Below are 71,255 nucleotides of genomic sequence, written 5' to 3' on the forward strand. Positions count from 1 at the left end.
TGGCTAGTTGGTCAAGACATGTATGAGTAGTGCGAGGGTGAATTTTAGATATCGAAATACTTGGACTAGGCGTCGTTGAACCCTTTGCAGGTATAATAGACTAGCAGCTCATCACCGTCCTCACGTCTGACTAGGACAACGCTGATCGCGGTGATTGATACTGCTAGATAGATTTATAGGACTTCCCTAGGGATGGGTTTAGAAAGAGTGGGCACTGATGCCAAGTAGTCTCGGATTCCCTAAAAAGCCTTGTCATGCTCGAGTCCCCAATTAATTTTCTCGGTGTGATGGGTTTTAAGGAGTTTGAAGAAGGGAGTGCATTTTTCCGTCAAGCGCGATATGAACCGAGCAAGAGATATAACCTTCCCTGTAAGGGATTGTACTTCATTCCTTGTTTTTGGCGGTGCCATATAGAGGATGGCCTGAAGTTTCTCAGGATTTGCTTCAATGCCTCTCTCGCTGACTACAAAGCCCAAAATTTTTTGCCCAATACGTCGAACACATACTTGTCGGGGTTGAGTCGCATACCATACTGGAGTAAGATGTCAAAGACGATGCCCAGGTTTTTGATATGGTCCTCGATGGTGACGCTCTTGACAAGCATATCGTCGACATATACTTCCATTATCTTCCCAATATGATATGCGAACATGGCGTTGACTAGTCTCTGGTACATGGCCCTGACGTTCTTCAGGCCAAATGGCATTACCTTGTAACAATATAAGCCCTTGTCAGTGGTGAAAGATGTTTGCTCTTGATCGGAAGGTTCCATGGCAATCTAATTGTAACCTGAGAAGGTGTCCATGAAGCTAAGGAGCTTGTGTCCTGCGGTGGAATGGACTAGCTGATCAATTCTGGGCAAGGGAAAACTGTCCTTTGGGCAAGTCTTGTTTAGTTTGGTGTAATCGACACACATGTGCCATTTGCCGTTGGGTTTCTTTACTATCACAACATTGGATAGCCATGTTGGGTAAGATACTTCCTTGACGAACCCGATGTCTTGGAGTTTCTTGACCTCAGCTTGGATGACTTTGTATTTTTCTTCCGTGAAGACCCTTCTCTTCTGCCTGATTGGGGGGACGTCTAGTGAGATGGTGAGCTTGTGGGTCAACAATTTTAGCGATATCTGTGGCATGTCGGGGTATGACCATGCGAACACTTGCTGTCTAGTCTTGAGGAAGGCGATTAATTCTGCTTGGAAGTGTGGGTCCGTTTGGGAACAGATCTTGACCTTTCTTTCTGGGTGTGTATCGGATATTGAGACCGATATCAAGTCTTCTAAAGCATCTGGTCTCGGGTGCTTGAGTTTGCGCTTATCTTCCTTCTTTTTGTTGCGTGTATCGCAGGTGTTTAGAGTCTCGGGATCTTCCCTTGGATCGTCAGGCTTGTCAGATGGAGAGGATAGGTCCGTGGTTAGGAGTACCTCTTGCCTGTCATGTTCCCTCGCGACAGTCAAGGAGTTGCACTGTCTCGTTAGTTTCTAATCGCCTCAAATGGTGAGGATGCCCCCAGGGGTAGGTATCTTCATTAACATGTGCCTTGCGATGAAGCACTTAAGTCCCCAAATAACGTCTCGCCCTAAGATGATGTTGTAGGAAAAGGGACAGTTACGATGATAAAGTGCGCTGTCATGGTGGCGATGGTGCTGCCTCATCCAAGTGTTATCCATAAGTTGTCGGATCCCAAGTGATTTCCCCAGCAAAGCTAATTAAGGGCTCGTGATCTTGGGTTAGTTTCTTCTTGTCTCGGTTCAAACCTTCGTAACAACTTCCGAACATAACGCTGACTGTCGCGCCGCTATTGACCAGGACCAGTTGGCATCGATAATGGTCAATGATCATAGTGATCAAGAAGGGGTCGTTATGATGTTTCCGTATCGTGTCCTCATCGCGGTTCAAAGTAATCGAGTCTCATTCCACATGTGGGGTGTGGCAGCCATGACTGAGTCCCAACACCTCCTGTCCCCGAAGGCACTGTCACTTTTGAGCGTGAAGAGTCTCGGGTGCTCTTGGGGCGCCTCCATCTATCATTAGAATCGGTTCGTAGACTTCAATGGTGTTGGCTCCCGTTACGGGAGTACGATATTGCGAGAGCTGGCCGCTTTGAATGAGGTGCTCGATAGCATTTTTCAGCGCCCAGCAAATGTTGGTGGGGTGGCCGGCTTCCTCATGGAATGTACAATATTTGCCATTGTCTCGTGGTTTGACTTGACCAGGTTTGCGCCGCGACGGGCGTGGGATGATGTCCTTGTGGTTATTCCACATTTCTTCGTATGAAGCGGTGAGTGCGGTGTAAATCTCGTATTGGGGTGCCTCATATTTCTAGTTTTCCCTGTATCGGGTACCGCCATATGGCGCATTGTGATACCGACTGCCTGATGAGCTGTACTTTGGCTTCTCGGGGCTCTTCGTGTACTGTTTGTCCCTTTTATCATTGTAACCTGGACGCTCTCGTGGGGTTTTGTCATTGTGTTGGACAGGCTTGTCTCTGTTGGTGTCCTTGTTCCTGTTGTCAGTAGTCCCGATAGGGTTGTTAAGTTGAGGTACATTGACTGGGTGTGTATTGGTGTTGGTGTCGCGCCCAAAGGTGTCATACTGGGCCTGCGCGAAAGCAGTGGCGGCGTCGAGTAGATGAGTAGATCATCATATGTTGCAGGAGGGTTGGTGTTGATTTGCAGGAGGAAGTATCCCGGCTGGAGGGCTTGTTTGAATGCTGACATTGCTAGGGCTGGGTCAAGTGAGCGGCACTTTGTAGCTTGCTTTTGCCATTGGTGAACAAAGTCTCGTAATCGCTCATTTGGCCTTTGCTTGAGCCTAAACAGGTCAGGTGTTGTGCGATAGCCACTACCACACAGAATGAACAGGAGGAGGAATTTGTCCCTGAGCTCTTGGAAGCTGTTGATGGAATTAGTGGGAAGGTTGAGGAACCAGCGCAAAGCTTCCTATGTCAGGGTATCCTCAAACGCGTGGCATGCCATCACATCCGTGTATCGGGTTCCATGTAGGAGGGATTGGAAGACTTCCAAGTGGTGGTATGGGTCTCGGGTTCCATCATATTTCTCAATCTTGAAGGGTTTTGCCTCCTGTGGGCGTTTCTCGGCTAGTATCCGAGGAGTGAATGGCCCCATCTTTCCCTAGAAGCCTGCTGTGATCGGCTGTCAACAGGACCTGCTCTTTGCACTATCAATCCATGCCTACAGAGTGGCGATGGTTTCGGTCATTTGGAGTAACAACCAGGTGTTGTCGGTTGGAGGTGTATTGGAGGTTGTAGCAGTGTTTGTGCCTCATTGTTCTCTACTCGCTGCTCGAGTGCCTCTCGGAGGATGCGATTCTGGTTTGTCATGTTCTCAATCTCTCGGCGAGCCGCAGGGGCTGCCGCGCCCTCGGCCTTGGCCTGTGCACATGTCTCCATCAAGTCGCGCATTGCTATCTCGAGTGAGATGGTTGCGTCGGTCGTCATAACTAATCGCGCCCCGGTACTCGAGCTTAGGAATTCAAGCGTGCGCTGGACCTAGCGGGTCGCTGCCTCGTGGGGTGGATTGTCATTGTTGGTATCGGGGGTGCTGGTAGCCATTAGCAGTGTTGTTCTGCCAGCAAGGAGCGAGGGGACTCCTTCTAGTGCTAAATGTTTCAGCTATCTCGGGAAGGGTCTGATCCAGCTAAATCACGGGGTATCTTGGTCTGCTACTATCGCTATCAGTCTCGCTTATCTGTAAAACAAACAAAAGTTAGAGGGAAGACCGGGTGTACCGGCCTTCAACGCTCCGATGCCTAAGTCAGTATCGTTATAAGATAATGATAATGGAAAGCGATAGTAAACAGTTACCTCTTTGGGTTGTTGGAGATGACCTTAATGTAGGAGATTTGCGGGAGCTTGGTTTCATTTCCTTTGGTGTGGGACGTTTGGGGTTCTCGATATCGCCCTAAGGGGTATCGGGACCCTTAGCTAGGAGCTCTTTCTTTACTCTGCACTGGTTAGGCGAGTCTTGTGCTTCCAATAGTTGTGCCTGGGAGGTATATGCATACCAACACTTTGGATTTTTTCGCCACCAACAAGTGGCGCTGTCTGTGAGAACCACTTTTCCCTAAAAAGTGATGGCGGAAGCTTCACCTCAAGAAATCTCATTTCTGTCACTAAGGACTGGGAGTGACGGATTAAAAACCCCCAAGAGTCCTGGTAACGTTGACTAGCGTTCTTTCCTTTAGCAATCATTTTTCTGATTTTCACTTCTTTTTGCATTCAAAATATATTTGTGGCTGGTGTTATCGAAATATATGTGTAAGGTTGGTGGCAAAAGTAAATACTTAAGGCTGGTGGCCAAAAACAATATAACGTTATTTATTAGATTTGAAGGGAAATGATGGCAATTCCATGTTTCATGCTAAAAATGACTCTTCACCTTGAGGAAAGAATCGAGGTGGCAGGGCCCAAAGAAAGATTCAGGGCGGCCAGGGAACCAAGGAGAGAATTAGGGCGGCGAGGGCTCGAGGAAATATTTGAGGCAAGATTCGACGCAGCCAGAGATCTAGAAATTTCCTCTATGACGAGTGTCCAATGAGAAAATTTGGGGGCATTGTGGGAGTGGTCAATTATTTTTGGACCCTTCATTAAGGCAATTAACTTTGTAGTTAGTATGGTGATAAATATCTGTAATACCCCGTACCCCAGAATCTTAATTTATTATTTAGTTACCATTACTAAAGGACGTTTTTAGTTTACTAGTTATGTTTTACAGTTAATGATCAAGGAGTTGACTTTTTCTTTGGTCTGTTAAGTTAGGAAATTTTTCTTGTGAATATCGTTGTACGTACACGAAAAATCGAGTTCGTAGACATGTAGTTTGTTTAAATCAGAGTTATGTCGGGAAGGTTATGATCAAAAATAGAAGTTACTATTGATATTTTAAAAAGGGGTTTCCATTTTGGGAAGAGAGAAAAAAGTGAAAACTGATCCAAAATCGGGAAAACCTGATCCTTTCTTCCTCTTCCTCCCTCCTTTCGCGCACAGTAACTGGAGAAGACAAATCCGGCAAATTCTTCACCGTCAAGCCACCGTAGGTCATCCCATTGGATAGAAAGCTTCCTTTCTTCCTCCTCTTTCACCTCAGGTAAGAATTTCGAGTTGGGTAGCTTTGGTTTGGGAGAATCAAAGAAGAATTCCCAGAAATGGGAAATCAGCGGATTTCTTGGGGGTTTTGCTTGCTAGTGAGGTGCTGAACGTGTTCCTAACCTTGTTGTAGCTTGATTTGGCCGGTGGAGGAAGAATTGAAGGTGATTGTGAACCTGAACAGTAACCGTCGGGTTTCTTGACTTTGGGTTGAATTTCCGACCATTTTTGCTTAGATTTGACTGTTGTTGCAGATACAACTATTGTTGGGCTTGTTGCGGAGATTGTGTTGGTGTAATTTTCTTGGCCGGTTATGGGTGTTGGAGTGGTGGCGCGTGAGGCCACCCGCCGCCACAGGTGGTGGTGCGTGGAGGCTCTGTCAGCCCCTCAAAAATGTGTTATTTTTAGTTTTTGAATTATACCTAGTGTTGGGAGTTCTTGATTATTGTTGTTTTCGTATGAATTAAATGTTGGATGTTGTTTTTAGAATGTTAAGATTATGATTTGGGGTTGAGAACTCGTTGTTATGATTTTAGTGATGAGTTGAAATCGTTGGGAGGGCGGAGAAGTGACAATGGGTTAAAGGAAATTAAGAGAGAATTTGGAAATTTGTAAGGGAATCTATTTTATAATTTGGTGGTTTAATTATGGTTAAGGAATTAGAATTAAATCGGTTGAGTTGTCAAAAGAGTCCTTGTGAAGGTTAAAGATAAATGAAGGGCGTTGACATCGTTAAGAATTCCGAATTCGAGATTTGTAAACCCTAAATTGAAGAGTCGAATTTTTAGAGGAATTGATGAATAACGAGTTATTAAATTTTTCGAGGGAATGAGTTTTTTGATTCTTAATTATTCCCTTATTGCGGTTAATTATATCCTGCCAATTATTACAGGACATACTAAGCTCTCGAGTGAGGAGGACACTGGCAGGCAGCAGAATTAGCGGCGAGGCTCACCTGTGAGTGGACCTTTGTTTTATTTAAATGATGCATGCAGCATGGCATTAACTATTTAAATTTGTGACTTGAAAATATTGTTTGTTTAAATGTGATTTTCGTTGAATGAAAAGAGTTTTAAAAAGAAATGAGTTGATAAGAAGGCTATTATCGGCGCATGCGTACGTTATCTAGTCGGCAGTCCCCTCTAAGTAATAGTCTGGTCGGAAGCCCCCTCCAAACTATATTCTAGGCGGCAGTCCCCTCCGGTGCGTCATCTGGTTGGCAATCCCCTCCAAATGGCATGAGTTAGTTAGTCGGCAGTCCCCTCTAACCACCGCCTCCTAAATTCTGATCGGCAGTCCCCTCTGATGTGTCATCTGGGAGGCAGTCCCCTCCAGATGACATGAGATGACTAGTCAGCAGCCCTCTTTAGTCATCGAACGTTTTTCATGAAAAGGTTGTTTTCAAAGTGAACCAATCTGGGAATGTTTTATAAATCTTGCTGCATGCCGGATTTTAATAACAAGAAAATGGGAAAGCATTCAATTAGTTGTTTTCGGAAGTTACTTTATTTTTTTCCACTCACTCTAACGATTTTTAAATATTTTCCCCTGAGCCCTTCATTTTCAAATGCCCAGATTTCAGATTTGCTGAGGTCGCGTGCAGGAACTCGAGGCATAGGATTCAACGCTTTCGTCTTGATTGTAGGTTATCACTTAACTTACCTTGTATGATATCGGCTTAATTACGTAGTATTGCTCTAATAACCATTTTTATTTGGAGAATGTTAATGCTTGAGAATTTGTTTGCCGTATTGGAGACAAGATGGAATCGTACTTTCGAAATGTAATATATACTTGGAATGTAAATCTTGGAATGTAGCTTCGGTTGTGAGTTTAGTTATGTGCTTGTCTAGGTTTTGTAAATTTTGGGTAATCCATTTTAGGGGAGGTTCTGCCGATTTTTCTGTAGGATTTCACCTAAGGTGGGCCCCATAGGCTCGTACCCGGGTTTCAGGGTGAAACTAGGGTCAGTTTCTATCAATATCAGTCATGAAAGGGATGATTATTGCGGCCTTAACTACGATATTAACTACGTGCAATAAATACGACTATAAATGTGCAACGAATGACCGTCGTAAATGTGTCGCGATTAACCATCGTTAATGCAACAATAATTGTTGTCATAAATGTGTAAGTACGTAAATGCAGCCATAAAAGCGGAAATCATGATGGCTTATCCTCTAAGTAAGTCGTCGCCTATATAAAGGATGCTCGTCGTCCATGTAAACCATCTCATTCCAACACTTTCTACTCCACTCGAATAAGAAACATACTGACTTAAGCATCAGATGGTTTTCTGCAGGTACTCCTCTCCTCTTCAAGCCGATGGTCAAACTTCTGAGTCAACACTCAAAGGAAGATTCTCGATCGTTCCTGGTCAGCTCCCGCTCCAGTCAGCATTCATTGAAGAGTCGAATTCCCCTTTGGAACTTTTCATCGCCAACATGGATATTGATCATTAGGTTGGGTTTGTGAGTGATAGGATTATTCACTATTCCTTCCAGGCATTCTCTTCATTAGCCCACTAATATGTATCACGTTTAGCCCAAGTGTTGGACCCATTTTGTTCTAGATGATTAGCTGTCAACAGTGTTCTGAACATAACATACTTTTGTAATCATATATATGTTATCTCTGGAACTCTGTTCTGGGTATGAAAAAAATGATGTATTTTTAGCTTTTCCTCTCTTTTTCCTTTGCTCTTGGTAAACTGACTCTACCAACTGGTATCAGAGCATGGCTCAGACAGTGTAAGCTTCTGTTCCTTCCCCCACCCCAGTCACCTCCGCCTTTGTTCTACCACCAACCCCTCCACCATTTACCCACCTAGCCTCTTCATCTTATCAGCCCACTGATGACTCAGAACCTTTACAATGAGCAAAATTTCATATTTCCTTAGCTCTTCTTCAAGAGGAATTTCACCAAGCAATAGACGCAGTCAACCATAACCATACATCCTTTCAAAATCACATTACTGCACAACTTGCCGCTTTGCAAAGCACTATGGTGCAAGGTTTTACTATACAACCCCAACCATTTATTCTGCATTTCCCTCCATTCCAGCTTCTACTCTATCTTTTTCCTTACTTCCACCACCTCATACACCGGCCAACATTCTGCCTATAACGTTTGGTTCCATTTCAACACCAACCACTACCTGGCAAGGTTTGAATTCTTCTACTCAATTTCCATCTCTTACCTCTTCGGTATTTGCACTCCTCGAGTCCTCTCCACATACACCTCCCCCATTGCAATCTGCACCCACCACATTACTCTACCATTACATCATTCCCACACCTCACCTTGCCGCCTCACCCAACCATCATCCCATTTTCCACTACCAATAATGTTCCCCGAACCTAAGCTCACCACACATATCACTACGACCCCCAATTCTTCAAACCCCTAAAAATCAACTTACCTCAATTTACGGGTGATGATGCTGTCGGTGGGATCTCCATGGCCAAAAGGTATTTGCAAACCCAGCGAATACCACCATCGGAAAAGGTGGCCATTGCAGCTTCACATTTCAGGCCCGATGCTTGTTTTTGGATGAATTCGTTTAAACAACGAGATCCATTGATTACTTAGGAGCAGTTTGTACCTGCTTTCTTGACCCATTTCGGCGCTGGTGCGAATCATGATTTCAAGATAGCACTCTCACACTTGCAGCAGACTTCCACGGTGGAACTCTTCATCACCGCCTTCACCTAATTGTCCTGCAGAGCCCCGGACTAGAACGATGATTATCTTCTTCCCATGTTTTTGGGCGGCCTGATACCGACACTCTACCATGATGTCATGACCTTGAACCCTCTCACATTAACCAAGGCACAATGGCTAGCAAGGTGCTATGAGGCTAAGTTTTCTGACTATCAATCGACCTCCGAACTTCGTCCCAATCGAGTTTTTCGGCCAAATTAGTGGTCTCAGTCCTCTCGCTACAACAACACCACACCATACTCAACCACTTCCTCAATGCCTTATCGTGCCAACCATACCCTGTCTTCACTTACTACCACCCAAACGTTTACCCTACACCAAACACAACTCAACAAAACCCCACCCCATCGTAGTCACATAATCCTTTCAACCTCGGAACAACCTGAGAGAAGAGCAAAAAGTTTGTGCTTTAATTGTGATGAGCAATACACCCCCACCCACTCATGTATGCAACCACTCCTAGCCATATTGGAAGCACCTACTGTCATAACCACTGAAAAATCCTCTAACACTCTGGATTTTCATGATTGCCCACCCACCATAGATGAAACCAATCCTGAAACAAAGGAAGCATACCCATTTCTAGCCATTACCCATACTGGAATTGGGGAGATGATGCGACTTATCGGGTCAATTGATAATGCCCCCATCAAGGTGTTCATCGATTGTGGCTCGACATGCAACTTACTTAATCCTGCCATCGCTCACCAACTCCAATTACTGGTATTGAGCACAGTGGGGATTCAATTCCACTCGGCCTCCGACGAACCACTCCACCCTGCGGGTATCGTTCACAACGTGAAGGTCTTGAACCAAGATTACTCCTTCACCAGCTCCTTTCTTCTCTTACCCGTGGCAGACTACGATATGGAATTGGGAGCCCAATGGCTCAACGCTTTGAGCTTAATAGCTTGGCACTTTCAAGAAAAAATCATGGGCTTCTTTTTCACAGATGGACACTTTCATGTGCTAAAAGGCCTCACAAACACTCACCAATCAGTCCAAACCCATGAGCTCTCTGCACTCATTTCATCTGCCTAATGGGATCCCATGGCCCAAACACTAACACCAACATGCCTACCCTAATCCGAACCTCACCCACCCCCTATTCAAACCCTACTAAACTCATTCCATGACATTTTCTCACAACCAATGGATTTACCTTTGGTAAGAACCATTGATCATTGCATCAACCTTCTTCTTAACACCAATCCAATCAATGTCTGTCCCTAATTCAAACTAGAATTGGTAAGGTTGCTTACCGCTTGGCACTTCCCCATTCTTGCCGGCTGCATCCAGTTTTTCATGTATCATTTCTCAAGAAGCACGTTGGTGAGGGCATATCGCTTACTACAACACTGTCAGAATTTGAGGACAAAGGTGAATTGCTATGGCAATCGAATCGTGTGCTAGACATGGCAGTTGTGAAGAAAAACAAAAGGAATGTCACCCAATGGCTCGTTTAGTAGCTTGGCCTCCCTCATGCAGATGCCACTTGGGAGGATGCTCACACCATTAAAGCTCGCTTCCCTGCATTTGGTGCCTGAGGTCAGGCTCCTTCTCAAGGGGAGGAGTTGATAGGATAAATCACTATTCCTTCTAGACTTTCTCTTCTTTAGTCGACTAATATGTATAGGGTTTGGCCCAAATGTTGGACCCCCTTTTTTCTAGATGATTAGCTGTCAACAGAACATAACATACTTTTGAAATCATATATATGTTATCTCTGGAACTTTGTTCTAGGTATGAATGAAAATGATGTATTTTTAGCTTTTCCTCCGTTTTTTCTTTGCTCTTGGTAAACTGACTTTACCAGTGAGCGGTGTCGATCATATTTTCTTGATCTGCGGAGTAGATTTGATTTGGTGTCGACCTTATGGTTTATTGATCAATGCTCGACTGTTGAAGGGAGTTGGTACGATTCTGTCATCCAGTGCAATCACCTCTGATTGAGACAGATTCCTTGGTTTTGTTTTGGTAAGGTGGTTTAGTGGTAGTGGAGATGGCTGACTGAGGTGATTGTCCTCCGAACTTGGCGACGGTGATGCGTACACAAGAGGCGACGCAGGTGATGACTTTCAGGGCTATTACGTTTGGGTCTCGATATATGGATTGGGGCCGTGTGGTATGGGTGCATCGTTTGGGCCCATGTGAGTAGGTCTGGTTCTTCTAAGAATTGTGCTAGGTCGGAAGGTGCCTTGCCAACCTCATTTATTACTTAATACAATGGGTTGGCGTGGCCCAAGGGTTTGACCTACTTGGGCGGTTTTTGGGCATTTATAGTATCTAATGGCTAGTCATGATTTGAGATTCCGATAGAGTTGGTAATTATCTTGAGTTTGACTCGTGTTGTTCAAGCGGCTTATATATGGATAAAGAGTTGACACCTATTTGTTTGCCGGGAACCACAATCAAATGTAAGCAATTGGAGGGCTAGTCAATAATTTTTTCCTAAAAGACACAGAATTATTATTTGTTTATAGATTCACTTTTAAAAGCGAGCTCAAATGGATTTGTAATGAGTTTGCAGTGCTTAGATAGAAACTTAGTTGTTATGTCGCTAATTTTTTTTGTCTTTTTAAGTGTTTGTAAATTGTAACCTTTGGGCTGTTGATTTAATAATATCAACTTCTACTTTAAAAAAAAAAAGGACAATACAAGTAACATTTCAGCTTATTTCTAAATATTTCCCAAACTATGTAACATAATTTAATTAAGTGACACTATCTTGTCCACTAATGCACTCATTATCTACCTTGGTGCGCCGACATTCTGATCTCTTGCAGTCTTGCATGCTCATTCTCTAATTACATGGTATTTCTCTGTGCGGTTTGATCTGGTTACAATCTGGCTGCTGCGGTGTGACTCACTGACTCTAACACTCTGATGCAAAATGGGGTAAGCTTATTGAAGAAATTGAGAAGAGAGCGTAACTTACATATGAAATTATGAATTGTGCGAGCTTGACTCTCTAGTTAAGAGCTGAGACGGTAAGCGTAATATGGACATTTTACATTTTTATAAAAATTTTAAGAAAATACCTTTTCAAGTGTTGCTGGGTGCCATGCTTGCAGAGAAGCGTTTGCATTCCCATGTTCTTTGTACCTCGTCAGCCTCTTTCGGCACCATTATAAAATTTATCGAGTCTCCTCTATCTTCCATAAAATAAATTTTGACTCGGATACACTTTCTATAACTCTGTTGAAAAATTGAAAGTAAAGGAAAAAGACAGATGATGCAATAATGAAATACATCTCCGGGTTCGTGCATAAAGTTAAAAAGAAGGGATTAAATTACTGACCTTGTCAACTTGTGACCCAATTTCCGAGTTGAGACTTGGGGCAAAGAAAGAGAGAGATGGAGACTCGGTGAAATGGTCAGATCATATTGAGTGTCGGATCGATCAATGGTAGCCAAGTGAATAGTCCATTCTCTGTATTCTAGCTTGATCAAGAAAGAAAGCACCGGACTCCAATCATGCCATTACCATACTCTCCCTGGGACGTGCCTCTGCTTTCTGATCCCAACAAATATTCCAACTTCCAGTGCTTTCTTCAAGCTGTTACTCCCTCGGTCCCTACTCGACAACTTCCCATGGTATGTAATTCTAACTTTCCCATTATTATTATTAGGTACCTATCTTTATTTTTATCAAAACATCTGCAGTCGTTTGCGTAGATGGTTGTACTTCAATTATACATCTATTTGGGAATTATGAAATGCCTAAAAGCTTTTTTTAAATTTAGTAAAAACATAATTTTTTGGATTAATTTCAGTTTACCCCTTTGAGGTTTTGGGGTGTCATCATTTCACCCCCTGTACTTTCAATTTTGAATTTTTACCCCCTAAACTTTCCAATTTCAATCAGCCGTGTCCAATTTCTACTATTCCGTCCAAATTGGACGTTAAGTTTGACTTTTGAGTGCTAAAATGGTCATTTCAACATAAAAAAATTTAAAAAAAATAAAAAAATTTGTTTTTTTTTCTTTTTTCTGCTTTTTAGTTTTTTTTTTCGGTTTCTTCGCTTTTTTTTTCTTCTGTTTCTTCGTTTTATTTATTTATTTATTATTTATTTTATTTTATTTTGTCTTCAACCTATACACCACAAGTTATAATAGGTTTATGAAAACAAAAAAATATTGTAGGTAGTTGAAAGCCGCTCGCTGGTCTACGATATTTGTGACATATCTCTGATAAAGTGAAGAATTTAGGATATATCCCCAATAAAGTGAAGAAATATCTGTAAAAATAATTTTACACATTAACTGTAAATAAATATCTGTAAAAAATGATTTTACACAGATATTTCTTCACTTTATTGGGGATATACAGATATTTATAGATAAAGTGTAAAATCATTTTTTACAGATATTTCTTCACTTTATTGGGGATATATCATAAAATTCTTCAATTTATTGGAGATATATCACAAATATCGTAGACCAAAAATGATTTTACACAGATATTTCTTTACTTTATTGGGGATATACTGATATTTATTTACAGATAAAGTGTAAAATTATTTTTTACATATATTTCCTCACTTTATTGGGGATATATCCTAAAATTCTTCACTTTATCAGAGATATATCACAAATATCATATACCAGTGAGCGGCTTTCAACCACGTAGAGTATTTTTTTGTTTTTATAAACCTATTATAACTTGTGGTGTATAGGTTGAAGACAAAATAAATAAATAAATTATAAATTTAAAAAAATAAAGAAACATAAAAAAAAACTAAAAAAAAAATTTATTTTTTTAATTTTAATTTTTTTTAAAAAAATTTTTATGTTGAAATGACCATTTTAGCCCTCAAAAGTCAAACTTAACGTCCAATTTGGACGGAATAGTAGAAATTGGACACGGCTGATTGAAATTGGAAAGTTTAGGGGGTAAAAATTCAAAATTGAAAGTACAGGGGGTGAAATGATGACACCCCCAAACCTTAGGGGGGTAAACTGAAATTAATCCTAATTTTTTTTAGAAAATTACATATAAGTGTCATTTTGAGAATTATATTAGTCATAAGGCCACTTAAATTTTATTGTACAAATAAGGCCACCTGCATTCACAAATTATTTCATTCTTGACAATTTTACCCTTCTACGTAATAAACCCAAAGTCCATCAGCCATACATTCTGTGATCGCTCTCTCTCTCTCTCTCTCTCTCTGATCATAGATCATCACGTCTTGGTCTCCGCCTCCGATTCCCGCGACCACCAGCCTCACCGCCGTATCTCAGATCTGACCCAGCCTTCACCGACCCGAACTCTTGGACAACGGCGTTGACGTGATCGGAGAGATCGATTGGGATTTCGTATTCGACGACGCGAATGAGTTAGATTTGTTGTAGGAGATGGAGAACCAGGCCGTAACGGCAGCGACTGGGGCTTCGCCTTCTTCATCGACGGTGGAGGATGCTCCGTGCAACCCGTAGATCGCCACCTTCACTCTCTCGCCGTCTCTTCCTCTCCTCAAGTCTCGCCACCTCTTCGCCTTTACACAACAAAGTCGTCATGGTCTCCGGCTCTTCGACGAGGCCCTCCTCCGCTGCCATCGCTTCTTCCTCCACCTCACCTGCATCAGAACCCTAAACGAGCACTGATTCTTCGGCGACGACAACAAGGCCAGCGGCCTCTTCATCTCCAATCGAAAATCCCCAACCGGAAAGTCTCTCTGGCTCTTCGTCATGGCCTACAAGTTGGACGATATGACTGATGCCGATTGGGAGCTCATAGCTGAGGAGCATGAATGATGTGGTAAACTTCTCTCTTTGGCTTTGGGTTCTGATTTTGCGTTAGTTTTTAGGAATTGTTTAGTGTTTAATTCAATTGTGATTGATGATTGCAAGTTAAGGTTTCGTATAATTGCATTGCAAGTTGATAATCATTGTTTCTGATGTTTAATGTTTCCATTTTGTTATTTTTTCAAACTGAAATTCTAGAAGGGAAATCTCAGGTAGAGATTTGGTAGATGCAGCTGCTTTGCTTGAGCAAGTAAATTGGTCTCTTTCATTTAGGAATAATGCCGCAGAGATTTGGGAATGATGTGTTTGGATGATTGGCATTTTATTTGTTTATTCATTTAGGACTAATTGGAGTTGTGTTTGGCTGAAATGTGTTTTGATGTTGATGTACTTATAATTGCTTTTCCTATGGTCAGAATATATCTCCTGGGATGAAGGTTTGGGGAGTTTTTGCTGAAGTCAATGAAAAGGGCCTTGTAATTAGTCTTCCAGGGGGATTGGGTGGACTAGTTTGAGCTTCTGATGCTTTTGATCTTATTTTGGATGATGAAACTGAGGTGATAATCAACCCATTAGCTTTTGAGATCTTGGCAATTCTTTTTTATTGTCTAAAGCTTCTCTCATTGTTCTTTCTTGCAGTTTTGAGATACTCCAAAGTCTTATATGTGATGCGGGAAGTAAAAGTGAGAAGAAAAGAGCAAATTGAGACAAAAGAAAATGCTAGATAAGGAATGCAGTATGAAGTAGCTTTTAGTGTTTGTGAGAATAGCATTTAATGTTGGTGATAGTAACTTTTACTATTGGTGATTGGTTGAAAATAGTTTTCAATTGTCGGATTTTGTTTATATTTGCAATGCATGGTTTATGTAATTTGAATCCAATTGCTGAACTTTCTGTTAAGAAGGATTACTTTATCAAGTCCTTGTTGTGTTTGGTTGAAATCGGAGTGTTTTGATTGGAGTATTTGATATTGTAAATTTATAGTTGTTTTGATGTTTTGATTGGAGTGTTTGGAGTGTTTTTATCAAGTTCGTTTCATTTTGATAGATTTCACGTTAGTAGCTCTTTATAACTGTTACAGTGGTTTTTCAACAAGGTGATAGTAGTTTTCTATGTCTCTATTAGTATTTTTTCAAGCTGATGTTAGTAGCTTTTGTTATAATGGCTTTTTAGCACATTGACAGTAGCTTTCGACATTTATTGTAATAGATTTTCACAACTATGGTAGTAGATTTTTAAAACTATGGAAGTAGCTTTTATTTTCATAGCTTCGTTAGACTTTGAGAATAGCTTTCTCAGTCTATGAGAGTAGTTTTTTTTCTACTTGGTAGTAGCTTTTGGTTTTTGTGAGTAGGTCTTGGTGTTGGTTAGTGTAGTTTTTTTTTTTGCTTGATAGTAGCTTTTGGTGATGGTGAGAATAGCTTTTGTTATTGGTGTTAGTGAGAGTATCTCGTTGGTGTTGGTGACAATAACTTTTGTTGTTGGTGAAAGTAGCTTTTACTGTTGGTGAGAGTAGTTTTCTGGTGTTGGTGAGAGTAGCATTTGTTGCTGATGAGAGTAGCTTTTGGTATTTGTGTCGGTATCTTTTGTTGGTGGGGATAGTATCTTTTCGTTTTGGGGAGCATAGGTTTTTTTTGGTATAGAGCTTTTGTTGCTAGTGATAGTAGCTTTTGTGACCTTGCTAGAGATTGCCGGGATTCTCGTCATAGTAGTTTTTGGTGTTAGTGACAGTAGCTTTTGTGGTCGCCGGAGTTCGTCGGAAGTTCGCCGGAGTTGACCGGAGACCTCGCCGGAGAGGAGAGAAAGAATGATTGTTGATTTTGTATTCTAGTGGCATTTATGTAAATATGTTGATTTTTAATATCCAAAATATAATACATTTTTTTAATCTAGTGGCCTTATGAGAGAAAAAACTAGTTGGTAGCCTTATGACTAAAAAAAATTCAAATATGCACTTATATGTAATTAACTCAATTTTTTTTGGATTAAATTATGTTTAGTCCCTGTACTATGACCTTTTTTTCGTTTCAGTCCCTGACATTCTCAGTTAATCTGAAAAATCCCTAACGTCAAAATTTTCGTCTGATTGGTCCCTCCCGCGTTAAATTAGGAGTTGGTCTTAGGTAAAATGTCCAATATACCCCTCTGTTATTTCTTTTTCTCATTTTTTTTCTTTTTCCTTTTTAATTTCTTTTTTTCTTTTTAATTTCTTTTTTGCTTTTTCTGGCTTTTTTCTTGTTCCTTTTTAATTTTTTTTCCTTTTTTTTTCCTTTTTAATTTCTTTTTTGCTTTTTCTTCTTTTTTTCTTGTTCCTTTTAAATTTCTTTTTTTCTTTTCGTTTTGCCTACTTTCACCTTCCTCAACCCACCAATCCCATTTCGATCAAACTCCACAACCCACCTGTTTCTCTCTCTAAATTGAAACCAAACCCAGCAAAGACCTAGCTTGGCGGTGTAGAGATTGACATCGAGCAAAAGCAAGAGGCTAGGAGCTGATCGATCACTTCTTCACCTTCTCTGAAGCCATCTCCCTCTGTTGGGATCCGCCCTTGCCTTTATCATCGTCGACGCCATCTCCCAAACACAAGCAGATCCCAATCAGCTTGGAAATTCGCCGCTAAACCACTTCCCTCTTGTTTTCACAGCCTACTTCTCTCTCTCCCACTCAAATCTCACTCTGTCTCTACATCAAGCCTCAATTTGGAAAATTTTCATTGAAAACTATCATTTTTTCAGACCAAAAGGTTTTTGGGTCTTGCTTGAAATGGTGATTTGGATCTTGGGTTTAGTTGAAATGATGGCCAAGTTGACCAAAACCATAAATGAAGAAGAAGAATAGTGATGGAAAAGAAAAATAGCCGCCGGCGTGGACAACAATAATTGGGGTTTACAATGAGTGGAGTTGCTTCGGCGCTGGCGTCCCTATTCTCTTGAACAGCGGCGATAGTGTTTTGCAATACTATTCTCCATCCTTATCAGCTCTCCAAATATATACTAGGAACCCAATGATCAATCCAGGTAATTATTGTTCGTCTCTGTCTCTGTCTCTGGTTAATTGATTATGTACACCGATTTGTTCTGGTTTTCAAGGTTGGGGATCGGCTGCACAGCTAAACCAGAGAGTGACTGTTGGAGTGACGATAGTGACAGCGATAAGAAATCTGTTTCTTTTAGCAATACTATTGCCAGCACATATGCTACTTCAGATGATTCTGTTTCTACCAGTGGCCATGAGATTGAGGCCGATTGCCTTCACCACCTGTATTGCCAGTACAACGAAACATCTAGTCCTCATGATAGAGTTCCTTTGACCCTCAAGGCAAATACCCATCTATTTTAACACAAAACACTTTTTTTGGTTTCAAAATTGTATCACTCTTTTTTTCCTACAACCACATTCAACTTTTTATAATGTTTATTGATCATATATGCAACGAAATGCTTGATCAGATCAATGAATTAGCTCAAATTTATCCTGGTTTGATGGAGTTTCAAAGCTTGGAGCTCTCTCCTTGTAGCTGGATGGCTGTTGCTTGGTATGTACGATTTATTGTTTTTGTTACTTGTCATTTTCAACTGATCATTCCAGAATTAATCAATATAGAGTATATTGCTGTTTTTGTGCACCATTACAATGTTTCTTAATAGCTTCTATTTCCACCTTGCCATTCTTGGTCTCAAACTCAATAAAAAAGAGATTTTCAAGAAGTTGTTCCATAACTATAATCCATGTTGAAATGAATGTAAATCGCCTTTGTAAAGAAAGAAAGAAAGAAAGAAAGAAAAAAGCGGATTAAGTAAAAAGAAATTAATAAAAGATAAAACTGAAATAGATTTTTCCATATACTACAAATACTGTAGTCAACTCGAGTTATTCGTTATCACTGCAGTTCATAAAAAAAAAAGTTCATTCAATTTTTGTGCCTCAAGTTAGTACATTGCAAGTTCAACTTGCTTAGGAGTCGTCTTTAATGTACAACGAATATTCTTAAATGATTTCCCTAATTTGTAACATGAAGTATGTCTCACCATTGTTGATTTCCTTTGACATTTTGTTTAGAGAGACAAATCCAAGAAGTTTTACAACTGGTTCTTCACTGTTTATTAGGTATCCTATCTATCAAATTCCAGTTACAAGGAATGTGAAGGAATTATCTGCATATTTCATCACTTATCACACATTATCATCTTTTCAAGGTATAATGGCTACTATTTCTTAGTCTTCCTTGTTTGGTAGCTATTGATTTTAATTTCTATGAACCTTTGTTTACTTTCCTTATTGTACATTTTTATTTTAACTTTTCGCCTTACAATCTACCATGTTTATGGGGCTATATAATCTTTGGTTCCTTGAAGTTATGAGAGACATCATTCTTCTCCCGTTAATTTAATCAATCAATTTTTAGCATTTCTTCATTTCATGAGTTACACTGCCAATCAAGAGTTGCTCGATGGGGTAGCTAAATTTGAAGTACGGTGCTACAAAACTGCAATATATATGTGTGTGTGTGTGTGTGTTACAAACTCATTTAACCGTCCAAACTCAGTTTCTAAAGTACTATAAATGGACAATATAATGCACAAAGAGATTGTTGGATATCTAAAATGTATTTACAAACAGTATATCAGAATAAAATAAAAACTAGTAATCCAACATTTAGCCTGCAGAACTGAATGTTCAATCCTACATTCATAGAAATTAGCAACCCAATCACTGGTTTCTCCTTTGATGAGAAATCTCGTCCAGAGTGTGTATTTTCTGATTACCACAGACCCATCTTTAATGTCTTTTTACTTGGGAAATCCTCCTTTGACATATATATATATATATATATATATATATATATATATATATATATATGGTAGTGTTCTAGCACATTATGTTGCGCGACAGTAAATGTTACATTACAGATTAAAAGATGAATCCATCTAATCAATGGTACAAATTGACAATTAGGCAACATAGCATGCCAAACTGTTTGGAAGAGACAATTCCGCTACAAGATTTAGTTTCTCATAATGTTTCTTTCACATTAAGGAAATTAACATCCACACAAGAATATGATATGATATGGTTCTACTGAAACTTGTCTGCATTCATGATTGAGAGACTATCCATCAGTATGTAGCTCACAAAAATTATTTAAGATAAAAGGATAACGGCAAACCCAAACTTTGAAAGGAACCCTGTTTGTCTGTTCGATTTACCTATTTCTCAGAGCTCAGATAAAAAGATTTCTTCGTCGCTCCTTCATGTTCTTAGGATCTAATACAGATCTTATCCCTATTTTTATGTGTTGACTTTGCTCTTAAGTGTGTACAACATTCTCTTATATTCTTACAAATTTGTCTCTTATAACTGTTGGTGTTGACGAAGGTTCATGTATTTATAGAATTCAGAAACAAATTCATTTCGTCAAAACCTTCTTAATGCATGTGCTGACAAAGATATTAAATGAAAATTACCTAACATGCAAACCTTACTCCAGAAACTGACCAAGTTAACATAAGAAATGATTTTGAACCAAAATGCAATTCAAGTTGTCTGGTAATATATAGGACACGTTAAAATGGTCTTTAAATTATCTATCAGTTCCAAATTGTGCTATGCTGATTTATAGAGTTATTTACAGTAGACCTTAGGGCCAGATATAAACACTAAATTGTAAATTTATAGAAACACAAGTATTTTCTTACTCATAGTTGATCTTCCCAAACTGTTGGATGGAAATATGTAATGAGTAAATGCTAAGAGCTATCGTTCTCTCAGTAAAGACTAGAGGATAAGTAGATGAATATTAGGCAGAAAATGGCTAGTTAGCCAATTAAGGAAGATGCAAGAATGTAAACATTCTCTCAGTGTTGGTCTAACTGAATCAGTGCAAACTAGTTTCTATGATATATATGTCGTCAACTCATGATCTTATTCAAAAGTTTTAATCTGTTCATCTAATCAACTAGGATAATAAGGCTCGCGTATTACCTACCACTGACAATGGTAACTTCTTATAAGTTGGCGATAAGGATCGAAGGTAATTGGTGTGTATGAAAATCAATGGTGCGAGATGTCCAGTATGAATTGTATGAGCATATTTTCATTTCTAATGAAGCTAGATTAGTTGAGTTTCTTTATTCGGGGTATTGTTTGTACTTGAAAAGGTGGGTTTACGTAGGTAATGGCTCTTGTGACACGCATGCCTGGGGATGGTCATTATGTGTACTTGTTGAGTTATGAATGAAGTGATATGTTCTCTCCAAAAGTGTCCAAACAAAGAAAATGATGTTTGGATTGTATTTATTTTACTCAGTTAAAGGGTTTCTCTAGCACAAGTTCTCTTTTCATCTGATTTGGTTATATGTGATTTTTGTATATAATCTCGATTAGAATGCATGTAATCTTCTCCGTGATTGGATTTTTGTAATTTTGTTTGTAGCATACGATGCAAATTTATTGGCAACAGTTTCAGATGCTCATAACATGGGAGGTTTACCAGGTCTATTGTGTCCTTGTAGGATGCAAGGTGTGCCCTCGAGAGTTTACCAACATAAGATAGCCTGTTAATGTCTACAGTAATTGAAGTATAAAGCATTGATTAAATGATTGTTAGAATTTTAATGAAAAAATTGTTGAATAAGTGATGTATATGTTTTCTGTAATTATCTCTTCCACATTCTATTCCCTTATGGATAGCATTCTCTTTTCTTGATACCGTTTAAAGCTTCAGCAACTGAAAGACCCTTTTTCTTTAACTACAAGATCTGTTGTGATATCTGCACTTGCATACATCCTGTTGTTGTATAATTCTGTGCCTGTTAGGTGTAGGTTTGCTTATGGTTGCGCATTATCTGTGTGTTTTAAGGGGCATCTCTTCTGTTTCCTGAAGTTATCTACTTTCACATAAATTCGTGTTTATTTATTAATCCAGAGGGGGGAAATGGCTTATTAAATCTGTCAATGAGTGTTATTTGCCAGTTCCCTGTCTTTCACATGCGTACTAGAAACATGTTATATGCTAATTTTGTTTAATAATGAGTGTGTTATCATTCAGTTGCTAATTTTTCAACCATTACACTGAAAGTGATAAATAATATACTTGAAAATGATGTGTATATTTGTGAGTTTTCTGATATGATCAACTTTCAGTGTAATGGTTGAAACTAAACCTTCCTTTTCTTTTAATGGTTCTTAGGCCTCCATAGTACCATATCAGAGAATAATGATAAGTTTCAATGCATTGATACATTGGGAAAGGATCATGGAAGCAAGACGCTAGAAAGAGATGAAAGCAAAGGTGAAATGGCTCTTCCTCCTTTTGCAGCGGCCACTTATAAGATGCATGGCGAACTTTGGACAACTCCTGAGACTTCGGATAAGGAAAAGATTGGCTTTTATCTGAACGCTGCAAATTCCTGGTTGAAGCATCGCAAATTCCGGCATCATGACTTTATTTCTTCATATCTCGTAGGTAACTGATTGGGATGTTAAATTCTGGGATAAGATCCGGTAATGTAATTTTCGGAGTACAACAGAAATTTGATTGCTTTTGGGATGCCATGGAAGCCAGGTTCGTAGTAGTAACCGAGTGGTGAGGTGGATTGGTGTTGTGTGTCAAGCCATTATCCGTGTTTGCATATACAAATCCAAAGATGCAGGCCGTCAAACCCTATATTCATCCGACTGCGCGATAGTCTACTACCACGTAATCACGTATGTAGTGGTTACTCAGTTTGTCTCTTTGCTTGCAAAACAATGAGCATTTTGGGTGTAGAACTTTGGCTTCCTTGAATGTGATCGGTGACAAGTCCATGTAATAACTAATAACAAAGCCGCTCCACTAAAAATTTTATTCTAAAAATAACTTCAGAAACAATGTTGTTATTGGTAGTTAATTAAAGTGACGAAACGTGTATCTGTTGTTATTGGTAGTTAATTAAATTGACGACTCGGTATAAATTATCTAACTCGGTCACTAATATCGTTTACGTTAGTGAGTTAATAATACACTTACTAAGTTAATATTCAAATCGAAGTTTAGAGGGTATTTTAATAAAGTTAGACTAATCTCCCGTCATAAACGCACGAACTCGAAGACCTCTTAAACTTGTTGGCCATAAATTGGTGGGAGTTTAGACTTGAAGGCTAGACATGAGAAGAAATGCTAGGTTGCTCAATTAACCTTATCACTATAGGTGATGATTCAATTATAATTTTTAAATCAACAATTTGATGATTCCTATTAAAAAAATAGTTAAAATTTTAATTATCCAACACTTGATTTGAAAATCTTAATCGAGTGCTCAGCTCTCTAGATATTATAGATTATACTAACATTTCTTCACACATGCTTTGCATGTGCAAGTTATTATTATTTTTTTTCTTTAGAAAATAAAAAAGAAAAGAATTAGTCATTACAGAGAAAAGATAATGGGGAGAGAAAAGTGGATTGTAGATATTTTTTTTGTTTATTTTTTAATAAAAAAATATTTTGTAAATGTCTTAATTATCCTTATGATTTAATTAATTCTTAAAATTTATTAGTCTTCTAGGGTCATTTATATCAGAATTTTAGATTTTGGCTAACAAATCATCTTCTCTTAATAATAGTATAGAAGTATAGATAAGTATAAGATAAATACTATCCTTTATTTACCTAAAGAAAAAAGATTAATACTATCCTTTGGACAAGAGGCAAAAAAAAGAAAAAAAAAAAGCAATGGCGGATCCTAGAATATCAGTTCTGAACTTGCAATTCATTTCCCGAGTGAATAATTAAGAAAAAGGAAAAAGAAAGGAAAAACTGATAGGGCCCGACTCCGACGAAAGAAGAAGAAGAAGAAGAAAGAGGGCTCTGATTGATTGAGTTGATTTCTGAAAGATCTCCATCTCCACGGCCGTTGAGTATGAGTTATGACCGGCGGCTCAGCTCAGCTCGTAAGTCCTCACCTTCTTCTTGTTTTCCGGTGTTCGTTTCTCTTTCCTGATTTATCCATTGTCGTTGTTGTATATAATTGTAATAAGACAATAGGATGAGTCGTAGTCCGAGTTGAAGAAATGGCGATTTGTCCTCGATCAGTTCAACCTTTTTTTTTTTTTTTTTTTAAGAAAATTACATGGGGGCATTAAGCCCAAGCTCGATCAGTTCAATTTTGAATGGAGAATTAACATATAATTCGAAACAATAAATATGCAGGCTGGTTGATCTAGTCATTTTTATGCCGCAATTACTGCGTAATATTAGAATTGGAATCGGAACCTCACTCCAAGCTGCTGCTGCTGCTGCTGCTTCTGCTTCTTCTTTTGTATAGTTCGCAATTCATAACAATAACTGAGAGTAAAAGCAAAAGCAAGCAGAAGATAGAAATAATATGCAGAAGAGTGGGAGTGTTTCCAAGAATAGTTTGAGAGTGACGACCCCTCAGCAGTCCCTTAGGCGACTGGGCTTGTGCTCCCAAATAGCTACTGCTACTGGTGGCCAGCACTCCTCCCCAATTGTCTTCCCTGAGAAACAGAAACGACACAAGATCAAGGCTTCTAAGACTCCTACTACTCCTGCCTCTGCTGATGATCCCAATTCTCTCAAGACCTTCGAGCACAGGATTGACATTCCGGCTTCTGCTGCTGGAGATGAAAAGTCTGATTTGTTGGGTTATGCCGTCTTCTCTGGAAAGTTGGTTTTGGACAAGAGTAAAATCACTCTCGTAAACACCACTTCTACTGATCCACAACAACAAACCTCCTCCTCTACCAACCAGGAAGCTGTTGATGCTAAGCTTACAAGCAAGGCCTTAATTTGGGGTTCTCACATGCTGCATCTGGATGATGTTATCTCGGTAAGCACTCCCTCACAAAACATGGACCAGAGTTACATGTTCACGAGTCTCTTTTCTCTACACAGTGAAGTAGGAAACAGTAATCTTCTTCTTTGACTGTTTCTACAGGTTTCATACAATGTTGGGCTCAGACATTTTACCGTGCATTCTTATCCCTTAAAAAAGGGTTCTTTTGGCCTTTCTTGTTTCATGAAACCTCGAAGAAGTCGCAAGGACTTTCGATTCTTGGCTTCTAGCATAGAAGACGCCGTTCAATGGGTTGGTGGGTTTGCTGATCAGCAGTGTTATGTGAATTGCTTGCCTCATCCATTATTATCTTCTAAGAAGCAGGCTTCTTCAGAATTACTTCCCATTGATACTCCTCCTGAATTAATTTTCAAATGTAAGAGCCCACCAAAAATGCTTGTCATATTGAATCCACGATCGGGACGTGGCCGTTCGAGTAAGGTTTTTGACAGCATCGTTGAACCTATATTTAAGGTAAGATGTATTTCTTGTATCCTACTTGCTACCTATTAAGTTTACTGCCTTTCATTATTCACAATCTGGGCATATATGTCTTGCTACATGCCATCTGTTTATAATGATGGATTATGCCTCGTAAACAGAACTCGCTGCATGTCACACATTATTGTCAAAGGCTTATTCATCTCAATTTGTTTGTAATGTTTTAGCTAACAGATCATTTAGGATTGAGATTGCTATTTTCATCTATATATATGTGTGTGTGTGTGGGTGCGCGCGCGCCTGATTGCCCTTCCTTTCAATCGTAGTGTTCTCCTTGTCAACATGGTTTGTTTGCTCATCCTTGCATCTAGTCTAGTGGTGTTTTATGTCAAATGGTAGTTTAAAGTAAAAGGAGTTTATTTACTAAGGAACACTCTTCTTTGCTTCTAATCTAGTGGTGTTTTATGTTAAGATTGTAGTTTAAAATAAAAGGACTTCAGTTTATCTGGTTTCATAGCTTATCTGGTGTGTGTTAGCTTATCTTGTTTGTTCACCACTGGATTAGATCCAAATTCCTTTGTGACCTGGTGGCCTGGAGAAAGGTTCCTTTTTTGTTTTAATATATAAGTATAGACAGTTACTAGTTGATGCAGCACACACATATCAGATTCAAAATGCAAACTGTCGTCCTTTTCTTAGATTTTTCACATGAACGTACAAACCTGATTTTGTGAATTGCGGCTTCTGGGGTATATATGGTTTCTGTTCATTTGAACATTTTACTTATAATTTATAACTCATAGACAAATTGCCTAGTTAGTTCTGCTCTGGATGCTACTGATAACTCCCACACCCACACACACACTGACACTCCAAACCCACACCCACCCACCCACACACACACACACACACACACACACACACTGTCTTGGTAACCTTCATGGAGGATGTCAAACTTAGTATTATGCATCTTATAAGCAAAATGTAGTTTCATGGATAACCTCGATGTTTATTCTAGGTAAAAAAAGTATATTATACTACTCGACACTCTCAATATTTAAACTTATCCGAAAAATAAACTCGGTGCTATATTATATATATTGTTTCCTCTCTACTTTGACCTTCATGGTTGAAATGGCTGGCCACTTTGATCTATTAATGATCTCTTTCAGAGTTTCTCTATATATCCATATTCATCTCTGAGCTGTAAACTGTGACAGCTTGCAGGTTTCAAAGTGGAGGTAGTCAAAACAACATCTGCAGGTCATGCTAAGAAACTTGCATCTAGTGTTGACATTAGCAGCTGTCCTGATGGTACTACTTGATAATGCAGTATCCGATCACACCTTTTGCTTTTCCTTGTACATTTTGATTTTCTTCATCTTTTCAGCTTATGTTTATTTATGTCACAATGTTTTGTTTCTTTTCAGGAATCATATGTGTTGGGGGCGATGGAATTATTAATGAGGTACATCGTCTGGCTCCCTGTTTTCCTGTTTCAAAGTATAATACAAATTCATGATTCTTATTAAAAAAAAAAAGTATTGTACAAGACAATGATTATTTGTTTTGCTTGTGTGAAGATTACTTCATGAACCTTAGATGTAACTGCAAGCATATAACAGTCTAAGATTGGGTGCTTGTTTTGGATATTAGAGCCATATTCTCTCTCTCTCTCTCTCTCTATATATATATATATATATATATATTAGATTGTCCTATACAGTAGCTGTCTGTGTTTTAATATGAGAATTTAAGTGAAAAGAAAGTGACTTTGAAATATGAATGCAAGACAAGTCTAGAGAAATTAATGGGAGATACTGTTCAGCACTTCAGATTATTATTATTATTATTTCTTCATATTATTCACTTCTTTGATAAGTACCATAATGCTGTTCTAAAGTGTTCCAAGATGGAGAATAAATTTGACATATTCCTTTTCTTTTGGGTTGAGAAGAAAGGTTTTATTTTTTATAGTGTTGATAAAAAAAATTGTTCTCTAGCTAGCTTGACATCTGTGGTTATAGCAGGGGCATTCTTGTAAAAAATTCCCTTCAAACAAACAAACAATTTTATTCATCAATACTATCATAAATAGAACATTTTATTAGGTTCATAACAATTTCATAATCAATACTATAACAAGCTTTCTCTTCCTCGTAGAAAGACAATAGTACAATTTCCAATTAAGGTCCTTGCGGATGGGTTCATCCATATATTATACAAAAATAACTTATATATATATATATATATATATGTATGTATATTTTTTTGGTGTATACAGTTTGGTTGTAAAGTATGGGTATGCATTTCAGACATGCGTTTTACAGGTGGACAATGCTAAATATACTACATTTAAACCACATAATGTGCAGATAATATGACATTTATATCTTAGTCTAACACCATGTGGCCTATTGTCGATTGTTAACTGCCACATCATGTGGGTTAAGTGTGGTACGCTAAAATGTGGCACCCCTAAACCAAAAGTGGCAAAACCTTGACTGGATGAATTTTTTCCATGTTTAACTTGATTGGTTGAAACACTTGCTGTAAGTTGATTATAGCGTGTCTGATAAACTCACAAAGGCAGTCCCATTTTTCCCCAAACCTTTCCCCAATTTTAAATTTGGGGAAAAATTACCTTCAAGTTCCAACCCTTCCCCAAACTCTCCTGAAATTTGAGATTTCCTTTAAACTCTCCCCAAATCAAGTTATATATATACAAGGCTTCTCCACTGCGGACGTCCGCAGTTTTTCTTAGGTACGGATTTCCATTTTTGACCCACTTTTCGATCATATTTTCACTTAACCGTTCAGTTTTTAGGTCCTAATGTATAGTTCACCTCTGCAAAATTTCAGCCAAATTGGTGATCGTTAAGGCATCCAAAACTGCAATTTACAACAATGTACACGAACGGTAATTTGGCTGAAATTTGCAGAGGTGATCTATACATTAGGACCTAAAAACTGAACGGTTGAGATGTGAAAATATGATCGAAAAGTGGGTCAAAACTGGAAATCCGTACCTTTTTTCTTAGGTGCGGATATCCGCGGAGCAAAGTTATATATATATATATATATATATATATATTTTGCTGAAAAGTTCCAGATAAGTTCATTTGAATTGGATGCTCTAGTTAGAGACTGCCTTATTTTTCAATAGTTGCTCTTTAAAGTTCTTGTTGTTGATCGGATTTTATGCTCGAGGTAATTTATGGCAGAAAATACTTGGGTCGTCTCAACTGAATTATGTCTTAACAGCATTCATATCTTCCATCCACATAATCATGTTCACTTGTTTTTATTGATTGACATATTGCACGATAATTTGGTATAATAAAGTCGGTTTGTACATGGGTGAGGACCCAAGGTTCTTCCATTTATAACCTGGATCATTTCTTGTAATTTGGATATTCATTAAGTAGCATTATATTATCCATCATAATATCCGTCAAAACCACAGAAATGTGAATCCTCTACTCTTACTTGAGTTATTTCTGTGTGTGTAAGTTTCAATCCTCATTTTTATATTTGGAGTTGGATGATTTGGAATGTCGCAGAAAACTAATGTCATATTTTAATAATTTTGAGTGGGCTATTCGTCTGTTGTGTTCATGCTGTTTTCCTTGTTTATCGAACAATTTAACTGACCTTGAGTTGGGCACAGGTTCTAAATGGTTTACTTAGTAGAGACAACCAAAAAGAAGGAATTTCCATACCAATTGGAATTATACCTGCTGGATCCGATAATTCCTTAGTTTGGACGGTTCTTGGAGTTAGGGATCCAGTTTCTGCTGCAATGGCTATTGTCAAGGTAATGTGATCACTATATTTATAAACAAAAGCTAGATGAAATTCAATTACAGTTGAGATGATACAAAAGGAGTTTTTCATCAAAAAGAGACGAACTTCCCATTTTAAACCATTATCAAGTGAATAGTTTGCATGAGTAACAAAACTATTCTGCATGCTAACTAAGATTGAAATGACATCGTAAGGCATAGATCATTTTTCTGTCTTACCTCTACTACCATATATACCCTCTCTATATAAATAAGTTTATAGCAGGTTTGAAATAAAGGCTAATGTACTATTTATATTACTTTTTCTCCCATATCCTACTCTCTCTCTTTTTATAAGTTCCATTGCTCTGCACAAACTCCCATAACAGTACAGATGCATCGCTGGTGTGTGATGTTTGTAGTGGGTTACTAAAAGACTGAAGCGACTGGTAAAAAGCACATAAAATATCAATTCAAGTTCAGTGAAGATGTATATCATGAGATTCTGTTTGAAGATTGGAGATTAAACCAAAATTACTTTCTCTCTGGAGCAAGAGTATCAAACTCTCTAATGATGTGGAGTATACTGAAACTTTGGCTTTCTGTTTGCATCAGACTGATTCACATAGACAGGTGCAACTGCGTGAGTGTGTAGGGGAGGAAAGAAAGGGAGGGTGGATCAGCGTCTGATTGTGCAGCCTGTGTTTACATCAAACTTTTGTTTTTGGATGTGAATATTAAATTCTTTAAAAGAAAATAGAATTGGTCAGAGCAGTGGACAAATCCACTAAAGTAAGAATTTTACAGCAGAAACACCAAGCTACCAGCAAGAAACTTTAAGAAATAGACAACAACATCTCTCCAATCTGAAGAGATATCAAAGAAGAACTATTTCTAGACTCCCTAGAAAATGAAGCCAATAGAGAGGCCAAAAATAGAACCATCTCCCACAAATTTCCCAGTGCCTCCCCCTTTCCATCCTTAAAAGCTCATCTGTCCATCGAAATACCTAAAACACATCCATCATGGCACTTTTTCTTAAAAACATCGTTCTTCCTTAAAAGAACTTCTGAATTTTGCACATCATGCATAGTCTCTTGAATAGTCTTGCTAAAGGTCAAAAGCAACAGGAAGTATGGGTGCTTCCCGCTTTTGGCTTCGGCTTTGCACATCATACACCAACGAGGAGAAAGACAAAAGGAAGGCCTTCTCCTCTGAACCATATCACAGGTACTAGTCTTCCCATGAGCAATAATCCATGGTAACACTCAGACCTTAGGAGATCCTTTGACTTTCCAGTTGCAGTAGAGGGGAGGATGTTCACTCCGAGAAGCTGTAGTGGAGGTGTAATGGTATAATGTGACTGACAAAGGTCAAAAGAAAATTGGAAGTTAAACAGGTGGTTCCCACTCTTGGCTTCGGCTTTGCACATCATAGACCAGCGAGGAGAAAGACAAAAGTAAGATCTTCTTATCTGAACCATATAACAGGTACTAGTCTTCCCATGAGCGATAATCCATGGTAACACTTAAACCTTAGGAGGTCCTTTGACTTTCCAGTTGCAGTAGAGGGGAATATGGTCACAATGAGAAGCTGTCCTGGAGGTGTAATAGTATAATGTGACTGAGAAGAAGATTCCTGTCTCAGGTGTGACAAATAAGATCTGTGTATCATGAGTATGGCATTTTAAAAATATTCTGGTCCATGATATTGGATGCAGTCTATTGGAATTAACGAAGCATACCATGTAGATTTGGGGATTTATTTGCGAGTGTAAATTGCATGCCAACTCTAGATATAGGTGTGAATTGGATAATATTCCAACGTCATAATATCGCTTGTGTAGGTTACAGTTCCTGGCCTTTGATTTGGATGAATTGCAGTTTTGCAGTGTGTGGGAGTATGTGCACTTTAAGAAGCTCTAGTTCGAGTATGCCTCAATAGGGGATCCCATCTTTCTAGATCTTGGATGAAGCAGAGCACAGGGGGCATAGGCGTGTGTTTGTGTTCTACTCTTTTGCAATCAATTGCTTCCCAATTAGTTCAGCCTCTTCCCAACTAGGTCAGACCAATACAATTCACTATGTTGTGTGTGTCTACATGGGGGGAAGTTCTTTAACATTGCAATAGATTTGTTACCAACTAGATGAGCGCGAGACTGATACAACTTAATTTATGAGGATGTAAATACTGGTTTGGAAACACTTGGTTCTAAAACACTACTTAAATGGACTCTTATAACCCATATAATTTTACCTTTTGTACCTGTGCCGATTTAGAAATAACAGGGGTAATGGTATGGCTACTGGACATCCAAAAACATTGAAGATTCAAGAAGTTCCAAGACTTGGGAACATCCAAATTTGATTCCATATTTTCTTGTGCTACGCCTTGCTCCATTTTAAGATTTCATTAACATATTTATTTATTATGTGAGTTATGAATGACCTTTCAGCTACATTCTTCTCAATAAGGTCCTGGAAATGTCTGTTTCGTTAAGTTGAACTGTTATGGTTTTATGTTTCTTTCAGGGTGGTCTTACTGCTACAGATGTTTTTGCTGTTGAGTGGATTCAGACGGGTGTTATCCACTTTGGGATGACAGTCTCTTATTATGGTTTTGTGAGTGATGGTAATTCCTGATACTTTGGATTAAAATCTGTCTTGATTTTTAGTATCGTGAACTTATATCTCATCTCTATATTTTATCAGCATATAGGCAGATCATTATTAATTAATGTAATACATGCTACTTAGTGGTTCTTTGGTTTAATCAATTCCTATTTGGATTAGTAAACTCAGTTTGATTGCTCGGACTGTTTTGGTTTTTGGTTTCCTGTGAAAAATAGGCATAGTGATACTCAATCTCCAAATCCCATAGTTCTGGATTTTTAGGAAATTGTCAAAATGTTTGGAGTTATCTTCCCAATAGAGTTTATAGTTCGTCCTGTTTCCGTCCCCTTCTGTTAGAGTTTCTTTACGATACCCGATATTGAAGCATTAGGAAAAGTTCAAGATGATTGGAGTCATCTTGAGTTCATGTTGTGTTGATGATCTTTTCTTAGTTGCTTTCAATGCCTGTACAGTGCTTTAAAATGTTTTAATCATGTGCATAATGTTTACCAACCTTCCAGTGGATTTGAAATCTCTAACCATTCATTGATATTGCATGCTAGTATTATTTTTGTTTCTATATTTGTAGACGGCGTGTGTGTGTGTGTATATAGAGGGCCCTTCCACTAAGGGATCCCTTTTTTTGGCCAAGAAAAGGGATCCTTCATTGGAAGGGCCCTATATATATATATTGTATCAACTTGATAGTTTGTAATTTAAGTGATACTTTCATTATATTGGTTATAACATCAAATCTAATTGTTTGGTCGATACTTGGGGAACAGTAGTTTGGTCCAGATTTATTAATCATCATATGTGTGTAGGTTGATATGTGGCCTTGAATTAATTGCAGTGTTGGAGCTGTCTGAGAAATATCAGAAGCGCTTTGGTCCTCTGCGTTATTTTGTTGCTGGAGTTCTTAAATTCTTATGCCTGCCGAAGTACAGCTATGAAGTTGAGTACCTTCCAGCATCAAAAGAGGATCTAGAAGGAAAACTCTCAGCTGAAATTGATGTGTCAGACTTGTACACAGACATTATGAGGAGATCAAATACCGATGGTATTCCAAGAGCTTCTAGTTTATCAAGTATTGACTCCATTATGACTCCTAGTCGAATGTCTGGAGGTGACTTGGATACAACCTGCAGTAGCACTCATGCTAGCATTGAACCATCTGAGTACGTGCGTGGCCTAGATCCTAAAGCAAAAAGACTGTCAATTGGAAGGACCAATATAACTGCAGAACCGGAAGTTATTCATCCTCAGCTGCCCCTGTCAACAACACCAAACTGGCCAAGGACCCGGTCAAAGTCAAGGACCGATAGAGGATGGACTGGATTGACAGCCACACATGATGCCTCTAGATCTTCTTGGGGAAACACTGGAACAAATGATAAAGAGGATATATCATCCACGCTATCCGATCCAGGCCCAATTTGGGATGCTGAGCCAAAGTGGGATACTGAACCTAATTGGGATGTGGAAAATCCTATTGAATTGCCAGGGCCGTCAGATGACGTAGAAGCAGGAACAAAGGAAGTTGTGCCCAGGTATGAAGATAAATGGGTTGTGACCAAGGGTCAGTTGCTTGGCATTCTTGTTTGCAATCATGCATGCAGAACTGTTCAGAGTTCCCAAGTGGTGGCACCAAAAGCTGAGCATGATGACAACACCTTGGATTTGCTCCTAGTTCATGGAAGTGGGCGATTAAGGCTGTTGAGGTTTTTCATGCTTCTGCAGATGGGTAGACACCTGTCACTGCCATACGTGGAAAATGTCAAGGTATGGACATTTAGCCCAATGCTTTTTTGCACTTGAGGTTTGGATACCTTTATTCATTTTGACCATGAAGCTGCATTTTGACTGCATACTAGTTGATCATGTTTTGTTGTTGGTAAAAGTTATAAGCTTGTACTTTAGTTTCTCTCTTGGTGACAGTGTTCAGGGGTTGGGAATGGGGAGATCATAGGGAATTTATGTGTTTTTTCTGGTGTAAGTGCTTATTTTAGAACAAAAGCTACATTAAATTGTAGAAGGGGCCATCTAATTTGGTCTCCTATTACAGGTAAAGTCGGTGAAGATCAAGGCATCAGGAAAGCACACCCATAACGGTTGTGGCATTGATGGGGAGCTTTTTCCACTTAATGGGCAAGTCATTTCTTCGTTGCTTCCAGAACAGTGCAGACTTATTGGTCGCTCCTATAACCATCACGTCTGACTACTATGTATCTTGCTAGGGACAGCTGTTCTCCTTTCTCACCCATGAAATATGCAAGAGTATCCAAATACCAAATAGAAGACCACCTGCACCATTGTCTGTTTGACCCTTGGCCGTTTTACCTTTAAACAGCTGAGGCGCCTGTAAATTTTTTGTTCGGCTCTGTTTGTGTTGTTGTTTATTGGTGTTTTCTTGTTTCAATTGAGAATTATGTAATGTTGCCCCTTGTTTCCTATATCTGGTGCGAGCTGCTTGTGTATTTACGATTCTGGTACTCGTCTCCCTGTGACCATCTTCATATGATTTTTGTTTTGTAACAATTGATCAGCCCATATTTCTCTAGATATATTGATTCTTGTTGTGATGCCATATGTATTTTTTCTCCTTTATTTTCTGGCGGTTAAAATGCCAGCAGCATGTATCTTACCAACATAGTGTAGCTTTAACCAATGTTGTTAATGGAAGAATCACAATTTTGGGGGAGTAATAATCTATGCAAAAGACAAATCAAGCTAAAAATGGCTGAAGCAAACGTTATAGACCATTCGTTTCGTTTGAAACGATTGGGGAAAATCAGACTGTGGTACTCGCTTAGACACCTGTTGGGATCTGTCTGGTGAAATAGATATCACTTTGCTTTCAGACTTATTTGGCTGTTGTGCAGATTGTTAGCTGAATTATATTTTTAGGGAAAAGAAAAAAGAAAAATGTTATGGTGAAGGAAGATACCAAAAAAATAAATCACATCAAAAAAACTTGAGGAGGAAAGTATCTAAATAAATGTGTATTTTTGGGGTGGGGGTTGGAGATTGAACATAGAAATAAGGAAGCAAAGAAGACTGGTCGTGTGTTTACACAGAGAGAGAGAGAGAGAGAGAGAGAGAGAGAGCAGATAAGAAGATAGAGACGATGAGTATAGGAGGAGGAACAGTAGGGTTATTAAGCTCAGCCACAGCCACAGCCACAGCCATAGGCAGAGCTGCCTCGAGTACACCAGCTGATGCGGGGCAAAGGAATTCACGATTCCCTTGTTGCTGGGCAGCGGCAGGGGCAAAGCTCACTCGCGCACACTACCCAACAACTCTAAATCCAACTCCAACTCCAAGGAGGAAAAGTAGAAGGATTGTTTGCGAAGTCGCTATCGGATCCGATTTATCTCCATCAACATCATCAGAGGTAGAAGCGGCCGCCTCTTCAAAGATCGGGGCTAGGGTCAAGGTAACCGTGCCTCTCAAGGTGTACCACGTACCCAGAGTTCCCGAGGTCGACATCACTGGCATGGAAGGTGAACTCAAGCAGTACGTTGGCCTCTGGAAGGGCAAACGGATTTCTGCCAATCTCCCTTATAAAGTACAGTTCTTTGTCGACGTCGAAGGCCGTGGCCCTGTTAAATTCTTTGCGCATCTCAAGGAGGACGAGTTCGAATACCTTTGATCATCATGGATTGGCTTCCATTCCATATATCATCTATCAGGCTATTTACCTCTTCCTCATTTTCTATCAAATAATAATAGCCGGGTTCGTTTCTCAACTGCACTAGCATCGTATTTTATTTGTATCTATCTATTTCACATGGATCAATTTGTCTTGTCATCATTATTACTATTGCTAATGTATTGTACATTTCTCTTGACCATCTTCACCAATATCTATCTACTTCATCTCGTTACTTTGATCAATATTTTAACATAATTTAGCATTGATGAGTGGATCAAGATTCATAGAGGTTCGTTAGTATATGAAACAAGATTTCAAGATTTTAGATTCTTTGAAATTATCTGGGTACTGGGCGAAATGGGCTTCTAAACTGCAGTGATTGCCGAAGAAATGTGCATGGAGGATAGATAATTGAGTGTGTGGGATGTTGTTCCTTAGTGGTTTGGATACTTTTGTTGGACATTAGTTAAGATAATTGATCAAATATTGAACTATATAGATGATGGGATGTGCCCTAAGCTAGTTTTCTAAATACACATACACCGGGATTTTATCTTATATGTTCAGGGCGGTTACCGGAATTCAATTTTCAATCCCAAGCATACAAGTTCGTGTTACTGTTGAGATTCTATTTTCAGCAGGGACATATACAAACCTATACAAACCTATCCTTGCCTAGAACAATCTATTCAGGACTACATGCTAACTTGGGCATCTCGTCGTATGGATCCATGCTTTTCATGCATATTCTTTTCCTAGTGTTGGATTTCCTGCACCGAAGGCAGAGTTTTTTGTTACTAAAACACATATGTCGGCTATTTTTCTGTTTTTCAACCGTGGTTTTTATGACCATGATTCTCTACTTTGGTCGGTTCCTAGAATTTTAACTGGATTCAGGTTTCTTATCTTGTGTATCCATTAGAACTCTCTGTGTATGAGGTAAGCCCAGAAATCTGAGTATGAGTTTGCTTAGAAAGTGAGGGTAGAAGACTCTGTTCAAAGAAGATTGCCACCTTGGTGATTATGCACATCCATGTTCCGTTTTTCAATATGTTTCATGCTTTTCAAGAAGAAACTAGATGTTTGTTTTGGTTTTGTTGCATTGTGGGCGTTTGTGTAATTAAAGCTCATTGCTATATAAATTTTTCCAGAGATAAAGAGGCAAATTTGGGCCTACACCAATTGATCAGGATAATTGATGAAAAAACAGGACTTTATCTGTTGCTATATGCAGGATAAATTGATGATGTCCAGGATGGTTAGCAGAATTCAATGTTCCAAAATATTGAAGGTCTGTCACTGTTTAAGATTCTATCTTCAGGTGCTCTGACCTGACATAGAATTATGCATGTTCAGATGATAATGATATTTTAGCAAACTTGTGTAAATCATTGTATGGAGTTATATTGCATATCTGTTTTCCCACCGTGCTTTTTATGGATTCTCGCCATCTACTTTCGTCCATTGGAACAGTATGTATATCTGTTGTATCATACTTGGCTAGACTGAAACTCACTCATACCTAGTTTTCTATGTCAAGGCTGGCTTATTTGGCCAATCGGCCGATTTCCTGCTGTCCAGATTATGATGTTTCAACATAACATAGAGAGCTTGTATATCCATACTTGTGAAGTGAAACAATTAGATCAACCCGCACTTAACCTCATTCATCCAAACCATCGTAGAGTTCATAATCTCAAAGTATTAGAAAAGATCAAGAAAATAATAATATTTTGTGCTAAAGAACAAGAAAATAATATTAATATTAACATTATAAACAAATTGGATTTGTTCAATTTTGTGTGTGTGTGTGTGGTCCTGGTGGACATGCTGATAATGACACAGAAAAGGGAGGGAACAAGAGAATTTTGAGTAAGCAAAAGAAGAAACAGGAGACCATCAGGTAATTGAAGTAGTGACTTGTGAGTAGTAGTATTATTCAAAACAGACGCACAGTTGCACACTAGCCCAACATCGAAGCATTTTAGTTCTCACATATTGAAGGATATTTCCGTGATTTTGTGTGTTTTGATTCGGGAAAGTGTAAATTTCACCATGACGAATTATGTCCAATCATCTGTAATTTTGTGCTTTCGAACGAATTACAACTCTAATTTTAACACCTTTTTTCCCCCTCTTCTCGCACGCGTGATATGAAAAGAGTTTTGCCTGTATCCTAAGCTCTCGAAATGAAGACAAAAAGAATAACCGTTTTGGGGTCTGAAATTGACACACAGTACTTCAATAGCAATCCAAAAAAAAACACATCACATTCCATGTTTGATGTTTCATACAAGAACTTGTCCAAATTGAAATCCCTAAACTAATAGCGAGTTTACCAGCTTACTCAAACCAAATGAGAACAAAAATTTGCAACTTGAGCTGAAATGTACGTTTTGATCTTTAGACATATCTGACTTCAGGTTTAGGTTTTAGAATTATTAAAAAAAGAAAGAGTACATAGAAATCATTGTTTTCAAATACAACTTTTTTGTTTCTGTTTCTCAATATGGAAATAAAGAAGATAAATCTCATATTATGATTTGTCATTTTGGAGGAAGATCAGTAGGGGATGGACAAGTCAGGAAGTATATTCTAGTTGAATTTGAATTGGAAAATACAATCAAAAGTTCCATTTTTATATTTAAATTTGATAAACGGAACACAATTGTGCAGTTGTGCTCTGAAAAGTTGTGCAATCCCAGCATGTTGTGTGCAATCTATCAGCTGTACAGACAAGAAACAGAAAGTTATCAGGAAGTGCTGAAAGTAGCTTTTGGACTCCTGTTAATGTCCATGAAACCACCCGCAAACATGAAATCAATTACAACTTCTCCAACAATATCAAGAATTCGACCTTGAACTGCATGCATACTGATTCAAAAATCAATGTCATCTCATACCAGTCAAGATGCACACGTAACTAGTATTGAACAAGCCAACTGAGTTATTATTTTCAAGCATAGTATCTTGTAGGAAGAATCAAAATTTAGTTTTCAGTGCTGTAAAATGATTTGAATTAAAACTACAAGATTTGTGATTTCCCTTTGGTATAGCTTCTGATAACGAAGACAGCCTGCTGCGAATCACCTTGGAACAGACAAACCAAGCTCTGGATCATCAAAGAATAGAAAGGCTTGAATTAGGACCACATAAATTGAAACCCTCGTAATTGGAGAAAAATGCAGTATTGGTGGCATTCCAATTTCAATAACAACATGAACCAATCAAAACTACAGTTTAAAATGTGCTATAGAAAGTATACGCTCAACATCCCAGCATTCATTACAGCGTTCACTAAATCTGCTTTCAGAAGACAGTTCAAATGGCTAGGTAGTGTATAGTCCAACAATAACTGGTCATGTTAAGTAGTTTTGCGAAATGTAATAAGTCAGACACAATGAACATAGATGGCCCACCTCCATATACAGCAAAAATGTCAACATGTCTCACGTACCATCAATTCCATCTGGGAAAAGGAGCAGCTATGTTATCAAACCACTTCTATTTGTTTAGAAAGAATTTACTGCATATGCTCAACAAATTTAAGCCAAAACGGCAGATTATGTATTGTTTGCATCAACTCATACCATCTTGCCATGCCAGCAATAAACATGACCAATTAGTTCTAATTTTCAAGACACTGATAAGTATATAATAGCACACGAAGACTATATACAACTTACTAAAACATGTCTCAATATATACTGGCATTGATGGAATGGAAGTCTCTAAGCTAACATACTCGTTTTTAAGATTTTTGAGGGAAACTCATAGCTTCGTACTTGGTAATGAGTAGCAGGCCTTCGCCTTAGCCCTGTCATCAGCCCTCATCAAATTCCGCCATTTGTCTTTCAAATCAACCTGCAAATGTAAATTAAAGAACAAAAGCATGTTTTTAGAGCAAGCATAGCCAGAAGAGCAATAAAGAAATCGAAAAACAATTGATTAAAGGAGTCATTCATGCAATTATGTTGACAACTATCGCAGTAATCAATTTCAAATCATACTTCTATGAGTACTCAAAAATCAATTTCAAATCATGCAATCATTCCGTTTTCTCACATTTCCAGACTAGTTTTAAAAAAAAGGAAAAAAAGATAGGAAGGTAAACAGCCCCAGAAGTTATCAACACAAAAGGTCCAAACGAATTAAGAGTTCTTGAAATGTGAAAACAAGCATAGAGATTCAAAAGGCTACAAAGTCATTAAAACTTAATTAGCATGAACAGGTGCAATTGCCAATGAGAACAACAGAAGGAAACACTTTGTATCAAATTACTTGTATTCAATCTAATATCACCAATCACTTGTTCAGATATAGCCAAATAAAAACATCAAGCATGACCCTTTGTGGGATTTAGCTTCAATTATGCAGAAATAACCCTTCGTGGGATATGTATATGATTCACAAAGCAAATATCAAAGATTCACCAAGTATATCATGTAGACTATATATTCAACAGCGGGATTTCTTATGCAATTTTTTTATCCCCTGAAAAATACTAACATCGCACAACAAAGAAGTGCAGATAGATCACGACTAAGTAAGAGCACCACAGAACATCCAAATATCATGTAATTTCCAAGGATAGTTAACCTAGATTCAAGTAGAGTAAAGAAGATACCAAAATTCTAACATAGAGAAACCAGAGAACATAGAATGATCAAATCCTTGAACTCGAAGAACATCAATTCAAGAAAAACCTAACTCTTGAAGAAAAATATAAGATGCAGATGATGTGTTTGAACGAAACCACAGAACCAAAATTTAGCGTAAAACCTCTTGCAGAAAAGATAAATGAGTGCTCTAAATACACAAAAACTAATAAAAGAATAAAGGAATAAAAATAACAGAAATTTTAAATAAAACAAACTCTACAAATATAAATAAAACCAAAACAAGATAACAAGTGCAATAACTTTTGAAAAAAAAATTAAGAATAAAAACCAGTTGCTAGTTTCAGATCTGATAGGTTCATAATTTCATACATTTTTATACCCTTAAATGTAGGATTCTAGACTTAGAACTTGTCATATTTGAGTCATTTACTTTGTCTTTGTGTTTTGTAGGTTAAATTGGAAAAAGAAGGATTTGGAGCTTAAGTCAAACGCAGGATTGAAAGGATGCTGGCCATTCTGATCTTCCAGAATTGTCTCTGTTTTGCTTCAACTTCAAAGATTAAACTGTACCTTCTCAGAACGAATTAGCAGGCAAGCCTTATACCATTGGAAAGATACGGATGTTAGCTTTCTGAGGAATTTTACGGAAGTGGATTCGCATTCTTGTGGAGGAAGTTATGATGATTTAAGTGAACCTAGTTCGGGAAGGCAGATTCTGACGGATATGCATTTCGGAATCTGACTTGTGAGGCCCAAGTCCGTTGATCTTAGCACCCGAATAGAATAAGACTGAACGTGTTTGACATACTTGGAGTAATTACTTGCATTGACTATAGTAACCTTGCGTTTTCTTTGGAGAGAAGAAAGCAATTCCAAGTTGGACTAGAAGACCCAAGAAGCCCAAGTCAAATAGGAATTAAAAAGAGATATACAAGGAGAAACCTAGGCCGTTTTTGAGAGACACAAGGTGTGGCCTGGAGAGCAGATTGAGAGGCAACAAGAGCAAGAGGAGTCACCTCCATCTTTATTCCTCCTTCACTATATTTTTCTTAGTTATTGTTATCGTTTCTTTTTGCTAAATTTCTAAGCTAGGGCTGAGATGAAGCCCCTAGTATGACTATTCTATTTGTTTAGTTGGTTTGCCATTGAATTTCTGGATTTCTATGTTAAACTCTTAATCACCGTTTCAATAGAACTTTTATTCAAAATCTTTGCTCGGGATCAATAAGACCTAGGTTTTGTTTATTAGTTATTTGGTTGGAGAACATGATGCTTGATCAAAGAGTAGATGTTTTCTAGGGTGCCAAAAGATAATTCAATCTTGTGATTAAAGAGTTGTGAATTGAGAATACAAGTGCTTGATCATAGTCGATATTCTTGTTTGCATGATTTCCTAGTTCTTTTGTGCTTAATGGAGTTGAACATGTTTGCTTGAACCTGATCATTAAGTGGAGTAAATTATAGTTTGGCTACTTGAGTTCTATACATGATCAATAAGTTGGAATTCATAAGTTAGAAGAACTTTGGCATATGTCCGGGATCAATAAGGCTTATGTACGGGAATCATTAGCATGAAATCTAGGGAATTCAATGGTTGTCAGCTAGCAATAGAGTAGAAGTAGTAGGTGGTGGATTCAAAGTCTTAGCATTCAACTCTCATATTTTTCAACCTTCTAAAAAACCATTCTCTCAATTCTTTTGTTTCTATTCTTAGTTGTTTAGTTATAATTTCAATCATCACAATCTTCCCAAATGTTTGTTTATTTTTGTGTTCAATTGGTTATTTGAGTTAGAATCAATTTGAGTTTCAATCCTTGTTGGAACGACCTCGTGCTTGCACTAACTATACTACAATCGATTCGTGCACTTGCGAGTAATCATTTAAAACACAACAAGATCAAAGGCATTTACATTAGTTCTGCCATGGCAAGCTTTGTAGGCTGGATCACCCAAAATCAATTTCCAATTTGTTTTATACCTGCATCAAACAAACCAATAAATTCACCTAACCACGTTCTCATTGAACTGAAAACATATTCATTACCAAAAGACTTACTTTTTATAACCATGCCTTAAAGCCTCTTCTTCTTCTTTGGTCCATTTTCTATGGAACCGTCTTTCCTTGGTTTGCCCAGCCATTGGAAGTGTTTTCTTTGGAGAAGATGGCTGCAAAGCCATCTTTTCCTCCTCGTCACTGATACCTATGACTACATCTGCCCCCTCAGGTTTTTTAGAAGTGGAGCTCGAAGCAAGGTATTTAAGGTTCATCAATACATGCTTTTCCTCCTCATCATCACTGATAACTATGACTACATCTTTCTCCTTAGGTTTTTGAGAAGCGGGGCTCAAAGTGAGGTACTTGAGGTCTATCAATAACTGCCTTTCCTCATCATCCAGCCTATAAAAGGCATCCAAATCTTCGTGAAACTTTTCCATGAAAGCCACAGACTTCTTGATACCCCCAGTCAAACTCATGGAATTATCATCATCTTCCATGTTGAGTGAATACTCATCATCTTCCATGTTGAGTGAATGCAAGCTGTTATGGCTCATGGACCCCATAATAGCCTTAGTCGCCATGTTGAGTGGCCTTGGTCGCCATGTTGAGTGGCCTTGGTCGCCATGAAAACTGTCAAACAAAAAACAACAAAGTTGAAATTTCTTTTGAAGACAATGCAAATAAGGTTTCATGTCCTGCCTTAGCAAAACCATGAGCATACATGAAATAAGAAAAACAAGTCATCTATTCCTTCATGACTTGTCAAATTATCAAAAACTAAAACGCACATCCATACTCCTCTTCAAAGTATACTCAACATAAAACCCAAAATAGATTTACAAGATTTTGCATGCTTATAAATCGAGATAACAAAAGCTAATCACCTTCAGTTCTAACCAGAAATAACAATGAATTGGAAATCAACTTTTCCTCCAACGTCAATTTAGAACAAAGATATCAAAACCACATAACACTAAAATCAAAAGAATCACAATTGCTAAAACAATATAGCAAACAAATAAATTAAGAAGAGGTTGTTTACAGAAAATCAAAATAAAAGAAAAGTCATTCATGCAGCACAAAACATCAGATAACAATAGGACAACCAAAAGCACACAAAACCTCATGTACTCAATTATTAATGATTTATTTGACCAAGAAAAGTAACACAAAACACACAACCGTTTTACAAAGCCATGATTTTAAACCAAGCATAACCCACTGAGCATTAAGAAATCAAAGTAAAAGGAGTCACTCACAAGTTCTAAGCAGAACAAAAAGAATGGATAACATCACCAGCTCAAGTAGTTCAATGCTTGGATAACACTATTTTACAAAACCATGATTTTAAACCAACATAACCAACCGACAAAACTACCACTCAAAGATCTTTTACCCGGAACCAGCTGATAACAAACTGACAGAAAAAGCCCAAATGCAAACAACTCCAACCAAACTAGTAACAGACCTTACTCTTCACCTAATCTAAATCCTACGACAAACCCATATCCATAAGATCAGATTCTCACTTCCCCCTCTGAAAAGCAGTACCCAAAGCTCACCAAAAAGTTGTAGTCCACCTCTCTCTTTTCTCTCTCAAAACCGCAAGACATCAACAAGCCCCCAAATCAAACTTCTTCTACCAAACTTCCTGACAACAGTTCCTCTTCTCCTTTCTCGGTTTCTCACAGCCACAATTCTCTCTCTTTCCCCCTCCCTTGTTTCTTAAACATTTCTTCTCCTTCTCCCCCTGTCTTCTGTTCTTTCTAAATTCCCCTCCTTTTCTTTACTCTCTCCCCTATCTCCTCCTCGTTTCCCTGTCCCCTTTTCTTCTTCTTTGTTAACAAAACAAAACAAAATCAAAATGTCCCAAATTCGAGTAAACATCAACTTTTGAAATAATTTCAAAGCTCAAGTTGAAAGTCCAACTTCCAGGGAAGAAAAAGAACCTGGATTGCAATTAACCAAAACAACAGCTACGGTTCCACTACATGCCAACCATTAATAGAGCAAAATATGCTTTCAAGGAAAAAATGAAATAGAACAACCATAACCAACCAATTGCTGAAAACTGATCTACAAAGATCTATACCCAAACTCAAGTACTCAACATATTCAGACCAGTATAAAGAAAAAATAATAATAATAATAAAGGAAAAGTTTATCAAACTCGAGTAAGATAAACCAGAGAGGTTTTCAATTTCAAAGAAATTAACTACAGCTATCTCATTCTTGAAAACTAAACCGTAAACAAAAACAACGAGTGCAAAGAAACAATTACCAATCCAAAAGTACAATATGGAATTCTGGTTTCAGTTAAGATTAAAGAAAAATAACAACTATTGCTTTGATACTCACTCTCTTACCTTTGTGAAGAGATCCTTCTATAATTGGTAGAGTAGGTGGCCATCAAAAGACCAAACGTTAAAACTCGGCTTCTCATGACAAGTCCCAGGAGTAGAAGTAGCAACATATCTAAGAATGATAACCATGATTAGACGACTTTAAAAAAGCTAAAATATAGAATCAACAGGGATAATCTCTCTTACCTCGGTTGGGTTCCACTCGAGAGCCGTTGCTATATGTTTTGTTAGAGAGATTTGTGTAACTGAAGATTTGTGCAATCAAAACTGATCATCAGTTTTGAATCTTTGTATTTATAAAATTGAATAGTGTTTATAGCTGATTGTAACAGTAGCATAACAATCAATATAGCTGATTGTAACAATAGCATAACAGTCAATTAGCTTAGCTATATAATTGTACATTGTAATCAGATTGAGAATACAGAAAACACATTTTCTACATGGTATCATAGTTTAGGTTGCTTACCTCCTTTCGATCCAATATCTCTTCCTTAGTCGTTCTTCCTACTCTGCGCCTCCCCTCCCTCCCTCATGGCCAACCCCACTGCTTCTTCCTCTTCTCCAAACACTTCCAGCTTTATCAAACTCACTGACACCAACTATCTAGTTTGGCTTCGGCAAATCAAACCTTACCTCAATGGCAATGATCTCTGGTGCTATGTTGACGGTTCTAAACCTGCTCCCCCATCTACCATCATGTCCACCCCCTCTGAGGGCCAACCTGCTGTTCCTATCCCCAACCCAGCCTACACCAAATGGTTCAAAGAAGACCAAATCATCGTCAGCACTCTCACCACCACCCTCACTGAAAATATTGCTCAACTGACCATTGGTTTCGAAACCTCCAAGGACATTTGGGATTGTCTTCAGCGCCATTTTTCCCAAAAATCAGTTGCCAGTGCCTCTACCCTCAAAATGCAGCTTCTGGATCTCCAGAAAGGAAACCAATATGTTGATGCATATCTCCGCCAAGCCAAAGCCATTGCCGATTCTTTAATCTCCATCAACAAGCCTGTTTCTGACGAAGACTTGGTCATTGCTACTCTCCACGGCCTTGGACCCGATTATGGCATGCTCTGCACTGCACTCACCGAAAACCCACCTCTCCCTGACTTCTCTGAGCTCCGAGCTCGCATCCTATCCTTTGAAGCACAGCAGATTGGTACATCTGCCACTGGAATGGCCACTGCGCTCTTCAATCATACCACTCCTTCCCCTCGCCGTGACCACCGCTCCTCGGCCCCTCGTCCTTCTCACTCCGGCGGCCGGTACTCCACTGGCCGGAATCGCCGCAGCGGGGCACGTCCGCCCTTTTTCCAGCAGCAGCAGTATGCGTCTTTTCCACAGCACCAGCAGCAATTCATGTCCCAGCCTGGCCCCTTTTCTTCCCCTGCCTGGGCCGCACGTCCTGGGCCTCCTGGGCTTCTTGGCCCGGCACCTCAGTGGTGCCCTAATTGCCACTCCAACCAACATGGGCTTCCTCAATGCCCACACCGATTCCCTGGCCCAAGCACTGTTGCTCCGTTTGCTGGAGTCCATTATGCACCTGACCCCACTTGGTACCCAGATACAGGCGCCACTCACCACATGACATCCATGCTTGTTACTAATCCTCAATCTTATGGGGGGCCTCATAATGTTTATATGGGTAATGGGGACTCAATGCTCGTTTCCCATACTGGTAATCTTCCCTTGTCATTAGGGTCTTCCAAATTCACTTTACAAAATGTTTTTCAAATTCCATCCATCCGTAAAAATCTCCTTTCTGTAGCTCGTTTCACTAAAGACAACCTAGTGTTCTTTCTTTTTGCTCCCAATTTTTATCAAATCTATTGCTTACGTACAGGTCATCTCTTGTTTCAGGGCCCTTGTAAAGATGGTCTCTATCCGCTTACTTTGTCAAGCGTCTCCACTCCTCCACAAGCCCTTGCCTCCATTCACTCCTCCATTTGGCACAATCGTTTGGGCCATCCCTCTTCAACTGTCTTAGCTCGTCTAGGTTCAATAATTGGTTCAAAATTATCTTTTCATTCCTTTTGTAGAGATTGTGCCCTTAGCAAATCTCATCAATTACCTTTTAATTCCAATAAAGAGTCTGTTACTTTTCCATTTCACATTATTCATAGTGATGTTTGGGCTTCATCTACTCTTTCTGTTAGTGGCTTCCGATATTATGTTCTTTTCACAGATGAATTCTCCCGTTACACTTGGATTTATCCCATGCGTCGCAAAAATGAAGTATTCACTCATTTTCAAACCTTCGTAGCCATGATTCAAAATCTTTTTCACCATACCATAAAGATTCTTCAAAGTGACATTGGGACTGAGTATGTTAATCATGCCTTCTCTCATTATTGTAAATCCCTGGGAATTCAACAGTGATTTTCTTGCCCATATACACCACAACAGAATGGACTTGCCGAGCGCAAACATCGCCATATTGCCACAATGACTCGTAGTCTTCTCCTCACCTCTGGTGCTCCCCATAATCTTTGGGTCGAAGCGGTCTTGACCTCAGTTTATCTTATTAATCTGCTTCCCACTCCCATTCTCAATTGGGATATCCCTCACACCCGTCTTTATGGTAGTCCTCCTTCCTACTCGTCTCTTCGAATTTTTGGTTGCTCTTGTTTTCCTCATCTTGGACCTTATGTTTCTGATAAACTCTCCAGTCGTAGTATTGAGTGTGTATTTTTGGGTTACAGTCCTCAACACAAAGGTTACCGTTGCCTAGATCCAACGAGTGGTCGTGTCTATGTATCTCGGCATGTTATTTTTACCGAAACAATTTTTCCCTACAAGAATTTGCAGGTACCATCAGTTTCGGAAACTAGCTCATTGGCATTCACCCTCTTGACCAGCCCGGGTATTCATCACTCTCAGCCTAACACACCTGGCCCAAATCCAATTGATGAGCTGATCCCTTCTTCTGCTGTCCTCCACGACACCTCGGATTCTCCTCCTCCCTCCTCTGTCGTTGACCTTGATGCCCAACTCCCAGTACCCAACATCGCTCCACCACCGAGCTCTCCTCCACCTTCTTCGGCCGCTCCTTCATCGCCTCCCGGGCCCAGTGCCGCTCCCGCCCCCATCCGGACCTACCAGCGCCGCCAACCCGTTGTCCCAGCTTATCCCATCCGTTGATCAACCAGCCGATCTTCTGACCAAACCTCTACATAAGCGTCGTCATGCTTATCTTACTAGCAAACTTGTTCGTGCAGGCCTGTCCAGTTTGAGGGAGGGTGTTAGAGAGATTTGTGTAACTGAAGATTTGTGCAATCAAAACTGATCATCAGTTTTGAATCTTTGTATTTATAAAATTGAATAGTGTTTATAGCTGATTGTAACAGTAGCATAACAATCAATATAGCTGATTGTAACAGTAGCATAACAGTCAATTAGCTTAGCTATATAATTGTACATTGTAATCAGATTGAGAATACAGAAAACACATTTTCTACATGTTTAGATATAGCAACTGTCCGAAGTTCATCCACATTGAAAAATTCCAAATTCCCATTGGAACCGTTCAACCTTGCAAGTATTATGAGGCCACCAGAAGGTGACCAAAAGAGATAGTTTGTCCCCTTGCTTCTGAGAATCGTGAGCAATGAAACACAGCCTGTGCTGGCAGCATCCCGCATGGAGTAGAAACTAATATCTTCATTACTCTGAATAATAGCAAACCTATGGCCCTTGGGTTCCCAAGCAAAAGCAGTGACCTTGTCCTCATTATACGGGAGCACCAAAATTTTATTATCGATGCCTCGATCTTTAATTTGGAAAAGCTCAACGAAATTGTTTGTACTGCTGTCAACTTTCATAGCAAGATACTCCCCATTGCTTTGCCAGTACATCTTGCAGTTACTAACACTAGAAAGCTTCTTCTCAATCAACTGCTCTTTATTGGGTATTTGAACAAGTTTCACCTATTTGTCATAAATGTGAAGCATTAGTTCATCCAAGCAACAGTGAAATAGGAAAAGAGAGAAGGCTGAAGAAAGAAATCAAATCTAATCTAGGAAATCAGCCAGTGAAGTAAAAAAAAAATACTGACCAAAGCAGGTATGGCACCACCAGCATCAACCGATTCTGATACAAAGAGAGCAAGAATCGCATCAGTTGGTGACCAACTGAAGTCCGTGACATTCCCTACCGTCAATATGACTGTAAATGTATTTATCTCATAAATAGAGATAACATTCTTGCTGATTAGGGCAAAATACTTGTCATCTCTTCCACCGGACCATCTGCAAAAGGAACCATGCATTAGAATTTGAACACTGCAAACACTCATAATCACTGGTTGGCAGATTAGTGGTATTGAAATATTACTTGAAAATGGGCCAAGACGCCCCAACTCCTTTATTTGCAAAATCATGAGGACCTCCCACAATTTTTTTCACTACTTTTCCAGTTTTCACATCAAAAATGCTTATTACAGCTCTCTGATAAATAACAGACATTAGGAATGACAACAAAGGAAAAAAAAAACTGTAAAATATTTAGCGTTGCCAATAGAACTCACGCTTATTCCACCAGTGTTTTTTTGTTCAACACTGTAGACACCAAATAATTCTCACCAGGCGAAAATTCAACCCATTTCACCTCAAAAACCTGCAGCCATATTTAGTATCAAGAAGAACAAATGAAACAAGTAAGAAACACTAATAAATATTAAAACAAAAACAACCTTGGGATGCAGACAGGTGGCCACATGATGTAAGGCAGAGGTGCCTCTAAAAAGAATGATACCCTGTTTCTTAACATTTGCCAAATAAGTCCCTAAAGGGGACCATAAGCTTTCGGTCACGAACTGTAACAGGAAGCAGATGCGACCATTAACCCTTGACATACAAATGCACATACATAAGACAAATCTGACTGATTAGTCAGATTTATAGGAAAAGACATTAATGGCCACTATGGTAGGACGTTAACTCACAGAATTCTTGTACACGGGCTCAGATTTAAATTTCTGCACATTATTCCTGACTTGGATTGAATTAGAAACTGATCTTTGGAGTTCTCATCCTGTGGAATGTCCTGCAGCAATGGCCAAAGAGCATTTTACACATATGGAATGCCAGACACGAACATAGGATCATTCTAGTTGTAGCATTGCAAGGAAGGGCTTGATTTGCCAGAAACAGAGAACAATTTTTTTTTTCTTTTTTCATTTGAAAATCAAGACCCTTAAATTTAGTAATTAAAGATACAGAAAAATAAAGCAAACTAATCGAAAGGAACAACAACATTTAACAATTTTTAGAATTAGGATAATTCCTGGCGTATAAATCTGCAAATTTTCAGGGCAAAATTTCACGAGAAGACGGCTAAATATACAGAAAAACAAAGAAAACTAATCGAAGAAAGGAACAGTAACATTTGACGATTTTTAGGATAATTCCTGGCGTATAAACCTGCAAATTTTCACAAGAAGATGGCTATAGATACAGAAAAATAAAGCAAACTAATCGAAGAAAGGAACAGAAACATTTAACAATTTTTAGGATAATTCCTGGCGTATAAACCTGCGTATTTTCACGAGGTGATCGCTCGCTCCGTGTGCCTTCACCATTTCAGAGTCCTGAAAAATGTTTCTCGCTACAATTGACAGAGACAAAATCAGAAAGACGAGACAGAGAGGAGTGGACTTCTGGATGTTACAAAATGAGAGAGACGAGACAGAGGAAAGGATTTCTGGTACAATATTACTTGTGAAGAAGATCTTTGTTTATGTTTTGGATAATGAAGTTCAAGTTCAGAAGTCTGTCCCATAATGATAAGCATGGATGGTCATGTGGCGGGAGGATGATGATGTCATCAATTGGGTTAGGCATCAGAAACATCGCTTGTTTTTTTTTAAAATTTTTTTTATGAGATAAAAAAACTTACATGGTAAAAGAAAAACTACATAAACACGATCTCTCAGTTGATCCAACCAGAACGCTGGGCACACAGAAATATAACTAAATTTTAGGGCATTGAAAGTTAGAAGTTAAAGACGCTAAATAATTAGATACAAAATTTGCTTCTCTCTCTTTATATATATACACGTGTGTCGAAAGATGATGTTTTGAAACTTATCAGTTAAATCACTGATAAAGATCTTCGTAGTTCAGGGAATTGTTGCAGCACCACATATACAGTCGATTAGTAACTTAGAATCTCCTTCCACTATTATATGATCGAGCCCTTGAAGATACAATGTATGCAATGAAGACCCCGGAAATTTGTTATTAATTCCTAAATGTTTCCTGAAATTAATAAAGTGTTCGTTTGTACGAGTTCGTGATTCGAGGGTGGAGCGGAAGTGTTTCGGACAAATTATTATTCGGAAAGTATGACTTTAGGGGGGGAGCAAATGTTGACTTTTTATATGTTTGGATCCTTCGGAAACTTCCTTCACGAAAGTCGTAGAGTGTGTCCATACGAGTTCGTGGACATGTGGAACGCGGAAATCGGAGTTTGTATGAGAAAGTTATGAGTGATTGAAATTTGGGGAAATTTCTATAAATATAAGAAAATTCTGGATTTTTTGATAAATCCCAAAAGTTCCGAAAATCTCATTTTCTCCCCCAGATTTCTCTCTGTTCTCTCTCCTCCGCACGACCCGACCCGAGACGAAACCCGGTTCCCGACCCGATTCGTTCTCCCTTCTCCGGCCACCTCCGACGACGGGACAAGGCAAGGAACGTTCAGACCAACATCGTGAGCGGCCTTGTGATGGTGGTTTGCATCGTGGTTTGCCGGAAACAGCAGATCGGAGTCGAAGAAGAATTCACAATCGGGACTCGGTCGGAAATCCACTTTTCTGGCGACATCTCGGCCGATCCTTCTCGGTTTTGGAATATTCTCTTCCTCCTGATCATCCCCATATAGGCCTTGCATCACGATTTGGTGTATGGAACGAAAGATCAAGGTTTGAAGCTTTCGACGGTTCTGGTTGGATCTGGAAACGTGATCAGACGCTCGAGATTAATCCAACTTCCAAGCCTGATCTAGGACGATCTAGACCGAATCTCACTTAGCTCCCAGTGACTGACAGTTTTGGTTGGGCGGACGGCTGTGATTGTGATTTTGGGTTGTATTGAAGACGCAGCTGGATTGAGGGGTTTTTGTGCAGGTTAGAATATCGATTAGTCGTCATCGAAGCTGAGGTGTACGTTGAGTAGCGTGGACGTCGAATGGTACTCTTAGTTTTAAGTCTTCCGCTGTGTAGTGAGTTGTGGTGGGTGTGTTTACTTATTGAATTGTCATTCAGTTTGATTTGTAAACTATCTGTAATGTAATATGTGACTCTGAAGAACGAGTATGTATTGACATTGTGAGCTCAGTTGTTTTGTTGCTTAATTTAAATGAAAATTTTTCTATGTGTTTTTCTTGTGCTTGTTGAGTTATCGCGTTTCGGATTTGAATTTAATTATTCAAAATTCGGGGTGTGACATGCAACCCTTCTCGCAATGCTGTAGCCTCAACTACCAACATATTTGTAGAACCCAAAACTCTGCGTGCTGCTACTATAGGTTTACTGTCAAAATTACGAATGATAAAACCTATTTGGGAAACTATTCCATTTTTCATCGATCTGTCGAAATTGATTTTGACAAACTGGTTATTTGGAGGTATCCATTTAATCACTTGGAGTACCTTCCCCTCTAGTTCGCATACCTTGCCGTGGGTCTGGGATAAACTTGGTCAGTAATCTGATTTTGCCTTTGGTAAGGTGGCGCTAAAAGAGCTGTCACCAGGGTGCGAGTCCACCACCTACTCATTTGCCAATCTCAAACTGGGGGGCAACCCAAGTCCCGTCAACTCTGGGGGATTGAGCGATACTCCCATATGCACAATTTGGTTTGGTTGGGTAGGAAGGACTTGTTGTGCTGTTGTAACCATTGTTCTGACGTTGGCTTCTAGTATCGCACTCTGTAAGTGTGCACTTCCCGTGGGATTGATGGTTCCGCCAATGGTCTTTTTTAATTCATCAAAGTTTGCCAATAACTCCGCCACTTGATTTTGTGCGGCTACCTTTTCCTTTCGTTCTTGCTCACGTTCTCTGTTGGAGCGCTGCAGATCCGCTAAGGCCAGTTCTAACTTTGCTGCAAAGTCCTGATTTGGCTGATGTCGGCTAGTGCCAGGTTGGTCTTTGATTGTCGAGCCTTTTGCGGCAGTTTCTAGGGTAACTGTTTGAGTTTGGCCGTCAACGTTGGTCGGGGTATTGAATAATACATGTAACACAGTGTCTCAAGATTGGTGATTTGTTCCAATTGATTGGCTGCACCTTCCTCATTATCGTTTGTCATGGTGATTGATTTTATGTGAGTGACATTTTGCTCAAGTTCCCACAGACGGTGCCAATTTTAATGCTCAGAATGTCGCCACTTGGTGTCGACTTCTGATAACGGTGACAAGGGTTTGGATCTTCCGATATCTTGATAGAGTTGTGAAGTGCCGCCACATGTCAAATGAAATACACTGGCGTTAAGAGGGGAGACCGTGATTGGCAGTCTTAGCTCCTCCTATGCTAAAGTCAGACATTGCATTTATGTTGGCAGAGTAGTGGTAGGTAAATATTGAATGTGTAATTTATGAAGGGAAGAGAGCGGACCTTTTATAAGTGAGAATGGATCTAACCTCAGTCTTGTTTACTATATATGCTTTATGTATATGTCATGAAAATTGCAATTCATTTTTTTTTTTATAGCTATAAGGTTATCCTTCTGATTGAGGATGGAACTGATCAAACCATAGTCACTACAAGAAAATGACTCTTTTACCGCGCACATTTTACGGCGTGCATCAATGTGTGCCGTAATAGACATACATTTACAGCGCACTTTCACGGCATGCCATTAATACCCTTTCTGATATAGTCTTTTATATGCACGCCATTAATGTCAATTTTCATTTGGTCTTTTATGGCATGCATTAGATACACGCCGTAATAGTGTTATCTTTTACAGCTTGCAAGAATGTGGGCCGTTAATGTGGCTTTTAATATAGTCTTTTACGACATGCATTAATGTGTGCCATAAAAGTATAAGGCGCGAAATTTTCACCAAAGTTTGTATTTCCCCCCATCTCTTCCCTCTACACTTTCTAATTCTATTTTTTTCATTTCATAAAACAAAACTTTTCTCTCTCCCCAACAGACCTCAATTTTCCATCTCTTCACTCCACCGTCTCCACGTCTCTTCCCACCGCTGAGTCGCCGGCCACCTCCCACCACCACCGTGTTTTTTGCTCCTGTCATTGAGATGCCGTGGATCGATTGAGCTCCAAATTAAAGAACATTGAAGTGATCACCACTCTCGGAGATTCGGGACACTGGAATCAGGGTCTTGAAGTTTCTGAAACCCCTTTGAAGAAAGTTGAGAACTTTGGCCTTGTCTTGCTCATTTGCTATCTGGGTTTTTTTCTCTCGCCAAATCAAGGTACAATTTTTTTCGCTTATTGTTTCATCTTTCATCTTTTGAATTGTGGGAAGGCTTCTTGTCTGCTTAGTTTGCCTGGTTTGTTGGTTTGACTATTTGTACCTACATTTGAGAGTTTAATTTTGATCAGTCTTGACTATTCTAAGCTTTAATGGGACTTTACTGTTTCATTTCGGGGAATCAAATCCCATTCGGGGTCTATTGCGTTGGGTTCAATATTATAGGGATCAAGCAGAGATAGCGAATTGGGGAAAAGAGGAGAGACTGCAAGATTGGATACCCAAGGTGAATTCGTGCTCTAATATCCTTAGTATGGTTTCATTATGTTTTGCTTCAGACACGATTGATTAATTCTTAGTTTGGGTTTATGGGATGTAAATGAAAGTAATCTTCTTTCTTTGATCAAATAAACTAAATTGAGTTTCATGGAATTAATTGATAGTCATCAAAACAATGAAACAGCCAAACTCTATGAAATCATTCACAACAAATCTAAAGCCAAAACCATACAAATCTTCTTTCTTCATTCTGGGTAAGCACATATATATGTATGTTTGTATATAGAGTAACTGAGACGTTTAACCATACTGCTTCTTATGTTTTAGACTATTACTTCTTTTTAAAATGGATAGTTGAAGGACATAATGGACATGTATAATGTTGGGTACCTTAATTGGCATATTGAAGTCCCTTTTCTTTATGATAATTTCCAGTGTAGAGATGAAGAAGGGATATTCTTGGTATATTTAGTCAGTAGCTTTGAAAGGTGAGTTTTTTTATTTTTTATTTTTAACTCAATTCGCATATGATCATTCAAGGCTTCAAACTTCTAAATCTGATTCTCAAAGTCTTGATCTTTTGTTGCTTTTGGTTTACTTGCAGCACCTGTGTATTCAATTGGACCAATTTAGGAGTGGAGTGCTTTTTGTGTAATAAAAAGTTTCTGGTCAAGGTAAGTGTTTTGATGCCCTTGATTAGGTTTTTGTGGTTGGAGATGGTCAATTTCCCTAAGAGTTATTTGATTTAGGTCTGAAGTTGTTATCTTCAGCATGTGTGTGTAGTTGCAGATGCCTTTGATCAGGTTTCCCGGGGGGAAGATAGTAATTTTACATAAAGCTTATTGTATATGGACTGAATTGTATTGTTCTTTGTGCATAGTATGAAGGAATTCCTAGGAATGGAGTAGCTTGAACACCCCGCTTATTATGGTGGAGTATCATTAAAATGAGATGTATTGTTTGACATATATTATCTAGAACCCCCACTTATTGTCAAAACAAAAAGAACGTGAAATGGTTAATTGCTTTTGGGGGGTAACAATGAATACAGAAGTCATTGCCTACAATAACTCTTTATGTGAGTGGACATAATGGGGAGTGTAATTTCTTTATGCTGTTTCGGATTATATAGTGCATATTGTTTCTGTTTCATATTTGTTAGTTGATTACATGGAATGAGAACCTGTAGGCTGTATACTGCTGGTATTAAAAGGAAAGTCTCTGATCCTATGTAATGTAAATATTGACATTTAGAAGATTAACATTTCTCTGGAATTTTTTATATGTTTTTGCTTATTTATTTGAATACGGTATCAGTTTGCCACAAAGAACTATTTGGTAGGTGGGAATTTGAAACACCAGTTCATCCATATTCTGCTTAGTGCTGCTTTCCTTATTCTACACTCTACATCATTCTAGAGTTGTATACAGAATTACAGTTGAATTAATAATGGGTTCATAAACACACCCAGTTGAACAAGTCAAAGATAATAATCTATGGCATTCTGTACATACTAGAACTGTCTATTTTTACTTAAATACTGAGACCAAGAGAAGGAAATACATTCATGACCCTTATATATACCATAGACTTCCATGTCATCAAAAGAAAAGAAAAAGCAAAAAAAAACACTTCCATGTGCTAAACTAATTAATAACATCAGCTTGGATAATGAGGTTAATATAAAAGTTTGCTCCTCTTCTTCAACGGTCAGCCTCATTCCAGCAGTAGGTTTACAGCAACATATAATTGAGGTCATTTTCTTGATTAAGCATTTTTCACTGTGTGCCTATACTAGAAGCTTATATTTATGAGTTGTGGTTTATGGCTTCAAATGGAACTCTTTAGATTTTACCATTATCATTTCACAATTTCATTAGATAATCGAATGTGTATGTTTGTGTCTATATGTATATGTACTGCTTTTCCTTGATAGAGATTTTCATATCCTTCATTTTGGATCATGTCTGTGTCATATATACTGAGGTTAAGATTATAAATCACTAACTATTTTTATATCAATATCCTAGCTTTTGGAGAAAGCACTTGATGAATGCGGTGTTGATTTGGGTTCTTTTTGCTTATAAATGAAATTTATGGTATTTTTCATAGTTGGATGCTGAAACCAGCTGTTCATAGTTGAGATTGGTTGGTTTATTACCTGAACTTGCGTCCAAGTCTTACGGCCCTGGTTCTCGCACTTGGTATGAATTTCTCGGCCAATCTTATTCTTTCTTATTCCCTGAAATTGTTTGGGATATGCCTAATACTGATGTATTATATGTGATTCTGTGCTTTGTTTGTTGTTTATGGTTCTATGATACCTTTGTATCACTTGAGTGTTTACCACCTTGTGATGATATTTTTGTTTGCTACCAATTTTTTTTGGTTTTTGCACCTCGATCTGATCTAAGAATCTATTTGACTACATTTATAATACCTAAATTACAACATGTTTGGTGTCTAAATATAAGGTAAAAAGTAGCTCCAGTGAAAAGAAGCTGAAAGAACATGGATAAAGAATGGGCTTATTGTAAAAGCAGGTTACATCTAAAACCAGAAACCTTAAGGTTATGATGATATAAACCATAAATGTATTGTAAACTCTTTTCTATTTTTTTGTTATTGTTGTGTGTCATTAGCAATCCTAGAGCCTTTTATGACGGAGCCAAAAAGTTTGTTGATAGCATTCATGCAAGTAAGGGGTATCCCGAAAAGATCCAGTGCCCATGTAGTAGTTGTATAAACGTATGGTCTTACCCACCTCGTACTGTATTAGATCATCTAACCTCAAATGGGATATATGAGAGTTATATTAATTTGACCTTTCATGGAGATGAGCCAAGAACTAGTTGCTATTTATAGAAAAACTGTGCTGAAATATTGGGAAACTGAACTTTGTACTGTTATTGGAAAATTGACATATATCCATGTATATATGTTTAACTTAGATGATCATTTGCTCTTACATATATGGTTTGCTGAGTACTTGCTTTTGTTATTTAACTGTGTTTTACATTCATAACAGGGACTTCCAGTTTTTGAAGTATATATTAACGAACTCCGACTGATGATAAATCTCTTAGAGAGATAGTCGAGAGATTCCGCATTTGGTAGTTGTTCAAAAGAAGATGCGGTATATTTTGTAATGCTATATTCTTAAACTCAAGTTTGCTACTAATTGTACTTAGTTTGTAGTAGATTGTATATGACAAGTTTGTTAAAACATTTTCTGGTACGGTATTTATGGTATATATGTTGATTCGCCTGTACTTGAGCTCATTATTCTTGCTTAAGATTACAAAATGAAATGTTAATTGACCATTTTTGGATTATGAGCAACACCATGAAACCTCTTTGTCACAAAGACTTTTATGGCAGGCTATGTGCGTCATAAATGACATATAAAATTGATAGAAAAGCGTTCTATGGCGTGCAAAGTTGGCCTTAAAAAATAGGTGACAACTTCTTTTACGGCATGCCAAGTGTGCCGTAAAAACAATCTTTCACGGCATGCGTAGTAGAGCGTGAATAGAGTGATAGACAGTCTTACGACATGCCAGATGCTCCGTAAATAAGTGGTCAGAAAGTCTTTTACGGCGTGCTTCTTGGACATTCATGGCGTGCAGACATTCTATAAATCAAATTGGACGACTGTTGAGAGTACATTTACGGCGTGCATGGATGCAGAATTACGGCCCTCTTATGCGTGCCGTTAAAAAGGAATGTTTTTTACGGCTCGGGCATTTACAGCCTGCTATTTTACACGGCGCACTTTGTGGGCCGTGAAAGACCATTTTTGGTGTAGTGAGTTGTGCTCATGGAAAACGGCAGAGGAACTGTCCAGAATATCATGCGAGGACATATCATTGTCGAAAAGAAAACATCCAAATCAGCATATTCTGCCAAAAAAGATTCTTCAGGTAGGGGGACAAATCAAGCTTCTCAAGCTGAAACAAGAACGCACGACTGTTTTTGAAAATCATGTACACATGAAACTTAATTACCTGGTGAGATTGTCGATCTTCTATATTTTTGTATAGTTAGTGATCCCTAAAAACAAATACAGCAGCTGCTAGAACAATGCACAAGCAGCCAATGTAGATATATATTTTTGCTGATAGACAACCATCTACATAGTAGCAGCCACAACATATATGTTAGTGGAGATTGATGTGCTTCATATGTTCCAAACCATCTATAATCAGAATATTGTACTAATTTCTCTATCCTTTCAATTTCAATTGGGATCAAAACATCCAAAACTTTCAAAACCCGCAGCAACGCGCACACAAATTCTAGTTAGTAATCAAACATTAATTAGAGAAGCATTGCTAATAAAATCATCATATATCCAGCCAGCCACTAGCAACTGGAGTTTGTATATAGATCGAGAATGATGCGTAACTGATCACATATTAAAACAAATATTGGTCTAGAATGACCAGAATGGGTTTGGACAAAATATTGGTCTAGAATGACTAGTTCCAATACCAATTAAGAAGCCTATATAAGACTAGGAACTGGAGCATAATTTATGTCCAAGTAGGCTTTTGATAAAGGCTTACTTAATCAGGATTCAGGAATGAGCATGTAGATATGCATGACACATCAACATGGAATTAGTGTGCACGTACGTTACATGAAACGTACCAGCTCATATAAGACTTGTGCATTACTTGTTTAATATATATGCATGGTTATTGTATAGTGCTGCTACAATTTAGTGTGTGTCGAAGAGCTAATGTAGATGGCGCATGCAACCAATGGAAATGTACCAGAGGTTCTTGATAAGGAGCATGCATATATACGACAGCACCAAGGCATGACTCAACATATATATATATATATATATATATATATATATATATATATATATATATATTTATAGATCCTATCCAGAGCGAGGCATCGCTTTGAAATTTCAGAGTGAGGTTAGGGTTTGGGGTCACTTTTCGGTCGCATATCCACATCTCAACCATTCAGTTTCTAGGTACTAATGTATAGATCATCTCTACAAAATTTCAGCCAAATTGATGGTCGTTAAGGCATTGATAACTGCCTTAAAACTAGTACGGTTTAGGTTGGACAGATTCAGTTCGTCCATTGGTTTAAGCGAGTTAGATACCTTAACGACCATCAATTTGGCTGAAATTTTGCAGAGATGATCTATACATTAGTACCTAAAAACTGAACGGTTGAGATGTGGATATGCGACCGAAAAGTGACCTTAAACCCTAACCTCGCTCTGAAATTTCAAAGCGATGCCTCGCTCTGGATAAGATCTGTATATTAGATCCTATCCAGAGCGAGGCATCGCTTTGAAATTTCAGAGCGAGGTTAGGGTTTAGGGTCACTTTTCGGTCGCATATCCACATCTCAACCGTTCAGTTTCTAGGTACTAATGTATAGATCATCTCTACAAAATTTCAGCCAAATATATATATATATATATATATATATAATGCATATATAGCGATGGTATTTTAACCCATGGGTATGGGTACCTGTGGGCATTTATTTCATATGGGTATTTTTTTATGGGTATGGGTACCCATTTATGAAGTTTGGGTGGGTATGGGTATTTTATAAAATACCCATTATAGAAACGGATGGGTATGGGTATTACCCACGAGTACAAAAATTTACCCAATACCCAAACTCTCTCTGATTCTTCTCTGCTCTCTCTCTGATTCTTCTCTCTCTTTTCAACCCAGCAATCTGGCCGGAGATCGGCTACTCCGACATCTAGGGTTGAGAACGTGGTGGATTTTGATATGTTGTTTCAATTGTTACGAAATGTAGTTTCGATATATTGGCATAAATGGGGTTTGATCCGTGAGGATCAAGCCGTTCGATCGACTTGTAGATTTGATATATTGATCGTAGAAGTGTTTCGATGACTTTGTGTGGTCTCGGATGAGGATCTGACCGTTTGATCATCATATAATTGTGAAAAGATGATTCAAAAGGCTATCCATGAGGATCCGCCCGTTGGATCGTTGTATAATTTTGTGAGGATGATTCTACAGGTGATCCAGGACTATCCAACCGTTGGATCTTCATATAATTTTGAGAGGATGATCTTAACGGCGATCCGTGAGAATCCGACCGTTGGATCATCATATAATTTTGTAAGGATGATTCTAAAGGAGATCCGTGAGGATCCGACCGTTGGATCGTGGTATAATTTTGTGAGGATGATTCTAAAGGCGATCTGGGACGATCCGACCGTTGGATCTTCATATAATTTTGAGAGGATGGTTCTACATGCGATCTGGGATGATCCGACCGTTGGATCTTCGTATAATTTTGAGAGGATGATCCTAAGGGCGATCCGTGAGGATCTGACCGTTGGATCGTCATATAAGTTTGTGAGGATGATTCTAAAGGCAATCTGGGACGATCCAACCGTTGGATCTTCATATAATTTTGAGAGGATGATCCTAAGGGCGATCCGTGAGGATCTGACCTTTGGATCATCGTATAATTGTGAAAAGATGATTCAAAAGGCGATCCGTGAGGATCCGACCGTTGGATCATCGTATAATTGTGATTTGTATGCTAGGTTGAGACCGTATGTGATTAGGTGCTTGACGGAATTGCATTGAACGATCATTTGTGATTTTGTGATTTTGGCTGTTAGAGAAGACGCAACGAGATTTAGAGGTGAGTAAATCTCACATGGTTAATTTACGATCCAAATTTTATTATTTTACATTTAATCGCCAAGTTGTGAAAATTGTTTTACGGAAATAAATATTTGTTTTAAACTTATTGCTTCCTCGTGACTAAACCAAAAATTTCTTTCTTAAACAATGTCTCAAGTGTTTGAAATACTCAATTGACTATGAAAATAAAAAGAATAAAAAAATTTATTTTTGTCAACAAATGAAAGAAAAAAAAACTGAAAAGATTGAAAATAGAAAAAAAAAAAAAAAACCCTGCCCATATTCAAAACGGGTAAAAGGGTGGGTATGGATTTACCCGTTTAGAAATGGGTTGGGTAAATATCCATACCCGTGAATTATTTGATGGGTATTACCTACAAACTATTATTGGGTGGGTATTACCCAGCGGTTATTACCTAATGGGTGTAAATGCCAACTCTATATATATGGTTTCTGTGTAGTAGCCATGACAATCAATAACAGAGGCGAGTGAGAAGTATGAAGGACTTATCTGGGCTTGGTGATATGCTCTAGTTTGGGAGCAGATGACGAAGCTCGATGAACCCAAGCTTCTGCTGAAGGATAGGCTGGGTTGCATCCGCCTCCTCTTTACTTGCCAACTACCCCTGGCAGTTGACATAACAAGTATGAACTGGATGACGGCAGCGACAAGTCCTCATGGATAGCTAATGGTGGAGGCATTGTTTGTCGGAGGCCCTTTACACTTGTCGGTGCGAGTATGACGGTAGGCGTTCGACGTTTGACGGTTTGCTGCGAATAGCAGAGCTTCGCTTTCTCAGAGGCTTTGACCGCCACAGAAACTTAAAACCAAAATTGAAGGTTGTGCTTGGCGGGATCGATCAGTGCTTGGTGGGCTTGCGCTGAGTATGTGTACTTACATGAGCATTTGCCAAGCATAATTAGTTATAATGAGCCACGCTCATGCTACCGCCAACGGTACCAACTACCACCAACGGTGTGACCTACGCAAGCATAGCCAAGCAGGCTACCGCTTGAGCCCCGGCTCATCCCCAGATCACTATTGACGCGCCGCCATGCGCCGCTCCAAAACAGCATCAGAGGCTCTACAAACTGGGAACTGAAGCATATCAGTCTCACATCGAAAACAAGAAAAATGTCAGCCTCTTCCCTACCTATAAAAGGTGGGGAAGAGGCTCCGCCCACCGGACCCGCGTTAACCAAGATTGATTTGGGCTACCGCTCAATCTTAGACATTAACATTGACGCCGTCTGTGAGAATCCTTGAACAAGAGGCCATCCCATCATAACAATCACCATGACTAACGGTAGTGGGGGAAACACTGAGGGGCAAGCGGATCAGTCCGCTAACCCTCATCCCACCAACCCCGCGACTAACGTTAACCCAGCGGTCAACGTTAACCGTGCATTATTCAATACTCTGGTCAACCTGAGCATGGAGCCTCAGGGTACGCCGCAGACTCCGCCAACTCAAACTACAGTGGAGGCCCGACCAGGCAGCAGTCGCCCACCGGGTCAGGACCTTGCTGCTATGTATGAGCTCGCTTTGGTGGACCTCCACAAGGCAAACAGGGAGCATGAACAAGAGGTCAGAGAAAAGGCCGAGGCCCAAAAGCAAGTGGCCATGCTAACGTCAAGATTCGACGAACTGAAGAAGGCGCTGGAGGCAAACGCTAACCCAGCGCAGAGCGAGCAATCGCAGAGCACCAGATGTAGTCGACCTAATACAGGCGGATTGGTACCCGCACCAATCATACAGATGCAGGTACCGCTAAACCCACCCGACTTACTGGGAATGGGACCACCTCCCCTGCCCCGACTAATGCTAGAGTAGGAAGCGGAGTCACAACCATGCACCAATCGCTCCTCGACCAGAGCTAGAACTGAAGGTAATCCGCCTACCCCCAGGCGGGAGCCGGTGCAGTGGAACCTCCAAGTGGGGCCCACTGGCGATGCAACAGCCCTAATCCTGGAAAGGATGTAACAATTATAGCAAAGGCTAATCCGGGAGGAGGCAGGTGCCCCAGCGCCAATTCCAAATCGGCTCTTTGCGTCCAGGCCAGGGCCTTTCACTGCCAGGATCCTACAAGCCGTCAGACCAGCACATGCAAAGACACCAAAGATGCCACATTATAGCGGCATGATTGACCCCTTCGTCCATATGGACACCTTAAAAAAAAAAAGTCACTAACAATAAGGGATTTGATGACGCCACCATCTGCCACTTCTTCTTCAGAGAAACGTTAGATAGTGAGGCAATGAGCTGGTTCTTTGAATGCCCACCAGGATCCATCGACTCATTCCATGCACTATCAAATGCTTTCCTTTCTCGGTTCATCCTGTTGGCCGTCGGACATCATAACACAACTTAGTTGTTGCTTGAGGAGTCCTTGCTTGAAAGCTGCCAGCGCCATTGTCTTATCAAGATCGCCGCACTGGGACATTGCCACTCGCCATCTGGTGACGAATGCCTTCAATGTTTCTTCCGCCCCCTGCCTAAGGTTGAATAGCTGAGTTGTGTTGTGGTGTCCGACAGCCAATAGGATGAACCGAGAGAGGTAAGCATTTGACAGTGCGTGGAATGAGTCAATGGACCTCGGGCACTCAAAGAACCAACTCATCGCCTCACTATCCAGTGTTTCACTGAACAAGTGGCAGAGGGTGGCGTCATTAAACCCTTTGTTATTGGTGACTTTCTTGAAGGTGTCCATATGGACAAAGGGGTCAGTCATGCCGCTGTAATGTGACATCTTTGGCTTCTTTGCGTGCGCTGGGCGGATGGCATGCAGGATCCTGGTGGTGAATGGTCCTGGCCTGGATGCAAAGAGTGGATTTGGCATTGGTGCTGGGGCGCCTGCCTCCGCCCGGATTAGCCTTTGTTCTAGTTGTTGCATCTTTTCCAAGATTAGGGCGGTCGCGTCACCGGTGGGCCTCGCCTGGAGGTTCCTCTGGGCCAGCTCCCGCCTGTGGGTAGGTGGATTTCCCTCAGTTCTAGCCCTGATCACCGAGCGGTTGGTATGTGGTTCTGACTCCGCCTCCTGCTCCAACATTAGCCTAGGTGGGGGAGGTGGGCCCATCCCCAATAGCTCTGGTGGGTTCAGCGGTACGTACATCTGTATGATTGGTCAGGGTACCAACCTGCCGGTGTTGGGCTGACTGCGCCTGGTGCTCCACGATTGTTCGCTTTGCGCTGGGTTAGAGTTTGCTTCCAGCGCCTTCTTCAGCTCATCAAATCTTGACATCAGCGTGGCCAACTGCTTTTGGGCCTCGGCCTTTTCTCTGCGCTCCTACTTGCACTCTCTATTTGCTTTGTGAAGGTCCGCCAGTGCCAACTCATACATAGCGGCAAGGTCCCGCATCGGTGGCTGGCTGCCGCTTGGCTGAGCCTCCACCGTAGTTTGGGTTGGCGGGACCTGGGGTTCCACTCCAGGGTTGACCGGTGTGTTGAATAATGCACGGTTAACGTTAACCGCTGGATTAATGTTGATCGTTGGGGTGGGGGTTGGCGGATTGATCCGCTCGTTCTTCAGCGTTTCCCCTGCTACCGTTAGTCATGGTGGATGTGGTGGGATGGACTTTTGTTCAACGGTTCCCACAGACGGCGCCAATGTTAATGTCTAAAGTTCAGCGGTAGCCGAACCTAGGTGAACGCTGATTTGATGGGCGGACCGCTACTTGTGATGTTCTCAGAGCTTCTGCTACCTGTCAAGTAAAATACAGAGGGTGTCAGAGGGAGACCGCGTTGAGCAGTTTTCTTCTCTCCGATGCCTAAGTTAGTCAATGTATTTATGTTGACAAAGTAACAGTAGGTGAGTATTAAATACGTAATTAATGAGGAGAGAGGAGAGAACCTTTTATAGGTGATGAGGGAGCTGATCTTCCCCATGATTTCGATGTGGGACTGATGTGCTTCAGTCCCCAGCTTCTGAAGCTTCTGATGCTATCTTAGTGCGGCGCGTGGCGGCGCGTCAGCGATGATCTCGGGGTAAGCCGGGGCTCAGGCGGTAGCCTGCTTGTCTGTGTTCTCGTAGGTCACTCCTTTGGCGGGAGTCGGTTTCGCTGGAGATAGCATGAGCATGGCCCATTATAGCTAATTATGCTTGCAAATGCCTATGTAAGTACACCATTGTACCATCTGCACGAGTGTAGGCCACCACGAACTCGCACGGGACACTTCCGAATGAGTAGGCAGCGGAGTGTGCTGCGAGTCATCCGCCAGACCATGACCACTTTCACCACTACCAGAGCGCAGACCATCAGGCTGGTTGGCGGTGGGCCCACCAGCTGGTGCTGGCGGCTGGCTCGACGCATTGGCAGGCCGGGGAGCCTTGTCCTAGTTGATCATGCCCTTCTGGTTCAACATCTCAAAATTAGCCGCTGCACCAGCCTTTGCCGCCTCCATCATAGCTTGCTTATACTCTGGCGACTGTTTATAGGCCTTAACGGCAGCGGCATTGGCATGGGTCCTCTCCGCTTCTAGCTGGGCAATCTCGCCCTCCAGCTTCTTTAGCTCCACTTCCTTGTCGGCAACCTCGCGCTGAAGATTCTCAACCCGCCGGCCCTTAGAGCCCACTTGCTCTTGCAGCAGAGCAATGTCGCGCTCCAACTGTGACACCCTGGCGTTCCGCTCAACATCCCTGTTAATAGTGACAGTCAGCTTCCAGCGAACGTCCGCCAGGTCCACCTCAGCCTTGGCACGGAGGCCCTGGTCTCCGCCAGCCTCTTCGACGTCTACTCCCACTCCTACCGGAGGTCTTCAACTGCTGCTCAGTGGGTGACGACCTTGACGCCGCCATGAACAGCTCGTGGAGCCCGACTGATAGGTGCCCGAAAGCCATGCTAAACAGCTACTGTTGGAGGGTCGTCGGGCGTACTGTCCCATCCATCCCACCGAAGCCAAGCCTCTCACAGAGATGGAACAAAAACTCCCCCTCGAGATCGGTCAGGAACTCTGCATATGCTGAAAATGAGTCCAGACCGCTTACTGGTGACATTTCCTCGGTGGCAATCACCATCACTGACTGCGAGGCCTATTTAAGTTTCTTTTGTTGGTGGGCCCCGATGGTCTCCACATCATCGACATCACCTTCCCCATCGACGTCGTTCTGCAGCCGTTTCCTCAGGACAACTCCCTGTGTGGCACCAGCGGCGGTAGGCCTTGAGGGTCTCTACGGCTCCAACCCCGTGATTGTAAAGGGCTCCTTCCTCGACACCTTTTTTTTCTTTTAGGACCCTCGCTGCTGGGCGGGCACCCTCTCCTCCATCTTCTCGGGAGCAGCATGGGCCCTACTTCCGCTGGCGGCCCCACGCTAGGCTCGAGGCTCCGCTTGCACTATGGGAGGATCGGCGGCGCCAAGATGTGAGTGATGCGGCATCGGCATCACCACCGCAGTCTCCGACTGGCTTACCACCAGCGTTTGCGGATCGACAACAATTTGCTGAGCGTTGAGCCCAACAACATACATGCCCTCGATAAAATTATTCAGCTCTGCACGATCCATGGCTTTTTAAAATTCGTCGCGGCTGGCTTTGTTACTAGGAATAGGATTTGAACAAACAACCGCTCAAGGCAAGTTAGCGTGGAACAAGTACAAAAAATATATCAGCAAAATTGGCAGAGAACACCTATCAGGAAGACGGGTTAATTTCAGCTCCGCCAACAGCTCCCAACCTTTCAACAACCGGAGGTCAAGCAGATTGCGATTCTGCTAACACCCTTTAATCCTCGCCATGTGGCACTGCTCCTCGCCAGTCATCGTAAACCGCAAGCCCGCTACACAAAAACAAGAGCTGTTAAAAGTCAAGAAATACAAGGCAACCTACAAATCACGACAGGAGGGCTAGCGGGGCTAATGACAACCTCGAATAGGCTGGAACTCGGACTTAATCCTAAAACTCGGGGCTTCTGTGTTCACCCCAGCGTCGAACTCCCAACCCTTCGTCGCGACACAGAAGGTCACCCGCCAGGGGGACATGGAATCCTTAAGGTTCTCAATCAACTTGGGTGGCCCTTGACGGCGGGATAGATTCACTTGCCCGCTTCACGTACACGAGCTCTTAAAAGTGAAGGACCTCAGCCACTGTTGGTCCTTCGCATCCAGACAACCGCCAGAGCGAGTTCAGCGCCATCAGCAGCCTCCACATGTTGGGGCAAATTTGCCCGAAGGCAAGGTCAAACTCACACAGTAGGATCTGAAGGTTAGGCAGTAGCGGAAAGGTGACACCTTGGCGGAGCACGGCCTCATGCACAGCGGCATACCTAGCCGGTAGAAACGACACCTTCTCATCTTTCTTCGGTGAACGAAGCTTCACCACGCCAAGCATGCGGAACACCCTCTTCATCTTTGCGATGGCGGACGGAGGCATCGGTCCTCCCACCTCGTCAATCGGGGTGTCGTCTCGAAGAACCCACGCTGACTATATTTCCTCCTCGGCGGCGTCACCCCCATGAGCGGAACCACTCGTAGCACTATGGCTAGCCAGCCTATCCTCCCGTAGCTCGCGCTCACGGTTTCCTCTCTCGCATCTGACGTATCTGGGCGACCAGCACGAGCCATCGCTACGTCCCACGGTATGGTTTGTAAGGGTTGGATATTTAGCGGTTCCGATAGTGACGTTCCTGCATGGGCAGACGGACACAACGAATCAATAAAAAACTTATCGGAACCGCTGAGTGACACGTCAGACCCGGAACCCTCATTGCTCGAGATCTCTATAACACTAGCCATTGCAAACACCCTAAAACCCAAGCAAGTTAGTTCCAAAAAGATCTAACCTAACCTTATGTCAGTTTTCACTCAAGAATACCAAGAAAAGTTACCCAGAAACAACCAAAACAAGAAAACAACATATGCATACCCAAACCCAGATTCGACCATCTAACAAATACACAAACATCAACTCTCTGCCACAAACACCCAAAATCACCCCTAAAACCTTTCTAAACCCTCAAACACATCGGGGAATAGCAGCAATGGCTTCCAATATCAAAAACTGTCAACTGACAGAAACAACGAACAAACAAATAATCAGAAGGCTCAGATAACCAACCTGAAAGATGGAACTATAGTACCCTTGATGATGCTCGTCTTCTCTTCAGGAGATCTCCGTCCTCCAAGATAAATAACCCCGCACGATTTGCAGAACCTTCCCTTTAACTCTCAGAGCAAAGCTTGAAGACGACGATATTAGTTCAAAGTGCAGAAAGTGTTAAACCACTTCATTTCCCACTCTTTTATGTCAACATCAAACAAATCTAGGTCGTCCACTGAAAAACGACATCACACAACAGCCGAACATGTGGCCCACAATCTCACTTACTCTCCAGATTAACCGATGCGACGCCTCAGTTACAAAATCAATAATTACTCGTATTAATGACAAAGATACTGGCGTGCGGAGGAGACGTTATCCCACACACTAACCCAATGCGTGATGGCCACGTGTTGGGCATTGTCTGACGAAGCGTCTATCTGAAGTAACCGTCAAAGAGAAGGTATACCAATCAGTGAGACAGTCTCCGCTAAGCGCAACACCGCTAGAGGAACTTCCCCCTTTTATCTTGTGAGACAGTCTCCGCTAAGCGCAACACCGCTAGCGGGACTTCTCCCTTTCATCTTGCAAGCGAATCTCCGCTAAGCGCAACACCAGTAGCGGGATTTCTCCCTTTCATCTTGCAAGCGAGTTTCTGCCAAGCGCAACACCGCTAGTGGAACTTCTCCGTTTCATCTTGCAAGCGAGTCTCCGCTAAGCACAACACTGCTAGCGGGACTTCTCCCTTTCATCTCGCAAGTGAGTCTCCTCTAAGCACAACACCGCTCGCGGAATTTCACTTCATGTTGCAAGTAACAACCTCCGCTGAGCGTAACATCGCTCGCTGAGCTTCAAGCTAGAAGGTCCCCGCGACACTTCTTATCGCTTTCTATCAGCGGAGGGACTCCCGCCAATGGCGAGTCCCGGGGCAACGCCCCATCAAAACAACGATCGCCATGCGGCGTTGCAGTCGAGCTATGTCCCTCTAGGACAGGGGGACACGTCAACAGTCTTTGACGGCCCTGATCAGGCATGTTGACCCCCGCCACTCTGGTATCAAATATTGGACTCGCTACCCAACACCCGCTGCTCAGCGCAAATCCCCCTTATCAAACAATACGCCGGCCAAACGGAGGTCTATCTTAGCCTGGGAGTGGGAGACTCCCTGGGGGGCCTAGCAAGGGCCCACCTGTACATACATGTACATTTGCAAACATAATTAGCTATAATGGGCCACGCTCATTGTACCGCCGAAGGTACTAATTCCAACTAAAGGAATGACACGCAGACACACCGCCAGGCAGGCTACAGCCTCAGCGTCGGACCACCTCCAGATCACCGTCGACGCGCCGCCACGCGCCACGCCAAGATGGAATTAGAAGCTTCTGAAACTGGGAACTGAAGTATATCAGTCCCACATCGAAAACAAAGAGAAGATCAACCTCTTCCTCACCTATAAAAGGTTCTCTCCTCTCTCCTCATTAAGGACGCATTCAATACTTATCTACTGTTACTTTGTCAACACAAATACATTGACTAACTTAGGCATCGGAGAGCAGAAGACCGCCCGGCGCGGTCTCCCTCTGACGTCCGTTGTATTTCACTTGACAGGTAACGGGAGCTTCGAGAACAACACAAGTACCAATCCACCCACCGGATCAGCGTTAGCTAGGGTCCAGCTACCGCTGGACTTTCAGATATCAACATTGGCGCCGTCTGTGGGAACCCTTGAACAGAAGGTCATCCCGCTACAATCACCATGACTAACGGTAGCGGGGGAAACGCTGAGGAGCAGGCAGAACACCCCGCCATCCCCCAACCCTCCGACCCTACGATCGGCGTTAACCGCGCACTATTCACAACCCCGGCCAACCCCGGCGGTGAGGCAAATCCAGGCAGCACTGGCGGATCTCGTCACCATGTACGAGCTAGCACTGGCGGATCTTCACAAGGCAAACAGAGAACGTGAGGAGGAGCGCAGGGAAAAGGCTGAAGCCCAAAGACAGGTGGCTACACTAATGACACGTTTTGAGGAACTAAAGAAGACGCTGGCGGCCACCGACCGCCCAGCACAGAGCGAGCAGTCACGTAGCACCAGGCGTAGTCGACCCAGCACCGGAACATTGGTACCAGGGCCGGTCGTACAGATGCAGGTACCGCTGAACCCACCTGAGTTGTTGGGAATGGGACCGCCGCCCATACCTCAGCTAATGTTAGAGCAAGTGGTGGAATCACTCCCGCACAGCAACCGCTCAGAAACCAGGGCGAGGACAGAAGGTAGTCCGCCTGTGCCAAAGTGCAGGCCAACCCAGCGGATCATTCAGACCGATTCTGCCGACGAGGCAACCGCCCAGCTATTGGAAAGGATGCACCAACTGGAGCAGAGATTGATCCGGGCGGAGTCGGGCGTCCCAGCGCCAACTCGGAATCCGCTCTTCACTTCCAGACCCGGGCCCTTTTCCGCTGCAATTCTGCAGGCTGTCAGACCAGCATATGCAAAAACCCCAAAGATGCCGCACTACGGCGGAATGTCCGATCCCTTCGTCCACATGGACACCTTCAAGAAGGTCACCAACAACAAGGGTTTCGACGACGCCACCTTGTGCCATTTGTTCAGCGAAACGTTGGATGGCGAGGCAATGAACTGGTTCTTTGAATGTCCGCCAGGTTCTGTCGGCTCATTCCATGCACTATCACACGCTTTCCTCTCCCGTTTCATCTTATTGTCCGCCGGGCATCACAACACAAGTCAGCTGTTCAGCGTTAAGCAGGGGGAGGACGAATCACTGAAGGCCTTCGTCACAAGGTGGCGGGCGGCAGCGTCTCAGTGCTGCGACCTAGACAAAACTATGGCATCAGCGGCCTTCAGGAAGGGACTTCTCAAAGGACCGTTCCTCTATCACCTCAACTACAGTCATCCCAATGCGACGTATGACCACGTCATGAGTGAGGCGGTCATTCACGCCCAGGCGGAATTCATCACATATGGAGAAACCCCACCACCACCAGCAACGCCAACAAAGTCAACACAACCATCCTCCAGTCACCAGGAAACCGCTAACAAAACCCCCCCAGCACCGCCAACTGACAAGAAAAGGGAGTGCCAGCAGGGCCTCCACCAGAACAAGCGGCAGAAGGACCAGCATTACAACAGGGGAAACCGCCCAACCCATGGAGATAACCGCAACAAGCAGGCGGAGTCCTCGCAGCAGTATGCAGTTTTCACGGTCTTAACGGCCTCGGATGAAGATATCTATAATCAGTGCAAGGATCAGATTCCGCCGCCACCCCCTCCAAAGTACCCAAAAACGGGTAAACCCAGGAACACCGGCAAGTGGTGCAAATACCACGAGGATAGCGGCCACAATACCAATAGCTGCAATGCTCTCAAAACAGCCGTTGAGACCTTGTACCGGGACGGCAAGATGGAACAGTTCAGAGTGCGCCAACCACCACTAGTAATTGCCAACGTCGAGACCTTGGGCCGCATCAACACCATCGATGGCGGTGCTCCAATCACCAACATGTCCCATAGGGCAAGAAAGCGTTATGCACGCGCTAATCATCCGAAGGAAGTCTGCAACATCCGCTACGAAAGATCCGCCAAACTCCCAAGATCAGGTTGGGAACCTATTACCTTCTCAGAGGAGGAGGAACGCGGAGTGCATTTACCCCATGATGACCCATTCTTGGTCGATGCCATTCTTGGCAAATTCTCAGTGGGGAGAATCTTAGTGGATAGCGGATCCGCTGTCAACGTTATCTTCAGCGGTTGCTACGACCATCTCAAGCGAAACAAAAAACTACTCCAGGATCACGAGCCACTGCTTAGCTTTTCCGGCGATGTCACACAACCGCTAGGGTAGGATTACATGCGCTTGGTTATTGGCACTAGTCCGTGCATGGCGGAGGTGCATACGGAGTTCATTATCGTCGACTAT

At 40.7% G+C, this 71,255-nt stretch overlaps 4 protein-coding genes and 1 long non-coding RNA gene across 12 annotated transcripts; 3 read left to right on the forward strand and 2 right to left on the reverse strand.

Annotated features, from left to right (window-relative positions):
• Nucleotides 1–16,928: 16,928 nt before the first annotated feature.
• LOC112197364 lies at nt 16,929–22,434 on the forward strand. Of its 4 annotated transcripts, none has more exons than XM_040518079.1 (6): nt 16,929–17,897; nt 18,029–18,114; nt 18,687–18,775; nt 21,013–21,099; nt 21,769–22,044; nt 22,144–22,434. In XM_040518079.1, exons 1-6 carry the CDS (start codon nt 17,640–17,642, stop codon nt 22,149–22,151), a joined length of 804 nt encoding a protein of 267 aa, XP_040374013.1. In that variant the 5' UTR covers nt 16,929–17,639; the 3' UTR covers nt 22,152–22,434. The 4 variants fall into 4 exon arrangements, 3 of the variants coding, with proteins under 3 accessions (XP_040374013.1, XP_040374014.1, XP_024193763.1); XM_040518080.1 differs by having other exon boundaries at nt 16,929–17,596; nt 17,689–17,897; nt 21,769–22,434; XM_024337995.2 differs by lacking the exon at nt 21,013–21,099 and having other exon boundaries at nt 21,769–22,434.
• Nucleotides 22,435–23,261: 827 nt separating this feature from the next.
• On the forward strand, nt 23,262–33,840 carry LOC112197357 (sphingoid long-chain bases kinase 1). 2 transcript variants are annotated; one of them, XM_024337987.2, is made up of 9 exons: nt 23,262–23,510; nt 23,770–24,409; nt 24,518–24,889; nt 26,077–26,170; nt 26,287–26,324; nt 28,527–28,673; nt 31,173–31,272; nt 32,107–33,035; nt 33,319–33,840. In XM_024337987.2, the coding sequence occupies exons 2-9, from the start codon at nt 23,945–23,947 to the stop codon at nt 33,469–33,471; spliced, it is 2,298 nt and encodes a 765-aa protein (XP_024193755.1). In that variant the 5' UTR covers nt 23,262–23,510; nt 23,770–23,944; the 3' UTR covers nt 33,472–33,840. The 2 variants fall into 2 exon arrangements, with proteins under 2 accessions (XP_024193755.1, XP_024193756.1); XM_024337988.2 differs by having other exon boundaries at nt 23,885–24,409.
• Nucleotides 33,841–34,200: 360 nt separating this feature from the next.
• Nucleotides 34,201–35,150, forward strand: LOC112197365 (ferredoxin-thioredoxin reductase, variable chain, chloroplastic). Its single transcript, XM_024337999.2, has one exon. It carries the CDS (start codon nt 34,381–34,383, stop codon nt 34,903–34,905), a length of 525 nt encoding a protein of 174 aa, XP_024193767.1. The 5' UTR covers nt 34,201–34,380; the 3' UTR covers nt 34,906–35,150.
• A 2,329-nt stretch (nt 35,151–37,479) lies between these two features.
• LOC112197496 lies at nt 37,480–44,088 on the reverse strand. 4 transcript variants are annotated; one of them, XR_002935679.2, is made up of 6 exons: nt 43,896–44,088; nt 41,587–42,159; nt 41,442–41,508; nt 38,654–38,772; nt 38,328–38,377; nt 37,480–38,020 (listed from the first exon to the last, which is right to left on the reverse strand). XR_002935679.2 is itself a non-coding variant. In XM_024338210.2 (6 exons), the coding sequence occupies exons 1-5, from the start codon at nt 44,000–44,002 to the stop codon at nt 38,358–38,360; spliced, it is 846 nt and encodes a 281-aa protein (XP_024193978.1). In that variant the 5' UTR covers nt 44,003–44,087; the 3' UTR covers nt 37,480–38,020; nt 38,328–38,357. The 4 variants fall into 4 exon arrangements, 3 of the variants coding, with proteins under 3 accessions (XP_024193978.1, XP_024193977.1, XP_024193979.1); XM_024338210.2 differs by having other exon boundaries at nt 38,694–38,772; nt 43,896–44,087; XM_024338209.2 differs by lacking the exon at nt 38,328–38,377 and having other exon boundaries at nt 38,694–38,772.
• A 3,270-nt stretch (nt 44,089–47,358) lies between these two features.
• Nucleotides 47,359–48,887, reverse strand: LOC112199819. The gene is made up of 6 exons (XR_005810035.1): nt 48,841–48,887; nt 48,589–48,711; nt 48,424–48,512; nt 48,231–48,343; nt 47,953–48,145; nt 47,359–47,824 (listed from the first exon to the last, which is right to left on the reverse strand). It is a non-coding gene; the product is annotated as an uncharacterized LOC112199819 (long non-coding RNA).
• Between the last annotated feature and the right edge of the window lie 22,368 nt (nt 48,888–71,255).

The sequence above is a fragment of the Rosa chinensis genome, chromosome 4 (assembly GCF_002994745.2).
Source record: "Rosa chinensis cultivar Old Blush chromosome 4, RchiOBHm-V2, whole genome shotgun sequence".
Classification (NCBI taxonomy): domain Eukaryota; kingdom Viridiplantae; phylum Streptophyta; class Magnoliopsida; order Rosales; family Rosaceae; genus Rosa; species Rosa chinensis.

Bases quoted from the DNA above. Each gene is read 5' to 3' on its own strand.
- LOC112197364 (XM_040518079.1), top strand. From the start codon at position 17,640: ATGTACACCGATTTGTTCTGGTTTTCAAGGTTGGGGATCGGCTGCACA. The intron at 18,115-18,686 runs GTATGTACGATT...ACTGTTTATTAG, and splicing joins AGCTGGATGGCTGTTGCTTG to GTATCCTATCTATCAAATTC. The intron at 21,100-21,768 runs GTGTGCCCTCGA...AATGGTTCTTAG, and splicing joins GTGTCCTTGTAGGATGCAAG to GCCTCCATAGTACCATATCA.
- LOC112197357 (XM_024337987.2), top strand. From the start codon at position 23,945: ATGCAGAAGAGTGGGAGTGTTTCCAAGAATAGTTTGAGAGTGACGACC. The intron at 26,171-26,286 runs GTACTACTTGAT...GTTTCTTTTCAG, and splicing joins CATTAGCAGCTGTCCTGATG to GAATCATATGTGTTGGGGGC. The intron at 28,674-31,172 runs GTAATGTGATCA...TGTTTCTTTCAG, and splicing joins CTGCAATGGCTATTGTCAAG to GGTGGTCTTACTGCTACAGA.
- LOC112197365 (XM_024337999.2), top strand. From the start codon at position 34,381: ATGAGTATAGGAGGAGGAACAGTAGGGTTATTAAGCTCAGCCACAGCC.
- LOC112197496 (XM_024338209.2), bottom strand. From the start codon at position 44,002: ATGTTGCTACTTCTACTCCTGGGACTTGTCATGAGAAGCCGAGTTTTA. The intron at 41,509-41,586 runs GTAAGTCTTTTG...TGTTTGATGCAG, and splicing joins TTAAGGCATGGTTATAAAAA to GTATAAAACAAATTGGAAAT. The intron at 38,773-41,441 runs GTAAATGCCTTT...TTACATTTGCAG, and splicing joins CTTGCCATGGCAGAACTAAT to GTTGATTTGAAAGACAAATG.